At 40.4% G+C, this 72,089-nt stretch overlaps 2 protein-coding genes across 2 annotated transcripts; both read left to right on the top strand.

The window, feature by feature from the left end:
- Positions 1–47,129: 47,129 nt before the first annotated feature.
- On the top strand, positions 47,130–54,171 carry LOC119025008 (G1/S-specific cyclin-D1-like). The gene is made up of 5 exons (XM_037108275.1): positions 47,130–47,333; positions 48,951–49,166; positions 49,591–49,750; positions 51,906–52,054; positions 52,155–54,171. Exons 1-5 carry the CDS (start codon positions 47,130–47,132, stop codon positions 52,314–52,316), a joined length of 891 nt encoding a protein of 296 aa, XP_036964170.1. The 3' UTR covers positions 52,317–54,171.
- Positions 54,172–58,733: 4,562 nt separating this feature from the next.
- On the top strand, positions 58,734–71,621 carry zgc:158868 (uncharacterized protein LOC791147 homolog). Its single transcript, XM_037108214.1, has 7 exons — positions 58,734–59,010; positions 62,259–62,313; positions 66,917–67,113; positions 67,560–67,611; positions 68,877–68,995; positions 69,910–70,020; positions 71,335–71,621. Exons 1-7 carry the CDS (start codon positions 58,864–58,866, stop codon positions 71,446–71,448), a joined length of 795 nt encoding a protein of 264 aa, XP_036964109.1. The 5' UTR covers positions 58,734–58,863; the 3' UTR covers positions 71,449–71,621.
- Positions 71,622–72,089: the final 468 nt, after the last annotated feature.

Raw genomic sequence — 72,089 nt, 5'->3', positions numbered from 1 at the left:
AACCCAGATAACAGATCAGTCTTGTTGATACTGGGCCCCATTTTCAGATTGAGCATCTTTAAGTAGTGTTCTGGCCGAAACTTCAGGTTGAGTGTGGCTATAACCGCAGCTGATGCCACACAGACATATAACAGTTTCTTACCTTTATCAGTGTCTACACATAGTAATTACCATTTGGTTAAGAAATGATAAAGACTGGGCAACACAGACTATTGATTATGGTTAGGGACTTCAATTCTTACTGCCTGTTTGCTCCCTGCATTGGTAAACCCCTTACAGTGAGAACACAAATCATAAGTAACGCTTAAGTATTGGATTACATACATATGCAAATACATGGGCGTGAATTTTTTGTAAGAGGGAACCAGCTAATTTGTTTAAGTAGCAGTGAATTAATGTTCCTTATCCTTGTTCAAATAGTAGTTCAAGTATTAGTTAGGCATCATTCAAGTATCTAATGTGTACCGTTATTTTGTTTCTGATACCTATCTGGATAATACTTCACCCCAAGTGACTTTCCAACGACATTAGAGGGTGGCTTAAACTTAATTTTTAGGCACCCAATCAGCCAGTCAGGTGTGATGATGTGAAGCCAGTCAGTACTTTTTGCTCTCACAAAAAAATGGTGATATGACAGGAATAATTGTTGTGGTTTCTCTACAAAAAGAGACATAAATACAGCAGCTAATTTTCCTCTGTACCAGGTCTGAAATGGTACTGTAATAGAAATGGTTCTGTATTTCTTTCCCCAAACAATGAAGTCTCCACCAGCCAAAAGTAGCTTATCAACATGCACATCACGCTACTCACTTTCAGATACTTGGCTGTGACAAGTGTTTGATGCTGGTTGCCTCTGCAGTTGAGCATGTTCCTTAGTGATGTAATCATGCACAATCCCGTGCCTTCTGTTTTTAATACTAATCCAGGGATATACTACAAATCTGAGTTGTGGTAAGTATACTGACCATAATGAGTCAGAATCCTGATATTACAACACAAAGATGTCTAGAGTTTAAATGGCTTACATTTGAATCTGATCTATTTCACCATCTAGGAGATAAAGCAAAGGGAAACAGAAGTTTATTACAAAATATACTTTATCCATCCATTAATAGCCCTACTACAAGCATCAGAGAAGTTTATCCAGATATTCACCATTCTTTGTCAGTACAATATGTGTCTGGCCCTTATTTGTAAAGCTTTAACCTGCTGTTTATCAAGAGATTGAAATAGTAAATACATCAAAAAGGTAAGAAATTCCATTATAATCTTATTTTAATAGATTTAGTGTTTTTTTTACTTTTTGAAAACTTCTAAATTTGATGTCCAACTGTAAATCAATTACTAGATCCATGATGTGTGAAATGCAAATTACTATAATCTGATGAACAAAGCATCATTTGGCCTACTTCATCACAGAGTCTGTGTGCTTTGCACTGTGTATATGCTGTGCATACGTGTGTGTGTGTGTGTGTGTGTGTGTGTGTGTGTGTGTGTGTGTGTGTGTGTGTGTGTGTGTGTGTGTGTGTGTGTGTGTGTGTGTGCGCACATCATGGCATACACCATTGTTCAGTGAAATCTGTCTGGCCCGTATTGTCCTTATGTGATGGTATTGTTGCTGGTATTGTTTAAGCCAGTCAGTTTGTACTGAGTTCCTGTGTATCTTGATGGCCATTATGCTGCTAGAGCCAGGCCATGTCAGATCGATCGAAGCGTAGGGGAAACAAAGAGACAGCACAGCTTGGCTTGAACCATAGAGTAATGGGCCGAGAGAAAAGAAAGATGACGAGCATGAGAAACCCAAAGGCTTTAGTTGGATATGTAGAGGAATCATATGGATAACAAGTGACACAAAAAGAGTGTGCTGAAAAAATACAAATAAATTATATCTGCATAATAGTCCAAATGGAAGGACTTTTAATTGGCTGGCTATATGTTTTTCATACCCAGAAAAGAAAATAATATGATTTCTAAAATGATAATAGCAAGAATGAAATGCAGAAAAAATAGCTCAAAGGATGATAACTAAGATTGTATTGAAAAATGGAAATGTTGGTTTAAAGGATTTGCTGACATAAAAGCAACACAAGGTCAACCTAAGTGATAAAATATGGAAAGTGTTGGTGCATTCTTAAACTTTCCATATGCTGATTTGATTCCACTATCACTGGTTCTGACACATGATAGCAGTATTTTTCTCATACTTCTGAAATTGTGGGGTAAAGATTTTTAAATGTTGGTTTAAACAAAGCAATTTGTTTAAGGTGGAGGTGGTCAGTGTCAAAGTTAATCCGTTGCACATGTCCAGATCGTCAGCTTCATCATACATAAGACTTTTCTTTGCATCTGGCTGTCTGTTCCCTGAAAGGTTAGCACATGGGCCATCAGAGAACTGATTAAAATAATCCAAGACAGCACCTTATCCTTATCAATTAAAGTTGCCGATTGGGGGCATATGTCTAATAAGTTTGTAAGATTTCTTTGAGTTCTAACAGTTTTGGCCCCAGTCCGTCTGTGGTCTAGCTAATTGAGCATATACAAGGTAGGTGACTTCCACTGAATGGCAAAACATGATTTACTAGAACACCCCTTATAAATCTGTCGAATTATTTTGAAACTTATTAACCTCTGTCCCATCAGACATTTTGACATGCAATTGTCGGAAAGCACAGGCACAGGTGTTACACATAATATAATAATGGCCCTGTTTCATTCAACTATCCCACTAAGTCATAGCAGTGTGACTATGAATCAGCTTGTAAAATACCAGAATCCTACTGCATAGGGGTGTTGCAACATCGCAATATTCAAAATAACTGTTACTGTCATGTTAATATAAAAAAGAAATCATTACTGTGAACTTGTTTGGCTTTCCAATCCAATCCAACTTTATTTGTTAAGCACTTTAAAAACAACCGCGGTTGACCAAAGTGCTGTACAGAAAAAATAAATAAGACTTCATAAATAGAAAGACATGATTGCTCACATAAGGCACAAAATACAATAATACATTAAGAGGCATAAAACATGAGTAAAAAACGCAATAAAAGTAATCAAAATAAGGAATAAAATCAAGAGGATCAAGTCGACCTCTTCCTAGGTGTCAAAAGCTATGGAGAAGAGATGGGTTTTAAGAAGTGATTTAAAAACCGCCAAAGAAGAGGCCTGTTTAACATGCAGAGGCAGATCATTCCATAATTTACACAGCAATTTGACACAGCAAAAGCACAGTCCCTTCTGAGCTTCCGCTTAGATTTAGGCACACTCAGGAGCAGCTGATCATCTGACCTGAGAGAGCAGGCGGATATGTAAGGGTGTAGAAGCTCAGAGTGGTAGGGCAGGGCAAGACCTTTCAGGTATTTGAAAGCAAATAAAAGAATTTTGAAATGGATACGAAATTGAATAGGCAACCAATACAGTGAGGCTAAAATGGGGAAAATGTGCCCATATTTACGCGTGCCAGTTAAAAGATGTGCAGCTGCATTTTGTACCATCTGGAGACGGGTGATGGAGGACCCACTGACCCCCACATACAGTACGTTATAGTAATCCAGCAGAGTAGTTACAAAGGCGTTGATTACCGTCTCAAAGTGCTGCCTTGAAAGAATTGGCTTTATTTTGGCCAGCTGCCTCAAAGGGAAAAAGCTGGCTTTGCCAACAGCCTTGATCTGACAGTTAAGATTAAGCTCACGGTCCACTTTAAACCCTAGGTTTGTGATATTAGGTTTAATATACTGTGCCAAGGAACCCAGATCTAAAGGGAGGTCCCAGTGGTGCCACCAAAAACCATCACTTCGCTAAAATTTAAAAAGTTCAGAGCCATCTAGGCCTTTATGTTGTCAAGACATATAAGTAACTGTCTGGCAGAGTGTTCATCTTTCTTTTTAAGAGGCACATAAATCTGACTGTCATCTGCATAACAGTGGAATGAAATACCGTGCTTCCTAAGTATGGAACCAAGTGGGAGCAGATAGAGAGAGAAAAGGAGAGGGCCAAGAACTGAGCTCCTTCTTAAGGGTGGTACACACATAAGGATTTTATAAATCTTAAGAGATATTTTATCTGTAGAGCCCTCACACATGAAGATTAAAAAATCAGCTTGATCGTACTGTGTGTGGTGTGCTCCGATATTCTCAGCACAGCAATTTAGCCCTTCGAGCCAATAATGTTGAGTGATCAAACGTGATCTACAGTAATCAATGGCAACAACCCCAGCGTCACCGGGCTCTTAAACGTAAAACATAAACGGAGAAGCATAGACTGTAAATAAAAAAAGAGTAAATAAATGTTCCCTGGATGGGACTGTGTGTGTGTTTTCTGATGTCATGAAAAAACATGAAAGACATGGAAGACATTGAAGAGGGAATGTGAGCTTTTCTGACAACACACAATACTTGCATTAACCACCAGGATGACTGTTAACAGTACCGCATAACGGTTAACGTTAGCGCAAACGCTAAACCCTTTAAAAACATTAAAATGGCTGATTCAAACACCCCCATAGGGAAGTTAGATCTCACCTCTGTTTTTATTTACGCCCGCTTCCGTGTTCCTCAGTCAGCTGGTTGGCTATGTTGCATTTCAAGTCACATTTCACGGAGTAGTGACTCAGGAGTCGTCGGCTTTTTAAGCCAAGAGGTGAAATGAGATCTGGGTTTCTTCCCCAAGTCACTAAGCATTACAAAAACACGGCTGGTCAGTACCAGTGATGGTGTTGGAGTGACATCAAAGGCTGTTTCTGTGCCTGCACCTTTAAATGCTAATGAGCCCCATGTCAATGCCTAGATGCCTGCTACCTCACTCTCAGGAAGACGATGCCTCTTAGGCTAGCAGTAGCAAGCGCTAATGTTGTGGTAGATGTACTTTCATTCAACCATACCAGTTTGACCCAGAATCGGACCCAGAAGGAGAAGCTCCTGAAGAAATACAGACTCTGCGACTGCAGCAGGACGTTTCAGAATGGTTAGTTTGTCGGAATAATTAAGTTTTCTGGACTTCGCAACACATTCTGGCCTTTAATTCAACTCAGTTTAAATTTAACCTGTTCGTCCTTGTGTGAGGTAGGGAATGCAGGCAATACGGGGCTCACAGCTCCAAGAGACCTTGGAGTCAGCATTCAGCTGTGTGTGGGTCAAAGATTAGTAGGAAACAAGGCCACTGTAGGGACTAAAATGGAGCCTGACTCCTGTGTCAGATGGAGGAAGATATCTAAACACATACATCTCCAGAAAAGGATAGAGGGGTTGTTTAGGTAATTTAGGAGTACAAGACCGAAGGAGTGACAGTAACAGATTTAGTCATCTATGGGAGATGAGCAGGGAGATAGACCAACTGCTTTTCTAGTCAATTGGATAGACGGACCCTCAACCCACCACAGTGACCAATTAGGAGTAGGCAGGTACTGCCCAAGGGACTTTAAGAAGGATCCCACAAGTAGAGACTTGGGGTTGGCATTTTGGTAGATCGGCGGCGGCACTCTGAATTTGGACGCTGGCTTGAAGAACTGTTTCAATAAAGATTGCTCTTTCATTTTATCTTTTATCATCAAACTACATGCCGCATCTTAGAGGAGGAGAGCCCAGAAACTACAGGTGGCGTTGTTGGCAGGATAGCTATTGTCAACTTGGACACACGCCAGGTTTCCAGAGACTGACTTTCACCCCAACTGGCCAACAAGGTGAGCATTTTTGCTCTAGGGGTCAAACTCAGGCCCTGGATGGGACTGTGTGTGTGTTTTCTGATGTCCATCAAGCTGAAAATTACCAAAAGGGGGAAAATGGGCAACAGGCATTTGTTAGTTTGTTGATACAGGTTCGGTCTAAATTTTTAAATTAAAGAGAAAAAGGAGAAACTTTTGCGGTAGAGATTAGTGGACTAATCGGAAATACGGTGCTGATGGTGGCAGGCATGGCACCAAGCCTACATCCTCATAAGTCATGCGTGAGAGTAGTCACTGTTTCCTACGTGCTAAGTTGTATCAAATAGAGAAGTGAAATAGAGACAAGATAAAAGAATAGAGAATAGTAGAATAGAATATAAGAAAATAGAGAAGAATAGAGTAAAGAAGAAGATAAATAGAATAGAGAATTTAGAATAAAGAAGAAGATAAATAAGAGAAAGGGAAACTGCTATGGCAGCAATGACGGTCTTCATTAGCTGCATGGTTCAGTTGTCTCAAATAAAAGAAAAGAATAGAAAAGACTGGCTGGGAAAAAAAAGAAGAAGACCACAAAGAAAAATTTAAGTGAGAGAGAAATGTCAAATCAAACGGGTGCATGTGACACCCATGGACTCTAATATAAATAATGTGGCGTGGCACTTGGTGGGCTGTTAAAGGCGGTTTTCCGTATTCTGAGTTCAAAAACCATGTTGCTGTATGTGTCATGTGTACGAGTTGTAATGAAATTCAGCTGAATAAGTGTCTGTACTTGTGAGTAAGGAAAAAAGAGGGGGGCCGGCCTGGTGGTGTGAAGCTTTCAGTGCTTATTGTGTCCTCTGAAGCTGTATGTGGGCAATGAGATGCAGCTAAAGCTGATGTGAAAGCTGATTTTTTTTTCATAGAATTAATTATATGTAATCTATATAAATGTGCATTATTAGAATATATCTTATACAATGCATAGGTATTGTAATTGATAACGTGATAATAAAAGATAAAGGTGGGATTTTCCAACTAAATTGATGTGACGCGGTTAAGGGGGTTGTACATTTGCCCTACAACTGAGAAGGTGACGGTTTGAGTCTCATCACTGTCACATTTGGGTCAAGTTATTTAGTAATACGATTCCTTGCCCTCCATTCTAAATTTAGTAGTATGCTTTATATATGTGTTTAGCTTCGGCAAAGGTGGTCAGTGTATATTAGAACTAGGTCTTAAAAGGCCTGCCCAATAGAATATAGGTAAAATAGGAATTAAGTATGTAGACCTATACAGGGCTTCACATATAGGGAATATTAATTGGTGTTAATTAGCTGTATAACAAAGGAAATGAAGGATTGGTGGTATGAAGATGTACCTATTAATCAAGTTATTATTTATATGCGTAACAAGCACTATGAATCACATAAGAGAGAAAGAGTAGAAAAATGATATAAAGTTGAATATAAGATTAAATACACATATATGATTGGTGTGTTAAAGGGATCCAATTGAGCATACCTTGTTGTTATCAAGCAGTGTATGAGTAGATGTCGTTTGATTTGTTCTAATGTGGAGAAGTTCAATGAATACACTGAGTAGACCTTTGTGACCGTACAGACAATTGTTTATTTGATCGATTGATACAGCTGGTCGAAGTATGAAATAGTTCTTTTACTCACTGCAACCCCCACATGCTAGAGTGGGAAGCCCTGCTGTGAAGGAAAGGAAAATTAGTTTAGAGATGGTGTAATCTCATGGCCAAAATATTGGTAAAAAGAAATTTGACGCAAAATTTGAAAACATAAACAATAACAGATCTGAAAGCAGGAGATAAATTGAATGCATGATTGGAGTTGTGTGACGAACATCGAACCAAAGTATTGACACGATTGGGTATCTAAATATATTGAGGAATTTTGGGTTATCCGAAGGCCGTTTAGTTATGACAGATATGTAGAAGAGTGCGGATATTTTCCTACGGGGACAGAAACTAAATCATACATATTGATTTAAAAACACCTCCTCAGAGCAAATGCTTGAATGGAAATTAATTAAGGGACAAAGACACTGTGGGCCTGTCAATATTTTTAATTTAGGGCAAAGTTGTTGTTACCTGTTTGAAAGTTGGCGGATAAAAAGTGTTAATTTATGTTAGGCAATGAGTCTATCCAGCTGTCTTTGTCTCTTGGCGGTTGAGATGACTTTAGAATGTGTGTGTCCATGGAGTGGACAAGTGAGAAGAGAAAAGGAGGGGCTGAGCAGCTGGTAGGTGAACATGCAGACACAGACCTGTGACCTGCGACCTGTGTTGGATTGTGTAGTTACTCCCTCTCCCACACTTACTTATAGAGTACCAACATAACTATTTCATTAATGCAGATCCAGTTTATTTTTAAAATTATATATATATATATATAATTTTAAAAATAAACTGGATCTGCATTAATGAAATAGTAATTATATTAAGCTGTGTAATGTTTATATTACTTGGAGGATGATAAAGAAGTGACACTTCTGGCTTGCTCTAGACTTCATTTGTGTTTTTCTTTTTCTTCTTTCTAAACACCGGGGACGCAAGACTCCGAGAAAGAAGGCATAACCATTAAGGTCGAGGCCGACCGGCGGACAGACACCTGTTGTGTTTGTCAGTGTAATCCTCCTGTGTTACTCACATTGAATCTGTCAAGCTAGTGTGATTTTATCCACAAACCCTTTAAGGGTACACACAGATAGATCCCTTTGAGATAATCTTATGAACACAGAAACACACCACAAACACATTCCCATGCAAAAACACACACTCATACACTCATAAACGTTTAAAGCTACAACAATTACATGCACACAGAGTTATTACACATACATGGGGAGTACTAATTAGGGAAGAATTACAAGTAGAGCTTGTCAATTAACTGATCAGCAATAGTAGATCATCGGTTGTTAATAGTGATTTTATTATTTGAGTATAGAGTTTGATTTAACCTAGAATGATTTAATATCTGATGTCTGAAGTGGTTTATAATTGTAGAAGGACATAAATGGTGGGGAGATTGGTGCAGACGTCAGAGATAATTTCTCAGAGGGAACTGGACAACTTTCACGTCTCTAATTTTCTTGTGTCCTCACAGACAGTCAAGTTAAGAAAAGTTACAGTGTTTTTAAGGCGATGCATTGCTGGCTTTCTCTGCTATTGGCAAATTTATTCCATTTTCCTTTGGGAAGTAGCTGTGGTGACACGGTGTTCAGAAAACATATTTCTAATTGATTTCATTTGATTTAGGTGACTCCCTTGAATGGGGTAAATTATTTTTCCTTTAATATTGTTTAAAAGTTTATGAAGGTCTAATGAGTGCAAGCTCTCTTTTCCAATGACGCCCTGAGTATAAATTCATGAATACATATATAAAATATGATGTTACGGCCCCAGTGCTGTGAGTGTATTTTGTGTTGTTTTCTTTCACCTATTCAGGTGACACCCGCATCCTCCTCCTCCTCCGCGTCAGTGTGTGGGTCGCACACCTGAGGCTACTTGCCACTTAGGCCATGTGGTATAAAGATGCTGCAGATGCCAGTGGGCTGGGCCCGGCCATGATATGCAGGAGCCAGAGAGCCAGAGAGACTGAGAGACTGAGTTACAGAGCTACAGTGCTACAGTGCTACAGTGCTACAGCGTGTAGTGTGTTTGGTGTAGTGTTTTCTCGAGACTATAGCCGTATGGGCTAATAAGTGTTTTTATTGGGCAATAAAGGCGTTTTGAGTGAATTTTTGCTACAGTTCTCCTATGTCTCCTTTACACCCGGTTTATCATTTTACTATGTTACTCCCTTCATCCCCTAACCATCCGGGGATGTAACATATGATCATAAATCATGATTAGATTCAGACTGCAGAACATAGAACAATAGGTATTTGGAAATATCCAAAGAGATAAGATGATTTAGTTCAAGAGAAAACCGTAAGTCATTCCACCTCTGAGAGGCACGGACCTAGAAAGCAGTCATTTGCACGACGATTCTTACAGTGGCAATGTTTAAAATTCAGGACTCTCATGAACGAGTGTGCAAATTTCTAAATGAGATCAAATTGGGGAGATAGTTGTATACAATATGCAGAAGGGCCTTGTAGATAAAAGTCATGCAGTGCTTTTCCCTCCTTATGGATAGAAAAGGCCACCCAACTTTGTCATGAAGGACACAGTGATAAGTTCTTAACCCATCACCTGTTATAAAACAAAGCGTAGAATGACACTCTGCCTCAAGGGGTTTCAAAGGGGGGAGAGCAGCATGCATGTAGATGACATCAGGATAATCTAGAGCAGGTACGAAAATGACCTGAACAAGTTGTTTTCTACATTTCAAAGTAAAGCAAGCTCAATTATGTTAAATATGTGATCATTTACTCTTTAGTTTTTAGTTAGTTCAGAAATATGAATTTAAAAGATGGCTCATCATCTATCTAGATGCTCGGATATCTGTAACTTGAAACCCTGTCAACAGGAGTCCCATTCAATATAGAGATACTACTGTTTATAAGGGTAGAGGCAGACGGAGCTAGGTTTCTTGGAGTTGTTTGAAAATTAGGGATAGAAGGCTAAGGACATCTAAAGAAAATAGGGAGAAACTTGTGGAGGAATCGGGTACTTTAGGTGTGCGGCTCAGTCGGGTTCAGATGAATGGGTGAGTGGCCAACCAAAACACACTCTGCTCAGCTCTAGTTGCATAATTGTGGGACCACAAGAAGCAGCTATGAAAACAAACAAGGATGAATATTTTGGCAAAGAACATGACATTGAAGGGGGCATCCCTTTTCTACAGATGGAGTCTGATGATAGACAAGGATTACAGACAGGACCATGTGGGAGAAATGATGGCAGAATCAGAAAATGCCACCTTTGTTCCAACAAAAGAAAACTCCGCTATTTGGGGACGTAAAGACTAGAGATGCATAAACATGATAATCTCATCCCAAGGAGTGGGACAATCACGGACAGTACAACTGACACACAAATCAATGTTCAGTGTCAAGTCAGATGCAGGTCACCCGAAAGAAGAAATGCTGCGACAGGTTCCAGAATGTTTGTGGTTACAACACACCACTGACATTGGACTCATGAAATGAACCAAGCCCGGGGCCTGGTCTCCATAGAAGAACTAGTGCTCACTGAAGGAGGAGGCAGTTTAGTTGATGGAACCATAAAGGGCTGCTACAAGCAAATGTCGTGAAAATAACTCAGAGTCTTCTGAACAACACACCGCTGTTGCCTGTCAAGAAACCGGATGACTCTTATTGCTTGGTGCACGGTTTAAATGCAGTAAATGAAGTGGTGGCTGACTGTCCAGCATGTGTACCTGATTCACATGCCCTATTGGCTCAGATTCCTCCAAAAGCTATGTACTTAACAGTGTTAGATTTGTGTGGAGCTTTCTGCAGCATTCCCTTTAGTGTTGAATCCTGGGGATTGTTTGGTTTCACATATAAGAAAAAACATCACACATCATACATTATCTAATTTAGTAGAGTGAATATTTAAAAAGAAAATATGACTTAAAAAAGTATTTACAGGTCTAGATCATACTGAGAGATTGAAGAAAAGCTAAAGTACTAATAGTAAAAGAACATAAAATGAAAAAGATCAGTAAATATCAGTTTGTAAAAATATACATGAGGGGTAAAATATAAGTAATTAAGTAAATAAAATAAATATAGCAATAGGTGAATTAAAAAAAGCAGCAAGCTGAGCTGCACTCGGGGGAGAATCTGAAGTCAGTGTACAATGGACAGGAACTGTCATTTAGACTTAAACCGCATAGGTGCTGTAACTATTTTGTATAAAAGATTTCCAAGTTGAGCTGTGGCTCACTAAGCCTACTAGATCAATTTACCATTTGGGTGAATGAGCTTTTATTTTTCAAAAAGTGGAACAGGAGTTATCCTGCGATAATCTTTGAAAATTATGGTCGAAGAAATCCTTTGAATCATGGTACAAATGCCTTGACCAGGTCATGGCTTAGAGACTATCACAGGTAATAGGAGTATGTCACTTTAGCAAGGGGCACCACAGTAGATTTTGTTGAGCATTTGCCAACCCCAGAGGATGAGGAACCACAAGATGGTGTCAAGAAGCAAATGGGCAAGCCCATGTTGCAAGGGGGGAGGTTAAGAGAAAAAAATCCTAAAAGAGTATTTTTGTGTTTGATGTAGGTTACTCAATTTGCTGATGGAATGGAATAAAACAATGAGTGATTATTGACAAAGCAGAGTATGGTGTGTGTGTCTGTGTGTGTGTGTCGGAGAGCTGTGTGTCGGGCGTGTGTGTGTGTGTGTCGGACAGCTGTGTGTGTGTGTGTGTGTCGGAGAGCCATGTGTTGGGCGGGTGTGTGTGTGTGTGTCAGAGAGCTGTGTGTTGGGCGGGTGTGTGTGCTGCTTGTAGCCAGCGACACCACAGAGAAATATGCCGTGTGTGTGCATATGCGCTCCCCACAATTAGTGATGGAGCTGCTATATGGACTTAATTTGGATTCAGGAGAGACGACGTATTACACAGGTACCACCTGCAATACAACCATAAAGACCTACACGAACAATTCAAAACTAACATTAGCCATCATTAACTGTATAGTTGATAATATGCAAACTTCAATATTTGTTTATTTATCGCAAGTTATATCGTCATCGCAATATTGAACAGTGTTATCGCACTTTGCAGATTTTCCTCATATCATGCATGCCTACTTCATTAGATTAGAGTTGCTAACACTTTCCCTCTGGGACATAATGTTCACATGTACGTTCTTGCCTTTTACCAAGGAGATAAAAGTAGTGTCTGTACTTCCACTTTGAAAACGCCAACTTTCCCTCCCGACTCACCATTGCCGCAACTTACCTCTGCTAGTTTGCGTGTGTGAGGCTGCTGTGTGCGTGTGTTTTGTAAACTGAACACTGCCACTGATTGGCTTACGAACTCTTACTCTGCCTTAGCCAATCATCATCACTTACGCGGTTGTCTCGCCCCTCCCTCCTCCCTCACCAAAGGGAAAAAACAAACAGCTTTGCAGCTCCTGTGGCTGAGAGCCAATACTGATGACATCAGCTTCAATGAGTAGCTTCAGTTTATAACGCACCACATCTAATTGTCGGTAACGGTGTTGTTACAGAAAAAAATAACGCCGTTACTAACGCTGTTTATTTTAACGCCGTTATTCCCATCACTGGTCATCACTGACTGGTGTAGACTCACACAGTGGTAACTTTCACATTTGCAAGATGTGACTCAACACACTGTGAGATTGTTAGCAGAAAGCAGATTACATGTACGACAGACACTACTTTGTGGATATCTTGAGGGTACAACATAGTGCATTCAGTTTGTAAATATAATGCGCTATATAGTAAACAGGGATATTGGGAGGCAGGTTTGTGGATCAAATTGTGATAATATAAATTTAGATAATAATGTTACTGGGGGCTACTTTGTAATGATTTTAATTGTATTTTTAGTCCAATATTCATCATTTGATGTGCAATACAAAGTCCAGCAGCCTGAATTGGGCCTGTGGCCCTTTTTTTTGGGTGTCATCCCCCATCTCTCTCACCCTGTTTCATGTCACTCTTCATCTGTACTATTAATAGAGGCATTACATTTGTCTAACGACAGTGACTAACACTGTTATGATGCTGATGATGATGGCAATCAAAGAAAACAACTAAAAAATGAAGTGATTAGTTTAATTTGGACATAGTCAACAATGACAGCAAACAATTTGATGGTGGTGGTGGCAGAGGAGGGTGGCCACCTCATCAGAAGTGTCTATGAGAAGCTTGGCGTCAGAGGACACCGCTGCTTCTTTGGCCTCAGCGGGTGGCATGGCCTGCTTCATAATCAGCTGAATAATGTCATATAAAATTAATGTGTCTCACCAAGCATGTCCTACAGCCTTGCGATGGACTGGATTTTCTTTTTTCCCATGTCTTTCCTACACACACACACACACACACACACACACACACACACACACACACACACACATACACACATTTGTTTTTATTTTGGTTGAGTTTAATTTTCTTGTCATTAAGTTTTTTGTTTTATTTTCTTGGTGCACTCGATTAAAGATGATGAAATGTTGTTAAGTAAAAAAGATGTGTGATTGATCATGAAGTTTTTACCATTGTATTTATTCAACTATTCTCTCTCTCTCTCTCTCTCTCTCTCTCTCTCTCTCTCTCTCTCTCTCTCTCTCTCTGAATCAAGTTTGATAGCTTGTGAATATGTAAATGTTTTGATTTTCTCCTTTTCTATGTAGATTTTTTTTATTTACATAGTGAGTTTGTAATTTCTTGGCCAAAGAAAAAGCTGGAGGTGGATGGATTATCTTGGTGAATAAGTGCTAACTAACATGGATTTTAACAAATTTATGATGAAGCTTTTGTATGCACTGAACTTTTCCATCTCTTACTTAACTTGTGAATGTCACACAGCGGTGAGGTTTGTCTTGTCTGGGTTTTTGTCTCGTGAACTTCCTGTTTTATTTTGAAAATTAACTCTCCTCTAGTTTCAGGTCACTTGCCCTTCCTCATGTGTCACCTGTTTGATTGTCTCCCCTGATTCCTGAATGTGTCCACCTGTTCCCCATTTCCCTTGTGTTTTATAGTCTGCGTCTCCCTTTATCTTGTGCCAGAGTGTCTCGTTCCTTCGTGCACCCATGATCTCCAACCCTTCCCTTGCAACTTCTACATAAAATAAAACAGCATTAGATAAATGAATATATTAAGATAAAAGTCCCATGCTGTCATATAAATTTTTAGTATACAGTATGTATCTTTGGTTTAACTCAGGTACCAACACCAAATTAAAATGCACAAGCATTTGTAATTTCAACAGGTATTACTACCATTAGGTATATCATGTGAATTGGCAAGATAATTTAAAGAGAAATTAGTGCAGATATCAACTTAAAACTGTATTTATGCACATCAATACAGTCAACATTAAGCTTTCTATTTTATATTTTTAACAGTCCATTTTCTTAATAGATGAAGTTCCGTTCCATTTTCTTTCCGCTTATCCGTGACGGTCGCGGGATGTTTCTGCTTTTCTGCTTTTTTCCCCCTTAAGGGGTTGCGGGGCTTACTGGGCCCAAATCCAGTTTACTCAATCTAGGCGAATGCCAGGGTACACCGTGGATGAGTCACCCTTACTGATGACAGTGGCTGCCACACAAGGTCCACATCAGGAGCAACTTTGGGGTTCAGTATCTTGTTCAAGGATATATAGCTCAGTCCCGCTCCAGGGGAGCCGGGATTGGAACCAGCGACGTTCTGATCACTAGTCCACCAGCTCTACCCACTGAGCTACAGCCTTAGATGAAGTTAGTATAACTAAAGTTCAGGAACAAGACCATGCCACTCTCCATCGTTAATTCGCTACCTGGGCCTATCTAATTAAACCACCTTTGTCTCAATAAACAACCACTAGTGCCTCTACGTGTCCTGTGCAGATACAGGTGTGCCTAACCATTTCTCTCCTGTTCTGACATTTTTTCGCACTTAGACTGACTTTTTTCTCGAGTTAACTAAAAGCTTTACCATCTACTTCATCACCACTTCTATCACCACAACCCCACTAAACATGCACCCTGACTAAGCCGATACCTCAAAACACCCATTAACATCACTGCCCTAAAGTCCGCTAAGAAACACCACCCCAACTGTCCCTTTGTCCACTTCTTCATTCATGGTTTCACTTTTCAGTCTTCTCCCAGACATCAAGGAAAGAAGTTCACAAAGATGTCAGGAACGGTTACATACCAGTCCATTTTCCGCCACCCCCATCTACAGTATCAGCCCCATTGTCATCACCACAAAAAAGTACTCTGGAAAAAATAGGCTCATCATAGACTGCTCTTTCCCCCATGGCACAACCACACCAAGCATCAACAGTCTTATCCTCAGCCCAGATTTTTCCATGCATTACACCAGCACTACCCATGCGATCCACCTCCTCTGTCTTGCCAGCCATGGCGCTTGGTCGGCTAAAGCAGTTATCACCAGGGCATTCAAGGTTCTGCCCATCCATCCAGATTCCAGGGGCTTCTTCACAGTATCCTGGAAAGGCCGCTTCTACGTTGTAATCTCCATCTCCTTTGGATGTAAAGTAGCCAAAAAATGTTTGATTCCCTCTCTGATGCCCTTTGCTGGATCTTTCCACTCTTAAATTAATCTTTTAATTCACATTATCCCCCAGGGTCAATCCCTCATCACCCAATTACTATCCCTGTCTTCCATTATTCCATCCTTCCATAACTACATAATATTGGGCAACTCCTCTAAGATGGAGCTGAGCATGTGGTGTGACTTTCTCTCCACATGGAACGGCATTTCCTTCTTCTATGATAACCAAATCACCCAGGCAGAGGACACCCAGCTGTACACAGTCGCCACACCCTCAGAAGGTTTCAGAGGCTACTACAACAGAATATGGTTCATCCATTCAACTGCATTTGGCCCCCAAAACTGTCCTCACTCTTTCCTTCCACTGCCCTCTGTGAACTATATCCTGTCGGAATTGCCACACTTTTTCACAAAAAAGTAATTCTCATCCATTCACTGCCGCTGACATCTTCAACAAAGGCCACCACTTCATAATCCACTCAGCTCACATTCGCGGCCACCAAAAGCACATCACTAATTCTCTCTCTTGGATCTCATTTCAGAAATTCAAATCCTTGGCAGCAGACTCAGATCTGCACCCAACACTGGTCCCTCAGTTATCAGCCACTATCTACACCTAAACCCCCAGCTCCTCCACCTCATTGTCGCATCTCAGCAGCCCATCTTGGACAGTCTGTCTCCTAAAACCCTTTCATCATACTTGTCCTGATGGTGCAGCTTCAAGTCATTCCACACCTCTCACAACCTCCCTTTCCCCTCCAACAACATTGTAATATTAACCAGCTTCATCACCTATGCCCATACAGACCTCAGAATCAGAACTTCCAGCATCCAAGTGTACCTCAGCAGCATCAACACCCCTTAATCACAGATCTCATCAACCATTGTATCCAAACACTCCGCTCAGGATACTTACCCCCATCCATCAACTTGACCCTTGAATCAGTGTTCCTCCTTGCATTTTTTGGCTTCTTCATCTCTACTGCATCCACTCTCAACATGTGACCTTTTCTGACATCTCCAATGGTGCAAGTGCTATTGGCCTGCCATATCGTAAACATGCCACTCTAAGTTTATAGCATGATAACTGGTAACTGTTCAAATTTTTCCTGATACTGCTGAAACCAACACATGCGGTGTCCTTCATGGGTATGTTTTCTCAGTGGTATACCGATGTCATGGAAGTGTGACATATATTTGTACAGGTTGTCAACAATTCCAAGGAAAAACTGTAGTAAAGTTGTCTGTGGGGACTGGCATGTTGTTGCAGCATTCCTTGGGTTAGCTTTCAGGCCTTCACTGAAGACTTAGCCTGCGTGGTTCAGGTGAAACTTGCTTTTTTTCTAGAATCAGTCTGAGGTTAACCTCTTCGCTCTTTGGATCACCTTAAGATTGCATCATGCTCAGCTACTCCACTGCCTCCAACAACGATGTCGTCGATAATGATGGAGCATGGATCATTTGAATACAATTGCTCCATTGTGTGCTGAAACACCTCACTTGCTGAATTTATGCTGAAAGGCATCCTCAGAAATCTTTTGAGCTGGAATGATGTACTGAATGTGGTCAACATTGAGGATTTCTCGTTGAGATGTATCTGCCAGAATGAGTTTTGGGCATCCAAAACAGAGAACACTGTTGCTCCTGACATGCTGCGAATGAGGTGGTGGGGCCTTTTAGTGCTGTGTTGAGGTCTCTCGGATTGATACACAGTCTGATTCTGCTTTATCCTTCTTATGTGCAGCTAACATTGAAGAGACTGTGGGCTCAGTGACTGGTGTTATAATGCCTAGGCCTTCCATTGCAACTGGGTTACTATCTCTTAACAGAGATTTTGACATAACTGAATTTTCTTTGCAGGCAGTCAAGGTCCTCTCTGGATTCTGCCGGAGTGATTACCGCTCTGTCCGCTCCTGGTTTGCATACTTCAGCTGCATAAACAAAGGAATGGTCTTGTCCCAATGGCACCTGGTCCAGCATAGTTGAGGGGAATATAAGCCCTTGTCTTCAGTGGTTTGTCGCTGTGTAATGTAGACACAGAAATATATAAATCGTATATTTATCTTATTGAATATCTGCCAGTACTCGGCAGTGTTGTCATCAAAAACAACAGGGTCAGGTCTGCAAAATCCTTCTGCCATTACATCCACCCCACGTGTGAGCCAGCCAGCAACAAGTGTCCGACAAAAAAGGGAAAAGACAGTCTTCTTCTGACACTGTGTGTGTGAGTGAGAAATCACATCCATGACCAACGTTCAACCGGTTTATGATAATCAAAAGCAAACACGGGCAACAGCCTGACTGCTTTGCTTTAGCCTAATGTGAAGTTGACTAGCCTAAAACACCCAGCACAGTTGAAGCAAAGTTTTGGAGGCCTGAACATACCCCAAAATCACCAAACTTGGAATATACGTCTCATCTGGTGAAAGATTTGATAATTTATCGTCATTGGGTGTGGGTGTGGCCAGGGGACTCTATAGTGCCCCCTGCTGGAATCCCAGACTCATACATGCACATAAATTTACCAACTTTGGTATGCATATGTATCATGACCACATGCACAAAAAAGGCCCATGGACCCAAACCCTCAGTCCAACAGGGAGTCCACCATTATGATTTTCACCACTATTTTAATGAACTATTTTTTATTATTTTTCCATGTTTCTTACTCTAACAAACTCCTCCTACTGAACACCACAGACTTCACATTCAGCCAGTATCTTCCTTAGACCTTGAAGATGAAAAGTTATCAAAACTTTTGCCTCCGTCATACCTGGTGTGTGTGGTGGTGTGGTCCATGTCGATGCTTCGCCATAAAGCATCAAGTCTGTATAAGTCCAACATACAATTTGCCATCTGCACCAAATTGCTCAAAAAGGGATCTTATACCTAGGAATTATCATCACACCTCATCTCACGCAATTATTCAATGGTAATTACAATAAATTGATTACAAAAATAAAGAGTGACATGACAAATTGGGGGATCCTTCCACTTCCTCTATTTGTTAGGGTGGAGAAGATTAAGATGAACCTGCCTCCTAGATTTCAATTTCATTTCGATCCCTACCCATGACAGTTCCAATCTGTATCTTCAATATATTAAACAAATTAATATCTAAGTTCATCTGGCAGAATATGTTCAAACTCTTCTCATGCTAAAAGATAAAAGAGACCTGTTCTTACCCGACCTTAAATATTATTATTGGGCATGGTTAAAGGCGCCATATGTAAGAATGTGGCCAAAAACAGTTACTACACTCCCCCTCCACCCCCTCCCTTCCAGACTAATGCTGTTATCTTTAGCTGTGCTACTAACATTTGTTTCTATGATTGAAATGAATAATGTGATTACTCGACAGTTCAAAGTATTCGAAATGTCCATCCCCTTCAAGCAGAGACTGAAATGAATACCCGCGGGTAACTTTTCTTTTTGGCGAGTAAATCGCGGAGGTTATCTACCACACTGGCAGGTAAATGTTCAGAATTAAATATCATAACCCTAGGTGATCACACATGTCTTTTGTCTTTTTTTTGGCCTTTATATGTTTTATTAAACAAAAGCAACATACAAATATGCAACATGCTGGAAAGACATGAATGGAAGGTTATGCCCCCAAAGACTGCATACAGTTTTTACAATCCACCACAGCAGCATCATCAACATCAAGTGCATAGCAATTCAGGTAGCCCGCTGCGTGTTGATCCATACTGTATTTTCTCACTTATGGTCCACCAAGCCCTTCAGGATAATGGTAGCTAGTCTTGAACCAATTTAAGTCATGAATGGGGGCCAGATTCCATAGAAAACCCCAGTCATACATCTGGACCTGTATGTTAAGTATTCCATGGGCAACATGTCAAAAATAACCTTATGCCAGCCAGCTATTATGGGGGGGTTTACAATCTATCCATCTCAGCAATATGTTCTTCCTTGCACAAAAAGTGAGATTAGAGAAGAGTCTTTTGGAATGTGCAATTTTAAGTTGTGTGTCCGCCAGTCTAAACAGTAGACACACCGTCACACATCTTTTGTCATGAATGTCAAAAATTAAATGTAGTCAATTTTCTACATCTTGCCAGTATTTGTCAATATATCTACAAGTCCAGACACAATGAAGTAAACTCCCTAACTCGACATTTCACTTCTGATTTACTGTTATCTAGTTTGTGTCTAAACTGGGGAATGCTCTGTAAATGACGAAGAAGTCTAAATTGGGTTTCTCTTGTCCTATTACAGACCCAGATGTTGTTTGCTGATTCCCATATCCATTCCCATACCGTCTCGTCAACAACCATATTTAGATCATTAGTCTTTGCTCATGAAAGCAGGTTTACCCGGGTCATATTTAAAGAGTGCCTGATATCCAAGACCCAGAGTACCTTTCTTCTTGCCAGCAGTGATTATCTTTTCTAGTGGGGAGGGTTGGTAACAGATCCCTGCGTCTTGCGACCCTGTGACTGTTTAAAAAACTCTGTATCTGAAGAAACCCAAAAAACTCATTTTGTTTCCATATTTCAATGGATTGGTTTACAATGGAGTTAGTTTAAAGCCTGGTGCGTCTCAAATAGATGTTGGGACTGTGTGCTATGGGTAAGGGTTCCTTCTAAGGCGCAGAGGTATATGACTTAACAACACTATTTGATGCCCTGGACATGAGACTAACCTAAATCCTTACTTCTAATAAAACTATGTAAATACTATTCTATTTATTCTTTAAAAGATAATAGTTCAACCCTTTGCCACGTTTTTGTCTTCTTTATTGCATGCTTTCATTGCCATCACCCTGAGTCTTGTTACGGTATTGACCCGAATATAGGATGACCCTGATTATAAGACGACCCCTCTTTTCAAGACTAATCTTCAGAAAAAGACTCTGATAACCAAAATTGACTTTGTTTAAAGAAATTCTAATAATTAATGGTAATGGGCATGCCGTCCTTTTGGTTTCTCAATAACAAACTCACATACCCTCCTGTCAATCTCTTGGAAGCGGCCGCTTTGAGGACCACAATAAGCTTTTCTCTTAGTGTTAGTGTTTTTTAGACGGTCTTTTTGGACCCACTATCTTCAGACGTTACACTCCGTAACTCAATATTTCTTGGCTGGCTGACAGTTGTGTGATGCCTCTGCTGCATTGAGCACCATTATCTTAAAATTAGCATAATAGCTCCACCTCAGATGTCCGTTAACTTGCCCCACTTTTGATCCACTTTACTCTGTACAGTCACCACGCCTCTCCATTTTTCATCTCTTGTCACTTCTTCTCCACTGTGATTGATAGATAACCCCAGCCACATTGTCATTGATGTCTCTAAAATAAGCTGGCACCCTCTGCCATTGCAGTCATGTAGTGACCCCAGACAACTATCAGCATGTGTCAAGGGTTAGATCACGGTTATAAGACGACCCCACTTTTTCACATTATTTTAATCGAAAAAAACCTCGTCCTATATTCGGGTCAATATGGTATTTCAGCTATGGCATTTTTATTTCCAGCGTACCATATAACTCTATATGGTTTATTTCAAAATAATTTTTACAGTCAAAGATCCCAAATTGTCATCTTCCAGTCTGTTTCACATGATTAAGTTTAAATATCATCTGTCAGACATGTATTACACACACACACATACGCACACACACACACACACACACACACACACACACACACACACACACACACACACACACACACACACACACACACACTATTACACAGGCAGTGAGCCTCCTGTTCAGCAAGGCAGCTTTGGTTCAGTGGTCAACTACATAACTTCTTTTCCTCTAAATTACATGCCACAAGCCAGGCTGGTTGCCAGGAAGGCAGCTGGCATCAGCGGCATCATTGTTTCTGATTGTGGTGAGAGCAGGAGGCTTGATAGGCTTTTTCTTTTCTGTCCTCTCACTGTTCAGCTGCTCCACAAGCCCACACGTCTGTGTTAACACAACAAAGAACTGAGAGTGGGGCACACACAAGGGAACAGTTTGGCTGAAGAAAACACCACATTCATTAGCTACTGCTCCACAAAACAGACTGTACAGCTGACTCCCCAAAAAGACAGATCTAGTTTATAACTTTTGCTGACAGTAGATGTAAGTCAGCCAGTTTTCACATGTGGTTCAGTTCAGTACTGCAACAATAGAAATACTACTCAACTGGTGGGTATCAAGTATCTTCTGTGGTTCTGAAGGGCGCAGTCTAAAATTTTAAAAGAATATCAGGTATCAGGGTTTTTTGTTTTTTCTGTCACACTCCTCGGCACTTCTCTGTATGACTCTGTATTTTAGAGCTGGTTTTCAAAATGCTTTTTGCTTGTGACAAACAAAGTTCTTGAAGAAGTTTAGACTGTCAGAATCAACAATGAGCTATACAATCTTATAGACAATGCTCGTCATTAAATTTTTTTAAAGAAAAAGAAATATTGTGTCCTATATGTAAGCTATAACTGTACTCCAGATATGGCATTTAAATTATATTCTTGTTGTCTGTGGGTTTGTAAAAATATTTTCTGTCCAGTTAGAGTGGTATCACTTCACAATAAAGAGTATCATTTCATGCTCATTGTATAGCCTACTATTTAGTCCTGGTTAGGGCAGTTGAGAAACAAGTCAGAATTGTAGGCTATAAAAAAATCTATTTGTATCTACAGCCCATATCGCTACACAACTCTATCTTATACACAACCACGTAGACTTGTCTCTGTGTATATAAAACATAACATAACATAAAACAACATAACATAAAATCCACACCTCAACTAAGGGTTAGGTTTAGCATCAGGTGCTCAGAGCTGGCCAGCTCTGGAGGGGAGAGTTGGATATAGAGCCGGATCTTCTAGAGGAATAAATACCCAGTCACACCACATTTGGCTCTGACCTGGCAAGATCATACAGGAATGAGAGCTCAGGGAACCAGAGAGTCCCTGGTGAGCATAGGTTTAGTGCTGCCAGAGTGCTCCAGTGTGCCACAAAAATACAGCGTGTTCTTGCCACTGAAGAGAGCACTTTAGCTTGCATTTTGGCTTCCAAGAGGGCACTCTAGCGCGTGTTTTTGCCACCCAAGAGGGCAGTTTATCATGTTTTAACCAGCCAAGGGGGCAGTTTAGTGTGTTTTGCCAACCAAGAGGACACTTTAGCAGGCGTTTTGGCTCCCAAGAGGGCAATTTGGTGCACATTTTGGCTCCCAAGAGGGCATTTTAGCACGCGTTTTGGCTCCCAGGAGGGCATGTAGACAGCATTTAGTTAAAAGAAATCAAAGTCTTAAATGGACCTATAGGTATAACTGTATCAAGTTTAAATGTATGTTGTAAAATGTTCCAGGTTTATGGAGCACTGAAATTGAAAACAGTTTTTCCAAATTTAATCTGGGATCTTGGTGCATTATACAATAAGTAGGGCATATTGAATAGTGACCACTTTAATAACGATCTGATATATGGTGGCATGTTGACTCCAAGGCTTTAAAAGGAAACTGAAACCAATGGTCTTAATGTTAAAGGTGCCTATCCAGCTTTTTCATATAGAATATAATGAATAACAGTCACTAGTAATGAATCTGAGGAGTGATAAACCAAGAATAGTGGAGTAAGAGAGGAGACAGAGGCATGTGTATAGACATCACCATAATCCAGGACTGATAAAAAGACAGGCAATGATCTGTTTTGTGCAGAACATGGTAAAAGTAGTAGTTCTGTTTCTGTATAAATAAACGTTTTTTTTATTTTATTTGTCTTAGCTTGCTAATATGTGTGTTAATATGAAATATGTGTTTCTGATCCAACAAGATACCCACATATTTGTTTAGAAATATATAATATTTGTCAGAAACCCTGTCAGTACTGTATCTCTCCACTCTGGCTGAACTCCCTCTGCTCACTCTGCTCTAACCTGGTTTGAATACCTGACAACTCAAGTCACACAGAATGGTTCCTTGTCCAAACCCTGCTTTCTGGAAACTGGTGTCCCTCAAGGCTCAATATTAGAACCACTTCTGTTTTCAGTATTCACTACATCACTAGGCTCTGCAATCACATCACATGGATTCTCTTACCAACGTTATGCAGATGACACCCAACTGTTCCTCTCTTTTCCCCCCATCCTCCTCCAACACCCTGTTACACCGAATCAGATCTATCAATGTTGACTTTGAGAAATCCTTCAAATTACATCTTGTTGGCTGTGCCAGATCGCAATTGTCACATATGTCTTTTAAACCATTTTAGACAGCTAAATTATCAGTTGCACTAGGGGTAGCTCCAGGTGGTCTGTGTACATCCAGAAACAATTATTGTAATTTTACACGATAAGTTCATTTTCAGAGCAATACATTCAAAGAAATGAGGTAGACAGATAAACCTGATTCTACATAAACAGCAATATGACCCCTTCTTCCAACACTGTATATTCTGTAATAGTTAAGCAATCATGAATGACTGTCAGAACCAATATATTAGGATCAGTCCGTGATATGAGAATTTTCAGTTCATCTAATTTAGATTCTTACACAGACTTCTGATATTCAAATGTATCAAACCTAAGCCCTTTCTGCATTTAAAAGCATGTGAGGTGAAAATATTTTGCTCAGAGTCACCATAGGGCTTACTGGCAGAATGCATCCTAGAGCAATAGATTGTAGGTTGTACAGTCATTATATTTTTAGGTCCATAATTTCTACAGGAGTTAGACATATGATGTTTGCGGTGAAAACAGGAATATTAGATACAGGAACAGATACTGATTGCGAAGGAGAAGAAGCATTCTGGCTGTCATACCTTGATGCACTGAATGCTTTACTGGAGCATGGCATACGTTCATGGAAAAAAGACAACATCCTGTGTGATTTGGATGGTGACATTCATGTCTGAAAAGATCAGTTCTATCGTGGAAGGTGGTTGGGAAGGTGGAAGTTGTCCTCTTAGGGGATGCCCCTTTTGCAAAAGTAGCCCTTCAGCCAGATGTGCAGGTGTCTTAGTTGACTTCAGGTCACCAAAACAGGGGTAGGAAAGTGAAAAGAAAAGTTCAATTTTCATCAAACCTGTATAGATTTGTATCATTATGTTTCCACTCGTTTGTTTAGTTGTTTCCTTTAACTTGTCCCTTTCTCACATGTCAAGCTGTGCAAGTTTAAACTGTTGGACTACACGGTATTTGTCCACTTATATATGTATGTACTTATGTGTCGTACTTAAATCTTTCTTCAACAGATGGTAAACACTAAGGTAAAAGGAGCTAGATAATTCCAAGCCACAATGACCAGCATGTTGCAGGATTAAGTCAGATACTGTATATTGGCTGGGTTTGTCATAATAATAATTATTGATAGTACCTGCTACTTACTTGGCACTCTGGCAGTTTTATTTATATAGTTCAAAACCACAATCCAGTTTCTTCAGTGGGCTTTACAAGCTGCACAGTGAACAACATCCTCTGTCCTTAGACCATCAATTAGAGTAAGGAAACCCACAAGCAAAAGATGGAAGAAACATCAGGAAGAGCCACAGAGGAGAAATCCCTCTCCCAGGACAGACATGAACATGAACAACAGAACAAAAGCATTACAGAATATAAAAATGTTATGGCAAGAATATCTGATACAAGTAATTTATATAAAATACATACACTGAGCAGGCATAACATTATGACCACTGACTGGTGAAGTGAATGTCAAGGCGAGGTAAACTCTGAACAAATGAGTTTTGAGTCTTCTGCAGAAGATGCTGAGTGATTCCACTGCCCTGGCATTGATCGGGAATTTGTTCCACCACTGAGGTACCAGAACAGAGAAGAGCCGGGACTTTGCCGAGTGAACTTTGTTTGCCCTCAGCGATGTCGGTACCAGCTGGTCAGCTGATGTAGTAGAGTGAAATGCTCGCACTGGGGTGTGTTGTCTGGCCAGTGTTGGGGTAGATGGTGCAGTTCCATTGACAGCCTTGAAGGCCAGGACCATCGTCTTGAATCGAATGCGGGTCACAACAGGAAGCCAGTGGAGTTCACGGAAGAGGGGGGGGGTCACATGGGAGAATTTGGGTAGATCTAAAACGAGGCGTGCTGCAGCAAAGTACAGCTAAGAGCTTCAGAAGTCCAGGCAGGAGATGACCAGCGTTGCGTTGCATCCTTTGTGAAGAAAGACTGGATCCTGTGGATGTTTTCGAGAGCAAATCTGCAGGATCAGGCCACAGCAGTGATGTTGGGACAGTCCATCGTTGAGGATTACACCCAGGTTCCTATCATGACAGCCTGAACAGTGACTGACAGGTCCATGCAAGGGCAGTCTTTCTCAAGGATGAAGAAGAGTTCAGTTTTACTAAGGTTGAACTTGAGGTGATGCGCAGCTGTCCATGTGGAGATGTCTGCCAGCCATTACGAGATGTGCATTGCAATGTCTTTATGGGGTAGGGGTAGGAGGGGTGAGGAGAGAAGAGAACAAGGAGAATAGTTTCCTGGAGTTGGAGTCACAGTGGTTTTCGAGAGCAAAAAGTAGTGTCTATAATTCCAGGAGAGAGAGCTCATTCTATCCACTCTGTCGGCCATGTTGTGGTTTAATACTGATTGATTGTTCAATTCAGTTCAGTTCAGTTTACTTCATTAATACCCGTAGGTAGGTTTGTTGTGCAGTAGCAGCAGAGGGCATCACACAATGATTGATGACAGGACATACAGAAGACAAGTTAACATACAGCATGAAACAGAAGGATTAATGGCAGATAAGATACGACAAAGTGATGATACAAGGGACAATAAATAGGTTTAAAAACTATTTTCAATAAATAGAAATAAATAGATAAATAACAACAACAAATCACAGGATAGACCTCAAAGTGCATTAGGACTTGTTTAAAAGGCAAACAGCAGCAGGGACAAAGCTGTTCCTATAGCGTGTGGTCCTAGATCTTGGGACTATGAATCTCCATCCAGATGGCAGAAGCTGGAACTCACTCACAAGAGGATGGCAGATGTCACTGGAGATGGAGCTGGCTAGTCGTCGCAACTGTTTGGTGTTCAGGCTCAGCTGTGTCTCTCCAATCAGCCGACCAGACCATTTGATGATATGGTTGAGCAACTTCCTTTCTTTTAAGGGCAGGTTTCCGAACCATGACACAAGTGAGAAAGCTAACACAGACTCAATAAAAGCATGGTGAAAGAGTGTCATCATGGTCCTATCATTATGGAAACAGGACAACTTCCTCAGACAAATCAGTTGCTGGTGTCCCTTCCTGCTCAAAGCTTTGCAGTTCTCTTTAAAGTTTAAGGCGGAGTCAATGATTATCCCAAGATATTTATAAGATAGCACTTGTTCAGTGACTTGTCCCTTGATCATTACAGGCTCAGATCTTTTGGCATTCCTTCTAAAATCAATAACCATGTCTTTGGTCTTAGTTATATTGAGGTGTAGATGAGAGTCTTCTTCTCTGCGTTAAAATGTGAGTCTGGATTGTATTAAAAGCAGAGGAGAAATCAATAAATATAAGCCAGGCATGACACCCACTTCCTTCAAGATGTTTAAAAAGCAAATTAAGTGAGTGAGTGTGGCGTCCTCCACTTCTCTTTTGGGCCTGTAGGCAAATTGCAGTTGATCTATTTCACTCTCTGTATTTTTCAAGATTTCCAGCCATACAAGTTTTTCAAAATTTTTCATAATAATTAAGGTCAAAGCCACCAGTCTGAAGTCATTTAGTGCTCTGGGGCGACTGGATTTGGGGACTGGGACAACTACAGCGTCCTTCCAAATCCTGTTTCTTGGTCTTAAAACTCCCGCTGCGCTTCTAAAGATCTATTAAAAATCTTGTGCAAAACTGGACTCAGTTCTCTTGCACAGGTTTTGAGTTACCGACTACAGATGTGATCAGGTCCGTGACTTTTGTTGACCTTTGTGCAGTAAAAGGCTTTTTCAACATCCTCTTGTTTTACCGAGAAGCGCTGATTGTCACACAGTTCACGCTTTAGTTCCAGTATTTCTTTGCTAAAATCGAACATATCAAACGATTCTAAAAACAGTTGAGGGCGCTGGCAAAAACAGTGTCTGAGCTGAAGCCATTTAAAGTGACACTAGTGCTCTCTCTTGAGTTATGGAGGCCAGTGATAGTTTTCATACTGGACAAGGCTGAACCCAGGCTGTTAGAAGCCATTTTGTTCTCCAGTGTGGATTTATAGCTCTGTTTTGCCTTTAAGATATCTGCTCTAAGTTCTTTGTTAGCTGTGTGTAGATCTAATGCTCTCCCTTGTTGAAATACCGTTTTGTTTTTCATTATAAAAGACTAAACAGATTTGTTTACACATGGTTTATTATTTGGGTATATTTTGACCCTCTTAGTGGGTAAAAGCATGTCTCTGCAGAAAAGCTGAGTATGAGCAGACAACATTAGTTGATTTGTCCAAGTCCTCACATGATTCTTCAAACATTCCCCAGTCTGAACAGTCAAAGCATCCCTGCAGAGAGCTCACAGCGTCATTTGCCCAGACTTTCACATCCCTGGATTGGGCTTTCTCCTTCTTTAAGACAGTCTTATTGGTGGGAAGGAGATACACACAATTTTGATCTGCTGAGCCCCGTGAGAGAAGAGGGAGTGATTTAAAAGCACCTTTAGTAGACCCGTAGCACAAATCCAAAGTCTTGCCACGTCTAGTTGGACAGGAGACATATTGGTAGAAGTTTCAAGGGTCTTGTCCAGGGCCAGCAGAAAGTATGCTAGAAGCCACAGCAGGGCTCAACGTTGGCTGAGTACTCACATCCACATCACACTCACTGGGGTTACATAAAACGTTTAGGAACATTTAAAAATGAACATAAAAACCCTTGAACAGAGACGCCAAACTCCTTACTGCTGGTCGCTGCGTGCACATGCGCCCAGACGTGGATTTGATTGGTGTATCATAGTGCCACCAGAAGGTCCTGCGATGTTAGATCAGAAGCAGCTAAAGAAGGCCTATCTGTTGTTGTAAGAGTGGCGTAGCCCCTTTCAGGAATAGGGCAGTGCATGAGGTGTGTGTGGGTGAGCGAGAGAGAGGGAGCGTGCATACGGTGAATGAATGGGAGAGGAAGGAAAGCAGAGGAGGTAAAAGTACTTGACGAGCAATGAATGTAGAGTATAGGCTGCAGTTTGACTGTGAATAAAGGTGACGGCTCCTCAAGAGACAGCAAAGCTCCCTGGTATTATTTCCCGACCAACATAACACGTGAAAGGGACGGTAAACACAAACTACGGCCCTGGAGGAAATAATCTCCCCTGTGCCTACAACCACGGTCCAATAGCCAAGCAGGACTGGTGTAATAGGAGCCCTTTTTAGAGTGAAAAGGCAGCACATTTGCTCCAAGGTAAGGGCAGCAATGTGCCGGCCTGTCTCTCTAAAACCGAGGCGTAATATACCTCCTTTTCCAAAACCACCTCTGAGGTAGGCGTAAACATGTGACGTGGCGTGAAGCTTGAGGTTGGACTGTGAACAATGACAACGAATTTGTCTTCAAAATAAGAGCTTCACATTGCACCCCATTGGAGTTTAGAACTGGGTTCTTAGTGGGGGGCCTTTAATTTGAAAGTAGCGACCGTTCTTAGCTTGCCGACACGACAGCACCTACAACAGCTGACCGAGGAGACGCTGCATCTCCTGGATCATCTGTACAGTTGCTCACCTTAATGTCCGTGGATGAAGTGATGGACTGACTGCTGTGATCAGCTGTTTCTTGGTTTTAAAACTCCCCGGCTCTGGGTCGCAGAACAGTGCAGGTCATTGACACCTCTGCCCATCTCATGCAGGGGCCGGCACACTGACGTCTCGTTTTTAGATAGCAGGCGAGGCGGAAATAAGTGTACCCTCCGAGGCGGAAAATCGGCGGACCCAAACAGACCACCAATTTGCCGCCCTCCGTCTAAAACTGCGGACTGAGCCACCAAAAGGATGGGCAAATTGGCGGCTTGGTGCTCTGTCTAAAAACAGCTAGAAACACGAGAAACAAACTCATTTAAATTTCAGAAATTGTAATTGCGTTTCTTGATTAAAAAAAATATTTCGTTACATGCTCGTTACCGCTAAATGTAGTGGAATTACAGTAATGCGTTACTTAGTAGTGCGTTACTCCCTACACTGCACACAACACACAGCATTAATTCATTTGATTAGTTCACCTCTAAGGAGTATGAATGTACAGCAAAGCTTGTGGAAATGAAACCATCTCAATGGATTGTGATGCATCATGTCAGCAAAAAAGACAATTTTAACTAGGCATGAGTACTAGTGGCTACTTAAAGCAGTAAGATGAAGTGACTCAAACTCAGTTATAATGGTGGTACTTGGAGAGCCTAAACATTTCTAAGGCGGTAGTGGCATAGTGTAAAATGTTTGAGAAAAACGGAGTTTAACTGTAAAACATCCTACCTTCACTACATTTGTAGATAATGTTAGTCAATGCAAAAATGTGTGTTTATGTATATTTCCTGTGTATATGAGAATATCTGCTGATAAAATTGATATTGACATTATTTTACTCCCCAATACCTATATCAGTCCCTAAAACTACAGGACTCCAGTTGATGAAGATAACAATGACTGAGATCAGCAACATCATTTATACCACCCTTGCCTGCGCTCCTTCAGTTCACAACCCCTCTCTGCTCGCCGTCTACCACCCAACCCCCTTCATCCATCCCTCCATCCTTAAGCCTCTCTCTGTCCTCTCCTCTCTTCCCACAGTCTTATGTGACCTTTAGTCTGTCTATTGTTCTGTAAGTGGGCCAAGAGGAACCACTCATCTGCTTATTGAATCAGTCTTAGGAAAATGGGGGCGTGCTTAACGCCAGCTATGGAGTGTGTGTGTGTGCGCGCGCGAAGGATATGAACCATATGTCATTCAGTGTTAATCCTATAAGGATATCCTGTAGTTTATTTAAGGATTATGGATAAGGAGTATTTGCATATGGACTGTTGCATAATCATGTATGTAATGACATAACTAACCATAATCTCTTTTTTGATAAACTGGTAATCTTAATGCATTGAAACATGTTGTGCCAGTGTCATCATTTCTGAAAACACTTTTACATTTTAGAACATCTGTCATCTGGAATGTGTCAATAGTCATTGCAGAACTCATATCTATTTGGGATGAAAACTGAAAATACAAACCTGCACTTTCGCAATGATTTCCAATGTACAGGTTGGCTGAGAGGAAATACAGTCTTTCTGAAATTCAGAATTCCTGATTTAGCTCTTGAAAGTAACAAAAACAACAGTAGATGGGTATCACCACCCTACTTTTGTACTATAATTTTATGGTAAGGTTTGTTATGTAAATGACAAAAAAAACTTGCTGGCTAACTCTTTACCACCTGTTCATCTCCACTCCATCTTTCCATTGGCATTGTATGCAGTGATAATCCACACTTGAACAGAATGGACAGAAGAATGAAATGAAAAGAACATGGAAACAGATTCATTTGATCTGAGAACTCGCTGTTAAAGATTAAATTATTGACAGTGTTTGCTGATAACAAACTATGTAGAGAGAGTTGCTGATCCCACTAGACCTGTTCAACCTTTCCTCTTGCAAACACCTGACAGTTGTCTGTGAACCACTTTTTGGATTGGACTTGTTTGTTCAGAGTTGATGCTGATAGAGGTATAAAGTATGTGACTCATCAACTAGACAAAAAATTCATCACATCTCACTGTAATTCCAGTGTGATTCACCCTACCACACCTAATCCTACTAATGTAGTCAAAAAACTGTTCATACATAAAACAAACACTAAACTTTCCATTTGCATATGGTTATGTCTAGTGTAAAAAAATCTCATATGCCCATTCCTTTTTTTGTTTTCGGTCCTATGGTCCTTGGTATGAGGTCATTAAAGGGATAGTTTGTGTTTTTTGAAGTAGGGTCATATAAAGTACATATCTATAGTCAGTCTGTTCCCTACCATAATCACCGATCAACGCAGCCTCAGTCTGGAGAAGCAGTGAGCCGCTCCAGCCCAGACACTCAGCTTTGTACTGCAGTGAACGGGGTCCAGAGAAAATGCGAAATAAACCACCTAAAACAAGGCTCACCTTAAAAAACCTATAACAGTTCAAGTGTACGTTGTATAGGGAAAATTCACACCGCTTTACATCACCAGACGTAAGGCACTACATTTTCTCAACCGTAGAACCTCCGTATCCCTACGCATTAGCGCAACTGGGCAACAGGCGATCTGCGAGTGGCGGAATACAGTGCGAGGCCCAGCAGCCGAACGAGAGGTTTACTTCCGATTAAACAAAACTCAACAGAGCATCGAGGTTCTACGGTTGACAAAAATGTAGTGCCAAAAGAAAGGCCAGTCTGATGGCAACGTAAAGCGGTGTGAATTTTCCCTTTACAATGTACACTTGAACTGTTCTAGATTTAGCTTTTTCTCTGGACCCCGTTCACTGCAGTACGAAGCTGAGTGTCTGGGCTGGAGCGGCTCACTGCTTCTCCACACTGAGGCTGCGCTGATCGGTGATTACGGTAGAGAACAGATCAACTATAGATATGTACTTTATATGACCCCACTTCAAAAAACACAAACTATCCCTTTAAATACCCTGTTACCAATGACAGAGACTAAAAAAGGACAAAAAGACACTGCTAAAGCACAATCTCTATCCAGTGTTGGGGGTAACGAGTTACAAAGTAATGGATTACTGTAACAATATTACTTTTTTGGGTAACGAAGTAAAGTAACGCATTACACTAAAAATATCGCTAACTACACTACTTTACTAGATGATAGGAACGCGCTTTCCTGCGTTACCCAAGCCGCGTTCGCCTGTGTGTAGAGTTGTGATCTGTGTAAGTGGTGCAGGCATGTATGCGTGCTGCCTGTGTGCGCTGCCATAGAGATCGATTTGAGTCAAGTGACGTTGCTGCTGGCGCGAACAGGAGAGAGGGAAATGGAGACAGAGACGGAGACTGGGGGTTTCGGCCATTGGCGATATTCCCATTACTTTCAGTTTATAGCTCGAAAGGACAAAAATAGTCGAGTGAAATGCACTCTGTGCCCAGGCGACAAATTTCTTTCAACTGCTGCCAAGTCAGTGAGCAACCTGTCCAAGCATTTGTCAGCCCAGCATGGCAATACAAAACTTGTGGCGAAAGATCCTGCTCGCCGGTCATCTGAAGGAGTCGATGAGCAGCTGATCCCGCCTAAACAGGCAAAGCTTTTTTCAAGTGTTGGAGCACAGGAGCAGGTAACACAGAAAGACATTAACAGGCTAGTTGCAGGGTTCATGGTAGAAGACATGCTCCCCCTATCGACTATTGAATCGCCCAGGTTTCAAAAAATACTATAAAACAATAAAATACCCGTGACTCGCAAGCCAATGTCTGACAGGAAAACATTTTCCCATTACCTGGACAAGTGTTATGGTATGGGATATATAGTGACCTTTATTTTTTTATATTTTTCATTGAACACTTAATTTCTTGTTTGCCATGAATGTAATAACAAGCTGGTTTTGTTCTCAGGGAAAGATTTTTATTCTCATGTTTCCCCAAGCCTTTGCTTTGAAACTTGTATGTTGCTACTGATTAACCTCACCAACAACAAAAGTAACAAATCCATCAAGGCAATATCAGATACATCCTACGTGGATAAGGAGTAAGGTCCATATCTGATTACCACTGTGAGTAGAAGAGTTTAAACCTCAGTCTGTCTATACAAACTCACTGACGCCACTACAGGCAAAGTTGTGCTTTCAAGACAGTATGTTTTGGCTCTGAGAGAGAAAACACAAAGATGAAGACCAAGGGGTTGGCTATGCAAATGTTTTATGGTAAATTTTCTCACCTCTCCCCCCAACAGAGCTTCAAATGTCAAAATAGCATAGAAACTACTGGATTTACATCAGTCACTGTAAGTGTCTCAGCAACTCCAAAGCAGACTTTTCTCATGTTCTATTTGATCTATATTTTCCACTATTAGTCACCAAATCACTAGTTTGGCTAACTATGTCCTATGTTTGTCTAAGCACTATTTCAGACTATTCATACAAGAATCAAATTCTCATTATTTGAAAAACTTGGTGCAGCCAAACTTCCCCACATGCTGTAAACTGGGAAGAGAAAAGGAGAGAATGAGACAATGATGAAAAGGGGGGTTGCTAGGAGGTTAATGCCGAGGAGAAAGAGGTGAGAGGGAAAATTGAAGTAAGGGGTCATGGGGGTGGGTCATTGGATGGGGGTGAAACAGAAAGAGGAAGGAAAAGAGTAAAGAGAGTGCAGTGAAGGGCTGATGGAAGGGGGTTTCAAGCCATGTGTCTCACACAGCTCCGAGATTCATTGTTATCAAGTATTAGACAGAGAGAGAGGCAAAAGGTCAAATTCACACAACTTTCTATATCACCAAATCTGACTGTTCAAATTACTGTATGTATATTTTTGAGCCACAAGACTTGGTTTATTACATAATCAATTGTAATGAATTAAAGGGATATTCCGGTGTAAGTTTAATCCATGGTCTAACACACCGTGACGCCAAGTACGACCCCCCCTCGAGAGATAAAGTTAGCAGACCTCTAGCTTACATAGTTTTAGCATCCTCAGAAACGACCGCACAACAACAATGCACGGCAGTAAATGGGTCCAAGTATAAATCGCCATCAAAAAGCCACAAATAATGCTCAGAACAGCACCAAACTTCAGCAACATTAGAAACATGGTCCCAGCACATATTTCAAGGCATCAAACATTTGATGTTGTGGGTTAGGGTTAGGATGTCATGTTTGATGCCTCAAAATATGTGCTGGGACCCTGTTTACACCGGAATATCCCTTTAATTATTGAACCAAACTTCACAAATGTTTTTTGTGACAAAGTTGTATGTGTTCCACTCATTACATCTCACATCTCACATCTCTAGAGTTTTGGATATCAGTGGAACTGAAGACTGCCATGATATATGTGTTCTTTACAAGTGGATGTAAACTTTTCACCACAACTGTATATATCCGGTTTTCCAGCTGTGTCTGGGAGTTCTGTGTTAGAAGCTAAATTGGTACTGACTCCCTGTCAGCCTGGCTACAGTGCTGACAAGAAACTTCTTGTTGTTCCTATTTTCTTTATAAATGCTGAATAACAGGCTGCTCTGGCATTACAGAAGCACTAAGGAAGAAACAGCAACACAGGTCGTCATTTTGAGTCATGCTTCTGTCAAACTGATGAATTTACATCCACTAGACACTCCTTTTAGCTCAGATTTGGTCTCCACTAAGGATTTTCACCAATTACGCAACTAGTCGACTACTGTAGCTGCTAGTTGGTGCTGTAGGCAGTTGACAGATGCAGACTACACCAGCAAATGACAGTGATGTGCAGCTACAAAGCCTTATAGCCTGTATGGGGTTATGTTGTAAGCGAGCAGGACAGTGATATCAATGAATGTGTTACTGACCAACACAGTTGTTTTGTTCTTCTTCAAGTTACCACCACAGTGTTTGGCTATCATTTTCTAGTCTCTATTTATTGCATCACCTATAAAAATGTAGATGTAGTATAAAAGGGGAGAGATGTCCCAGTGGACTGCTTGAACTCAAAACTCAAACTACAATTTTCATTGTGTACTAGTACACCTGTTTCTGCATCTTTCTTACATTACTAGCTGACTAATTGCCTGGTATTTTGAAAAACATGGTCACTAGTAAAAATAAGTGGTTATGAATCCACTAGCCTCCAGCAACTCCTGAAAGAACAGGAAGAGGAAGAAGGGTATGATAATGTTCCATTATTTACAGGTGGATTTTTATATATTTGATACATATAATATACTCACATGCACAGGTGCAGGCACACACACAGGAGTTTTGTACTGCAGGTTAAAAATGAAACAGGCAAGCAATACGTCTCATAATTATGTAGGGTCTATGTGAGGGTGTGTCTGTGCAATCAAAGGTCTAAAGTGAAACAAATCCTGCTGAACATGTTGCTGAGTTATCAGTGCTTAACTTTCCAAAAAAATTTTCATTTCTGAAGAAAAAAACCTATTGGATTGGATTTTTAATGCATAAATATTACAGTAAAGCTGGTTTTAGGCGACCTCACATGGAGCACCATTTGGGTATTGACAATTAATAACTGTGTTGGCTGAGCACCCTAACCAGAAAGCTGCATTTTCAAGGATTTGCCACGTTTGTTATTTTGCCTTTCTTATTTTTGGTTGTAATCCTGGCTGGGGGTTTTCTTCAGTGCTTTGCAGTTGACTAGGTTTCTGGTCTTCGGTGATGCACTGAGTTCAGCGTTTAAAGATGCCTCGAGCTCGGCAAGCCACTGAAGACTAGCTAGAAGAGTTAGCCACCTTTTGTAGGCAGGTAAAGTAGGGGTGTCTCTATAGTTCGGTTCCTTTGTGTTGTATTTTGCACAACCATGTAGTTTTGTGTGAGATGGCTGCTTTTGTGTTGGTCACGTTGTTATGTGTGGCTAATTAATACTTGTGTGCAGTAACTTTGTGACTTTTTGGTTGTGGTAACTGGATTCCACTTTTGTTGGGTCACTTGTGGTTGCAGCTTAAGAGCAAGCTTGCAACATTCGTGTAGTGGTGACTACAGAGTGATGCCTTTTTTGTGTGTGGTTGTTGCAGTCCACTTTTGGTGTGGTCACATAGGTGTTGCTGCTTTTAGTGTATTAATTAGTGTGTTTGGGATGGCGTCACTTGCCAGATCAGTGGATCTTGAGTGGTGGGTATGGCTTCCCAGTTTGTCTGGTCATTTTGTCTTTATCTGTTGCACTCCATTGTATAGTAACGTGTGGTCTGAGATCACAAGGTGTCCATTATGGGTGTGGTAGTGGCAGGTCACTTGTGTTGGATCACTTGTGGTTGCAGCTTAGGTGTAAGCTTGCAACATTTGTGAGTAGTGGTGACTACACAGTGACACATTTTTGTGTGGTGGCTGTTGCACGCCACGGTTTTTGGTCACCTGTTGCTGTTTTTGGTGTGTGTTACCACAGTTGGTGTATTTGGTTTGTGTTCTTGCCTCATGGTGGTGGCCATTTTGTTTAGTTGGAGAAGCACCCACTGACTTTGGTGTTTGATTTTGGTCCTGCGCATAAGCTTTTTATGTAGACTGTGTGGTTCAACAGGAAAGAGGATGATTGATACACTATATTACCAAAAGTATTCGCTCACCCATTCAAATGATCAGAATCAGGTGTTCTAATCACTTGGCCTGGCCCCAGGTGTATAAATTCAAGCACTCAGGCATGCAGACTGTGAAACAAGACATTTGTGAAAGAATGGGCCGCTCTCAGGAGCTCAGTGAATTCCAGCGTGGAACTGTCATAGGATGCCACTTGTGCAACAAATCCAGTCGTGAAATTTCCTCGCTCCTAAATATTCCACAGTCAACTGTCAGCTCTATTATAACAAAATGGAAGCGTTTGGGAACAACAGCAACTCAGCCACGAAGTGGTAGGCCACGTAAAGTGACGGAGAGGGGTCAGCGGATGCTGAAGCGCATAGTGCAAAGAGGTCGCCGACTTTCTGCACAGTCAATTGCTAGAGAGCTACAAACTTCATGTGACCTTCAGATTAGCCCAAGTACAGTACGCAGAGAGCTTCATGGAATGGGTTTCCATGGCCGAGCAGCTGCAGCCAAGCCACACATCACCAAGTGCAATGCAAGGCGTCGGATGCAATGGTGTAAAGCACGCCGTCACTGGCCTCTAGAGCAGTGGAGACGCGTTCTCTGGAGTGATGAATCACGCTTTTCCATCTGGCAATCTGATGGACGAGTCTGGGTTTGGAGGTTGCCAGGAGAACGGTACATTTCAGATTGCATTGTGCCAACTGTGAAATTTGGTGGAGGAGGAATTATGGTATGGGGTTGTTTTTCAGGAGCTGGGCTTGGCCCCTTAGTTCCAGTGAAAGGAACATTGAATGCTTCAGGATACCAAAACATTTTGGACAATTCCATGCTCCCAACCTTGTGGGAACAGTTTGGAGCGGGCCCCTTCCTCTTCCAACATGACTGTGCACCAGTGCACAAAGCAAGGTCCATAAAGACGTGGATGACAGAGTCTGGTGTGGATGAACTTGACTGGCCTGCACAGAGTCCTGACCTGAACCCGATAGAACACCTTTGGGATATTAGGTAGCAAAGTACCCCATAGCTTGAACTTGAACATTTCTTTAGGGGAGAAATGTTCAATGTTTTAATGGGGGAGGTGTTATGACCCTAAAGGTCATAAACGTTTGACTGTTTTAATATCCCTCTTTTACCTGAGTGAGTGTGTGTGCATGTGTGTGTGATTGGTTGCAGATGTGTTTGAGTGGTTGTAGGTTGTCCCTGGGAGCTGATTGGATCCTGCCCAGAAGACGAGGGTTTAAAGGCCAGCTCCTCTCCAGTTCCTGCAGGCTCTCCTCCATTGTCCCAGACTGCCAGCACATGTGATTTTGTACAAACAATGTTTGTTAATAAAAACTATTTAAAAAACACTATTGCTGCTGGTGCTTGGAGGATGGGAAGGGCGGGTAGTCTCATACTCCTGTTGCGCCAGGGTTTCCCCTAGGCCCTGGTAGTAACAAACTGCTATAAGTAATTATTCAAATCAATAATATCATTCCCGATACTGAAGTATTTTGCCTTGTTTAAGGGCTGCGGATCCAGATATACTCAGAGTTTGTGTGTTTTGGGCTTTTCACAAATTACTAGGGCATTAACCCACTAGGTAGGCTCAGTCACTTTACATATTATTTTGTCTCTTTACATGTTGTCTAACTCTGCTTTAAGATGGTCTCTTAGGGCAAATGGCACTGTCCTTGATGGACAAACTACTGGGGCTACACTAGGGTCTATCCTGAATCTGGACTCACCCTGGATTTCACTGATGCCTGAAAAAATATGTGTATTCGCTCAGCACGTCAGCTGACTAGGAGTCGCACTCTTTCTTGCTGGTGTTGGTGACTGCATACAACACCTTGATTAGGCCTGGGGCTTTACAAGCTTTTTAGCCTAGAAGAGTTGGCCCATTGCAGTAAACAATGTGAAACTTCTCTGTTATGGACTTGTCTTTGTATTTACTACAAACCAAGCACCTTGCGTTTGACTTTCAGCAGTGATGAGCAGGGCTTGAGCTCATCAAAGGCTTTAGCAGGTATCATCCTAGTTTGTGCTCCGGCATGTAATTTAAGTGTTAATTTTGCTTTCTGTGGTCCCAGTTTTATATCTGCATATGCATCATCATCATCATCATCATCATCATCATCATCATCCTCAACTTCTGCTGTGTCAGTGTCCATAAACAGGTCTGAGTTTAAATCCACATCCTCTTTTTCAACAGTTTGTACATGTTTATGCCCTGTTTTGTTAGGAGTAGAGCATTTAGATTTACATGCTCTAGTGACATAGTTAAATTTCCAACACATTAAGCACTGTTTCCCCTTTGCTGGGCACTCTCTTTGTTCAGCCAAACGGATGCATTGCAGGTGTTGTTTGACGTCTTCAGGCTTTTGTTTGGTCTGCTAACGTGTTTAGCAATGCCTGGTTTCCAGGCATGTAGCTGTCGGTGGCTATAGCCATTAGCTGCACCTGCGCTAGCTTGTAGGAGCGGGCGTTAGCTTCAGTCTATAACTTTTATTTTCTTTTACTCTTGATAGCAGACACTTTACGGTCCCTGGCCATTTCTTTGCTATTTGTATAGCCACAACAAGCAGTTTGAGTTCTCATACAAAGTGCTTGAATGACTCACCATTCTCCTGCATTTTCTGATGGAATTTGTACCTGGCTAGTATAGGGTTAGCTTTTTACCAAAGATTATGGTAAAACCTCTTTTGTCAGTTATATTGTCCAGACATTGTGTAGCCAACTGTAGATGTACCTTTGAATGTATTGACTGTACTGTAATTTTGTTGCCTTTTTTGTGGCCCCAAATCGTTAACTCTGCAGCTTTCTCACTACACTGACACAACTGTAGGTTTGACTTCCACTGGCATGCAGCCACCTGCTACAGAGCAGGAGATAAACTGCAGCAGTGCAAATGCTTCAGGGGTGGTATTTTATTTTTGCAGAGACAAAAGCAAAGAAAAGACAGCAATTTTTCCAAGTTATGGATTACTTTTATGATAAAAGATTCAAATAATGTATTACTTGAATTGCAGAACTTACTTTGTAACAAGTTATCCCAACATTGCAAAACATTAGGCAACACTAATCATTCTATACTAAGCTTTCTTTTTTCTTTACACAATTTCTTATTTATATTCACTTTTCATGGGAACAGATTGCATAACTGTCTTCAAGGAGGAAGAAAAGATGTTCTATCATTATTCCCATTTGTACAATTCACAGTGTTTCACCCTCTTTGTGATGGCAGACTATACTTGTGTAGCTGTTCAGAACAGATGTAACAATTTTGCCTGTAACTCCAGCTAGACATATCATACTGAGAACTTGATCCCACAGAAAGACAACAGACTCCTTGGCCACCTTAGGTACACCTAAGAAATCAAGTGCAATACAGTGCAAAATGTTGCGATGTGTTCTATTTTTAAGAACTTTAAAATGGCAGATGTTGATTCAACTATATGTTAGTTACTGTCATTGTACTGGACTGCAGTATATTGTTTACAATATACTCTCCGCTCATGTTTGTAAGTGGGATGGGCAAAACACCTCTCTCTCTCTATATATAAAACAGCCCAGTTAAAAACACCACAGCAACCAATATTAAAAACATAGTTATTACTCTGGCATTATCAGTCAAAACTGGATGGCATCAGATTTTACTGGTGTATCTAATAAAATGGCCATTGAGTGTAGATGACTTCACAAAATTTCATCCCACAGAAAACAGAGTACAATTGATATCATGTATGCGCACATATAGGCTATTGAGTGAAACAGAATCACAGTATATCTGTAGTTGGACACACCGACTGCAGCGGATCAGAAGAAAGTCAGTACTTCGCTTCTTCGGACAATGGGACTCCTCTGGTCTCTAACCAGTCCACTCTGGTATCCAGACTACCTCTGTATGTCTTTTTGGGGGTAGAGACAGAGTGTGGGGCACCCACTGAGGAGTGTATTGTCTTGGGGCTTTCCTCTTGTTAGCACCCTTGGCCTCTCAGTGTGCTCCGTCTCTGTCTCTCTCTCTCTCTCTCTCTCTAGCACGCACACACACACAAACACAAACACACACACACACACACACACACACACACACACACACACACACACACACACCACCATCCACTCCACCCCCTCCCTGCCCTGTCTTTTCGGATCACTTAACAGGACAATTACTCTATCCATCTTTTCATTGTGGTCTATTGTGTTTGTACCCTCGGTTTAGAAAGCTTTTATGGGGAAACCATCTCTTTCTCTTCTTTCAACTCTTTCTTCTAGGCTACATTCACACACCATCATTTAAAACAGTGACTATACTGATTTAGGTTCAGGGTCAGAGGCAGACTAAGCGATGACTTAATATTCAATATTTTACATAGTACCCAAAACATCTCAACTTGAATACAAAAAATAGGAAAAACATGTGTTGTCTGCAATATTGTGAGCATTTCTTTGGTAAGGTAGTTGCTGCAGCTACTAACATGCTAACATGTCTCCTTTGTTTTTCAGTTATGCATGGTAACAATGAAAATGATGATGGTGATGTCGGCTAAGTTCTTTATGGCAAAGAGACAACTGCACATTTACATAAGCAACAATTCAATATTAGGGGTAATACCGTTTTTCAAAGTCAGGTGAGAAGATGAGTGTCATCTCTGTGAATGAAATATCACATTTTCGACCAGTGACAGTTGGGGGTCAGCATGCAAAATTTCAAGAAGAATCTTGCTAATAAAGAATAATATGTTAATGTATCAGAATCTACAGTTCAATGGAGCCTAAAATGTGTTCAAAGTTAAAATGGTGAATTAGTTTTGTACTTTTTAACTGCTTAACTGCTAAACATTTTAACAGATGATATTATTAAACTAGTCTTGGGGTGTACTCTTAAATGCAGTGTAGTTTTGCGCAAATAAAAATGTCACTGGATAAACCATGTCCTACATAACTGATCAGCACCTGGTCTTGTTCTAGATTCTTATGGATGTTTCAACTCTCATGGAAAATGTGCACACACATTTGCATTTGGCTCACAAGTGTATATACAGTGGATGGGACAAGGACAATAGACAATATCATTACAGGGATGGCACCCTTTTAAAATGTTAGTGCAATCAGTTGTTCTCTGACGTCATGGAGTACACAGTATAGCTTTAAACCCCAAATGGAAAATCAGCACAGTACCATCCCCCCAGTTAGGAGAGGAAGATGGGGGCTGGTGGAAAGATGAAGGGCAGATTCTTTTGGAAGAATCCCTGGGCTGTTCTCTGTTCTGTTCTGGTGTCCAGACTTGATAGCCGTGATACTAAGCCATTCAAGGACTTAAAGGCGCTGATGCACTTGAGAGCCAGAGAGAGCGTCTCTCCATTGGCATACACTGTCATACACATGCAAATGCGCGCACACACACACACACACACACACACACACACACACACACACATATATATATATATATATATATATATATATATATATATATATATATATATATATATATATATATATATATATATATATACACATACCGTTAAGATAATTACATCACTAGATAATGTATTGCTACATTTTTGGTTTCATGTTCATTCTTACCCCTCTTGTATTTTTTTGTCACTCAGCTCTGCTTGATATTTGGTTTATTACCTTGTTGAGTGGACATTTGATGTCCCAATTAGGTAAATTATCTTTTAGAAGGTTATACTGGAAAATCTGACTATCTGCCAATGTTTATATGTATATCATGTACTTTTGATATCAATGGTGATTTGCAGAAAAAGATATGTTGGCTGACTGGTTCATTTAAAAAGACTCAGTACGAGTTGCAAGTAACTGCCTCTTATTTTCAACCATTAGTCTCCCTTTCTGTCTCTGTGAAACCATTCTGTCAAGTGTCTGTGTGCTCTATAGCTGCCACCATATTCATCAGTAGCATCATTACTAGGTTTACACACTCTTTAGCTCTGTTTCTGTTTCTCTGTTTCATTCTCAGTCTGGTTAAGTTCTTAGTTATTATCTTTGTAGAGCTGTCTATATTGATTCAGACATTTATTGCTTATTAGGTGAGATGTTCAGAACATTCAGATTTACTGAGTCAAAGCCACAGATAAGCTGAGCTATATGATAAGTTTCATAACTTTTTGTGGAGTCACAGTATGCAAATAGTAATTTGTAAAGTGATCACTTTCAGAACTAGGGATGGATATTGTTAGGATTTTATCAATACTGATACTGATACCGATACTCCTTATCGGTACTGATGCTTATCGATACTACGACATATATATATATATATATATATATATATATATAATATATATAACATCCGGTTATTTTTCAAAATAAGAACACTCCGTGTTTACACCAGCACATAAATCTTAAAAAAGAGACAAACACAAGTTCTTCTAATGTCCTTCGGTCGGGAACACTTCCTGTTGTTGTTTTTAAAACACATTGGTCGCGAGTGATTATGTGATTATCGCGGAAACTCCGCGGCCTCGACAGCAGCTGTCTACCGTAATGTTACTGTGGTATCAAAACCAACCAGTGGGGTTTAGCAGACGGCAGAGCAAAGCCGGGTTGGAGCCGTAATGCAGCGAACAGTATCCAATGGAAATTCGGGTTAAGCAACATCACCAAACACATGGAGCGCGTGCATAGCGTTAAGTTAAAGGAGCGCAGTGTGTTTGATTGCTGTAACAAAACCAGTAAAGTTAGCAGCCCGGCTAACGCTAAAGACTGCAGAGCCGAAGCAGCGGCACCCGGTTTCATTTCTGCGAAGTCCAGTCATGGAGTTTGTTGTTAAGTTTATAGTCATTATGGTTGGGCAGACGTTCAGAAACCATCCATGTCAAAAATTGGTTAAAAATCATAAAAAATAAAAGTAAAAAAAAAAAAAAAAAGTACCGCTAACAGCACCATTTGTCCAGAATCTTAAGGGTACCCTGGTACCGACCCAATTAGGAGCCGGTACCAAAAAGTACCAGTCTACGTTACACATCCCGAGTTAGAACTATCAAAATTAGTTCAGTATGTACATTTTGAAAGGACTGCAGGCCAAAGCACATCCAGCAACATTAATGCATGACACAACAGAGGGCCAGCAATCACCACTGATCACCACAGATCAGTCCCTATTGTAAGAGGGATCCATCAAAATGGATCAATAGAATCTAAAGACTGCTATTGTATGCAGTGTCCAGAATATGACCCTGGACCTGGCCACCCACAGAAACTGAGGTTAAAGGTTGCTACAGACAAGGAGAGACATGGCGACATAGATTTCTGTATTTGTCTCTCTCTGTCAAGACCATACACATCTTTGAATAATTTGAGATTTACAAACAGGAGATATCTTTGTGAGGGAAGGATTGAGAGATACCAAGTGTAAGTGCACATCCAAATTCTGCTAGTTGCCTCCCTGCATAGTTTAAAAAGCAGCAGAGGACTGCACAGAACAATCACTGTAGAGAGTGTGGCTACTTTGCTACATAGTGGTCAGTGCTGGATGCTAACTAAAGATTCCCTAACCTCTAATAAGATTTCTATTGTTATTATTTGTTAAGAAATGTCAGCTTTAACACAAGCAATGAATATACCCCAGTTTACAGCTGGAAAAAGACATTTATGTGTGCAGTAACTCTTTAAGTGCAGTGTTAATGTAAAATGGAAGGAGTGAACTGCTCACTGCAGAGCTAAGGTCTGTGAATTTTAAATATTAATGTTTACCCAGTGGGCTCACATTTTGCTGGAGCATATCCCAGCACGCATTGGTTAGAGATCATCCTGATCAAAAGGTTGCCAGTGGATGACAGTATTAACACACAAAAAGAGACAACATTTTCTATTCGCGCTTGAGTTACCTTCAGATTTAAAGTAAAACCAATCTTTGCATTGAGTTGTTCGTGAAATTTGACTTTTACTTGCCTCATGTACCCATTATTTACAGTATATGGTTTGTCATATTTTACATACATACTTTTTAAATTCATGCACAGTTTGCAGATAATATTTGTGTGAGCATCAAAACTGGACCATGGAGCAATGGAAGAAGTTGGTCTTGTCTGATGAATCATGTTTCATTTTACATCATCTGGAAGGCTGGTAGTGGGTGTGTCACTCACCTGGTGAAAAGATGGGCAAACTGGGCAACGTTCTGCTGGGAAACCTTGGGTCCTGCCATTCATGTGGACGTTGCTTTGATGTGCACCACGTACCTAAGCATTGTTGAAGACAAAGTACAGCCCTTCATGGAAATGGTATTCCTTGATGGGTGTGGCCTCTTTCAGCAGGTTCACGCACCTTACCACACTGCAAAAATGGTCTAGGAATGGTTTGAGGAACACAACAGTGAGTTCAAGGTGTTGACTTGGCCTTGAAATTCCCCAGATCTCAATCCAATCAAGCATCTGTGGGATGTGCTGGACAAACAAGTCCAATCCTTTTCATCAACATCTCTAATGTATCTCCTGTATGGAAAATATCAATTTGATCATATCATTTTTTTCCCTTGACTCTTCCCTCACAACAGTTGGTTGGTTAAGGCCTATTAAGATGGGTTACACATAGACTAGTGTGGCTGCATTGTTTTCTGACAGGATCTTTCTGATTTTCGTGTTCCATTGGGGGAAAAGCCAACTCTTGAAATGTGTTTTATGTGGGAGTGACAAATCCTGATCAGAGATAACTCCCAGATATGTCGCTGTGTTGCTGGAGGCCAGAGTAATGCTATCCGTAAGAGCTATATCATTAGATAATCTGAGATGTTTAGTGCTCAGCACAATAACTTTTGAAGTGTAGCTAACTGACTGTCATGTGGTTAAATGAATATGAATAACTGTGTATCTTCAGCTTATCAATCAAAATGTATGAAGTGTTTTCAGATAATATTTCCTCCTGGAAAAAGATACTGTATAAAATTAATTGCATTGGTCCGAGCACAGAACCTTGTGGAATTATGTGATTAATTTTGGCATGCAATGAGGATTAATTGTTAACTTACACAAATTGAGATCACTCTGATCACTCTGAGTAGGCCTTACACCAGCTCAGTGCAGTTCCTGTGATAACAATGAAATCTACCAGACACATATTGATGGTTTCAATCAGGGGTTTTCAATAAAAATTCATGTTAAAGAAAATGTTCTCAAGTGAAGGTAATAACCTCATAATACCTGACTTGCTTTATGATGATTATTTCAGCAATATTGTCAGCTTTCACATTGAACAGGGACTGTAAATAAGTACTTTTATAATAAATAAATGTTCTTTTCTCAATGTCAAATAAGGGTTGCATTTTAAAATAAAGTAGGCTACATAACAGAGATCCACTGAAAACGTGCCTCTAGTTTGCATGTGTTGAGAATCAAGCTCTAATAGAGGAAGGAAGTAAGTTACTTTCCCCTTTAAAATAAGAGCAGAAGATTTGCTAGTTTTATGAATGTGTAGGCGACAATAACATCAATAACAATACCATAACACAAGAGAAAAAACATATTTGCCATACGGTTACTTGTATATATATATATATATATATATATATATATATATATATATATATATATATATATATATATATGAACAGATATAAAATTCCATTCAGTGTTATAGTCACAAATGTTAATGGTGGACATTTCAAGATCTCAGCACCACACACCAAAATCATCTCCATGGCCAGATCACTACAGGCATGTGTTTTTGTAGCCTAATACGCGTGAACCGACCCTTTAGATGAATAAAAATAAATATTCATCGATTTCTGAAACGTAAAACGCTTGTGCTGTTTTATTTTGAAACTTGGGGCCGGACGGGGATTCGTCTTCTGCTCTGTGACTTGACGCGAGCCGGTGATAAAGGCGGCGCAGCAGCAGGGAGTCGATTGTTAACTTGCCTCTCTATGTTGGTCGCGAGGCCAGCAGAGGTCTGGTTTGCCTGTTGTCCTGTCTTGTGTAACAAAGAAAGTAACTCATAACCCGGCGAAAAAGGAAGAAACTGACCCATTGACACAACGGAGACAAACAACGGATCTTTTCGATTAGTATATTTTTCGTAACTATATTCCTGTAGAAGTAAAAAAAAAAAAAAACCAAACAAACAAAAAACAAAGAACGAAAACAAAACAAAAACTGGAAGACGCTCAAAATGTTGAGCGGTTAATAATCTATTGTAGTTGTTGATCGATAGCTGCGCAGACGCTTGTTTTAAGGTTCGTCACTGCAGGGACTCAAAGCGGACAGGCTCAGTTGGGTCAATGGAACCTCAGTTGATGTGTTGTGAGGGAAACAGGCCTGCCATCCGGAGGGCCTACCGGGACTCCAACCTGTTGACTGACCGGGTCCTGCACGCTCTGCTGCGTGCAGAGGACAAGTATCTACCCGCTTCCAACTACTTCAAATGCGTCCAGCGAGAAATAGCTCCCTACATGAGGAGGATAGTGGCTACCTGGATGCTGGAGGTGAGTTAATGCCACGACATTACATGTACGAAGAGAGTCTCGTTTATAGAGCTGGTGTTAAAAGCTGTGCTCGTGTGTAAAGTCATGTGCTTGGTCCAGTGTTGTCTTTTTGTGAGGAATTCAGAGCCAATGGTGAATCCAGCAATGTGACTTGGCTATCAAATCTCAACTTCAGGAATAGATTGGGCATGCTCACTAGCGCCATTGTTGATTTTGTGGAAGAGCGTCCATGCATTTATTTTTTAAAAGATTAACTAATTCAGTGCCAGTTAAAGCTGTAGTCCGTAAAACACGTAGTGCTGAGATAAATTAAATATTATGCAAAATTGCCGATAAACCAGCAGCATTTGGGGTTGCTTTTTTCAATCAAGTCTGGAATTGTGTCGTCAGTGGAGAATCGTACTGGAGTTCCCATCAACCGCAATCACATTGTTTCACTAGTGGCATGATAATGTAGCTTTGTGTTACAGTTTACGCTAAATTGACGCTACCATGTGTAAAACGGTAATCCGATGCAGTCTATGGCGTTAAAAAGTCTGCTACCTATTCATGCGCGACGCGCCATTTTCTTAAAATAAACTTTTTTTTTTATTGCACGTTAACTTAAGTGTTAAGGACAACAGTTTCAGTCCACAAGTTATATAAAAAGCTAAATGGAGTAGATAAAGTAAAATGGCATAATAATGATACTTATAGACAATGTTAAACTGTAGCGAGCCCCCAGTGTGTGCAGACCACGCGCTGCCTTTGTGTTGGAGGCTCTTCACCTCGCTGTGCTGTGTTAAGCCTCCATGTCCTCTCTGTACACCTACCGTCGACATTTCTTCAACTTTTTAGAATGCATTAACGCGGACATCTAGTGTAGCTTGGATGTAATCATAAAACCACAAATCGGAGGGCGACTATTTATGTTGCATTTTATTGCTGAAATAGAAATATATCTTATGTCATCTTCAGGTTAGTCTATATCTACTAAAGATACATTTGGAACTACAGCTGGATCTAGATTGAACTAGGTCCAGTTTGTCACATCACTTGTTCTTCGAGGTTTTCTATTTATATGAAACCCAGAAAAGCAAAATATTCTCACACCAATGAAGCTGCTACTGATGTTTGGTTTTAGTTTTTAACTGACTCTACATTAATAATAATTTGCAGTCAATCACCTAAATTGTCCCCTATTGACAATTTTTAATTCATTTCTTACATATGTCATTACCATGAAATAGATGAGCAAATTCTGCTATGTTTTGACCACTTGACATCACTGCAGCTTCTGCTGACACCATTCTGAGTACTTGAGTCATGATCAAAACTGTAGCAAACCATCGGCCTACCTACTGCATTTTCAGATTCCACAAACTTCTTGGTCAGTTCTTTACACCTGAACTCAAGGTCTGCTGAAATTGCCGGCAGTGCTCGCTTTCTCCAAATCTAAAATGTGTATAGCTCATTCATTAGCCACATTTTTACAGAGTAAAGTAACACGAGGCCATGGATTGCACAGGCACCAAAACTGGAACTTAAAACCAATGTACCTGATACAGTGAATTTCATAGTGGCATTGATAAGAACCAGTATTTAAGTGCACACTTGTTGTCTGGTTTGTGTGTGCAGGTGTGTGAGGAGCAGAAGTGTGAGGAGGAGGTTTTCCCTCTGGCAATGAACTACATGGACCGCTTCCTGTCAGTAGAACCCACAAAGAAGAACCACTTGCAGTTACTGGGAGCTGCCTGCATGTTCCTTGCATCCAAACTGAAGGAGACAATCCCACTCACTGCTGAGAAACTCTGTATCTACACAGACAACTCTGTCAGACCAACTCAGCTGCTGGTATGTCATTCAGCAGTGACCACTGCATTAAAACACTCAGTGGGGGCAATATAAACAAGATGAACGCAGTTGTTCAGATCAGAGCATCTAAGCAGTGTGTTGACAGATTGCCATAGACTTTATGGTCCCTCGGGGATGATGCCTAGTTGATTTGGTAACCTCCATACCTTTTCCTGTAAGCCCGACTGTAAGGTGAAAACGTCCCATTTGCCTGCATTTAGACCATGACTAAGTGTCAATTGTGGTATTTTTCATCAACATTGTTGTCATTCAACCTTTTCTCCAGTATCACCTCAAAGCTGAACATTCCCATAAGTAGACAAAAAACTCCAATCATCATCTTTTGTTAATCCCTGCATCTGTCTCTTTGGATCACTGTTGCACCTGTGTTTCTGTTTCACACTCTGTTCTCATCCACTCACAGCAAATGGAACTGCTGGTTTTGAACAAGCTGAAGTGGGACCTGGCTTCAGTAACTCCTCTAGACTTCATTGACCACTTCCTATCTCAGCTGCCTATCAGGAGAGAGAACAGACCCATACTGAGGAAGCATGCTCAGACCTTTGTGGCACTGTGTGCGACAGGTATGCATGGGCCTACGTTATATACATGACTGTATTTTCATAAATTCCTTTTTTAGATTTGCACGCTTGTGTCAATTGTAGGTGATGCGTGTTTTCAGGTGTGTTGGTATGGACAGTGATTATTTCTGATATGGTTCCGAAACTATTGTCTGAACAGTGATGATTTTTGTCTAAAAACTGCAAAAAACAGCCCGACCTCCATCTCGTGGTTCATTTTATTTTTGCAAATACTGTAAAACAATAAATCCTATATCGGTATAATTGTTTCATGTCTCAGTGTAGGTAATTTGCCTGTGTGCTCAAACCCTAATTATGTTCACTGAATAATTGGGTCTTTGCAATTTTACATTAATTTAGTCTAATGGATTAATAAGGAACAGCGAAGACTACTGAAAATAGAATGTCCATTAGCAAAACTGAATGTCCATTGATTTAGCATTTTTGCAACAAATCTATAACAAAACCTGAAAAATGCACCCGTGGAGTAACATGAATGAGTTTTAATCCAGCATGGCACTGTATGTTGGCCAGTGAAATACATGCTAGTCCACATTCCTGCTAGATGACTTCATAATAGTAGTGCAGTGCCCGTACCTGTCCGATTGCTACGTCTCTGGTTTTGCTGCTTGTAGCTTTCTTGAGGACCGCTCATCCAAATCACTTGGATTTGTGATAACTCGCAAAATGTTTTAATTCTTATTTCAAAAGATGGTCTATATGGTGGAGTCATATAATTGCCATTATTCGTTTGCAACTAAAGCCTTGTTGTCAAATTTTAAAATAATTTATTAACAATATAAATGTAAAAATAACTAGTTTCAGCAGTCAATTGGAAACTAACTGTGAATAAAAAGTCAGAGGGTACCTGCCATCTATTGACTCTTTTTCTATAACTGCAGTTTCACAGCAGATGTTGTTCAGGTTTACAGCTGACATTACTATGTGTCCTAAACTGGGGCACAAGCCCAAATTGAAAGTCAACATATTATATATTATATTGTGTTCCTTCTGTATTATTTATCCATGCTAAGTAACACGTCCTGCTACTGACCTGTTCTACTCGGCTTATGATCTTTGGTCATGTATCTGCACCATAGTAGGTTAAACATGCCAGTCCTACAGTGACTGTAGGCATTCGCACATGTGTTTATCTAATGCACATACTCAAACTGAGCACATACTCATGACACATTACTGTACACTCCACATTGTTTTCTGTCATAGTCTGATTGCCAGTTTATGTGATTTGACCCTGCAATGTGATATTGGGCTGCGTGTTTTTCTAAAGTTGACCCCGTCTCAACTTTTTTTGGCATGTACTGCCAAATGTGACACTGGGGGTGTGGCTGAATCCTCAATTCCACCTTTGATATCGAAGGTCGAGAACGTAACATAATTTCGATTGATATCCGACGTACAGTGGAGACTGTGACACCCCTACAGGAAACTGTGTGCTCCAGCAGAGTTTGGGCTATTTGTGTTAGTCGTTATAATAGGCTGCAGGTTCTGGTGTTTGCCCTGAAAAAATAAAATAAAATAAAATCCCTGAAGAAAACACAACAATTTGTGATTTAATCATCTGAACCACTTATGATTGTGATATGTCACCTCTCCAGAGCCCCAGCTCTTTACAGCAGTTGGTAGACCTCTGGTTTTATGCTTTTATTTTATATAGCACAGAGCAGTAGTTCAGAATGTATTTGTACTGAACGCGTTGCACCACAACAGTTTGAGACTGCACTTCTGTAGTTCCTCAGCAGTAAACCTGCAGAGTATGAAGTAGATCTGATTAAAGTTTCTTCAGAAACGCGCCCCACAGACGGATAGAGAAAGAGAGATTTCTTGTTTCCTTGTAAGATGAACGCCTTATTTCTGCTGCTGTGATCATTTTTCACAGTTTAAACTTCAAAAACAAGCTATTCCTCATACCGAACAAAGCAATGCAAAAGGTGGCTACTTTGAATAATATAAATCCTATTCTGGTTTTGTTTACCACTTTTTTGTTGTGTTTATGTATTTTTAAAAAGGACTGTTAAACATCTCCAGCAATGAAAGTTTGAATTATAAATGTTTGTCTTTACTTGGTTCTTTTTACTGTCATAAGCCACTGGAAAGTCATCATATCAACATTAAATTCCATCATGATCTTCCACAGATGTTAAGTTCATAGCTAGCCCTCCATCCATGGTAGCAGCAGGCAGCATGGTGGCAGCAGTGGAGGGCTTACAGATGAGAATGGTGGGCAATGCCTTGATGTCTCAGAAACTGACAGAGCAGCTGGCACAGACCATCAAGAGTGACCCGGTGGGTACATCTGTCCGTGACATACTGAGTACAGGTTACATTCACACAAGAACTGGGACTGTCTTTGATTTTCAAATTTACCTAATCTCTTTCTTTTCAGGACTGTCTCAGGGCGTGTCAGGAACAAATCGAGTCGCTGCTGGAAACCAGTCTCAGACAGGCACAACAACAGCAACACTCGGTTACCATGGAAGTTAAGAACGTCAGTGAGGGGCAGGACCTCTCAACGACACCCACAGATGTCCGGGATGTAAACATCTGATTGAGGACTGCCAATCATGATACTGGATGAAAAAACAGAAGCAGGTTGAACGGATGAAGTCATTTTTGACACACGCATACAAAGACATATGGCTTTGTTTTACATAATGAAATGTGTGTGTTTTAGAGTGCTCAGAAGTGACTGAACTCTTTGTATCACAACTGTGAATATGATTCCAGTTTGAACTGTTGCGGGGACCAAATGGAGATGCTGACTAAACACAATCATATCCAGGACATTGTCACATTTAAGACTGGAATTCAGCAGCCACTGAAGAAATGGTTGATAGACTAATGTGTGTTAGTGTGGCTTTTTGCCTGTGGGTAACAGTGGTATGCACCTCCCAAGGTGTTGTTTCAAGACCTAATAGGCCAGTATGAACCGTTGCCTCCTCACAAATTCTAACTCTGGCCTCAGAGACTGATGGGGATTGGTGCATAAATTCATTCCTGGGCCTGTATTCATCAAACATTTAGGAATTACACTAAGAATACTCCAAAGAGCCAGCTTGGAAGGAGTAAAAACATTCTTTGCTAAAACTGAGCTTTAAGACAGATTTGTTAAGTCACGCTTACTGACAATGAAGTGTTAAAGCAAGCAGCTTACTGGCTCAAGTGAACGTCAAATGCACGTCAGTTGAAAGTAGTCACTTAAAATAAGTGTCCCTGAATTATACTTACCTACTGCATTAAAAATTTTGCAGACATCAAAGACCCTTACAGGCTACTCCTTTAAGGACCTTTTGAGACCTTTAATTTCAGAATTTCATTTGAAATATGAAAAATGGCTTGTATTTAAATTTATGAATTAAGGTGAAGGATTGTAAATATCTTTCACTTTTAGTCATTTGACTAATACAGTTCCTGGCTCATGTATTAAGTTTTTCCTCACCAGTTGTCCTCAAACAGACAATAAAATGGTATGAACCAGGAGTAAAGTTGTGTGATATAGTTTACATTATGAACTGCAATGTTTTGCTTCAAGACATAATGGACATCTTGCAGAAAATGGTATCCAAATACAATGGGTGAGATGAGACGACATCTGTTACCTTCTGAGGTTTAATTTGAATCCAAAAAGCACACATGGTTGTGTGGCATTAACTGATAAAATATACCTATTTTTTGGCAGCCATTGTAAGTTCTAATCACTTAGCACAAAGTGTAGGCTGTTGTGAATCCAAACTGAAACCTTTGTTCTAATGTGATGCAATGTAGTGCACAGTTTCTGCCACAAGAGGGAAGTCAGTCAGTGGGATGTAGTGACTGCCAAATATCAGTTTTGGATTTGTCAGTTAGACAATGAACCCCAGCACCGTCTGATCAAAAGCACCAGTCTTTGACATGAATTTCATCAGCTGTGTCGCGTCATATTAAAATGTCATATTTCCTGTGTGCATTTGAAACAAAAAATCAGTAACTGTTGAAAGTGGGAAGGCTGAATCCAAATTTTGTTCAAAGTTTAAAAATGACTTGAAACCTTTTTTTTTTCAACATCACACACAGAAGGTCTTTCTGTACCTCAAAAAAGTGATGAAGCTGTCCTAATTTTGTGAGGTAGGATTAAGTGTACAGCTTTATTTTGCTTCTGATATTTATTATTTATCATTTTATTTTTACAGTAACTTTACAGCTAAAATTCACTGTATTCTAAAGAAGAGGAAGGTATGTCAAAGAGTGCTTTTCTGGATTGTGCTGCTCACAGCCATGTTGTTGTAGTCTACCTACACAGTGGTATGAATACTGTTTTTGTATAAGAAACTGCCCTCAACATTAGCATGAATCAGGTGCCCTCTGTTGGGCTGCTTTTGTTTTAGGACAGAGCGTAAATATGAATTAAAGGAAGATTAATGAAAGTCCTAAAGCCTATTGGTAACGTATGATTTTCTTGTACATATTCTGCGTCATGTTAGCAATGACCCTCATTCTACAGGTACGGCCACAGAGAGCTGACGTGATCCCGAAACCTCCCAGGTGCTGTTCTAGAAGGAAGAAACTGTCATTCAAAGCCCCGTTGACATTTTAACAACGCTACTAACTAACAGAGCGGAGCCTTTCTCAACAGAATGTTGTCTAGCTTGTTTCATATGTTTGGACAATAGTTGTTCTAGACTTTCACAGCTCTCATGTCAATGCTCAACAAGAGAGGCAAGTCCTCCAAGAGCCTGTCAATGGGTCCAGCACGGTGTTTGTAACAACAGCTAGACAAAGATGAGCAAATGCTGGTAACGTTTTTAGAAGAGATAACGACTAAAAAATTTAATTACTTAAGAAGTAAATGTTTGTCAGTTTTATGGACATGGAGTAAGAATCTGCAATCCCGCATCTGGAGGTTCTTACTGTGCTCACAGATGCTTAGTGAAAACATTACAATGTTTATACTTCTTATAGCAGCTGCTGTAGTGAATTTGACTTTAGAATATGAAAAGTAAACTCCAGGAACATGCTTCATTTTTCAGAAAGATTTGGATTTGATTGAAAACTTCACCAGTGTCACTAATACTAGGTAAGTACCAGGTACGTTCTTGGATGTTGTAATCACCCAATGGTCCGTACACAACCATGCCAATTTGTGATGTAGCCAGTCAGGATGCTTTCTATTGCTCCTCTGTAAAAGCACAAGTTACCTAAGCGAGAGAAGGGTTTTCTGTGCTTTTTTTATTATTTTTTTTTTAACCAGGTTGGTGATGCACAATGACCATTTCTCTGTGATGTCCCAAGGGCCTAAAACTTCTTTTTTAGATCAACAGTCATCTCTAAATTACTATTAGTAATACCAATGTTGACACTACCACCAGCAAAACGAATATTATTATTAATGATATTATATTATTATTAGTGTTTTGGTTCTGGTCTACATTGTTTTTTCCAACAGGGTAATAAACTTGTATAAAACTTATTAAACACTGACCCTAACGTGGTGCGAAGACTGGATCAAATGACAAAGAACTGTTTGAACCCAGCTCAATAGGTCGCAGCAAAAAGGGAGACCACACAAAGGCAAACATTTAAAATAATGTTTTATCAAATCAAATTAGACCACATCTGAAAGAACACAACCAAGATTGCTAGCCCTCTTATAGCAAGTGAAATAATCAGAGGAAGTTTCTTCAGGCGTTGATCATTCTCCTGACACACCTGCCACTCCGCCTCAGTACAGGAACAGGCAAAAACACAAGTAATCATGAACAGAGTGGGAGGGGTCGGGTACTCTGCCAAAACCTTTACAAAAGTTATACACGATTTTAAAACTGAATTATCTAATGAGCATGAAAATGCAAAAATCAGGTAAACTTGACGATATGACAATTAGGTAATAACCAGTAACATTTGGCCTATTCAAAAAATCAAGATACATTATCTTGCCAGTCCCTGCAAGTCACACACCCCACACTAAGCTGATAATGTTTCAACCTTGAACACACAGGATTCTATTTTCAGACAAAAGGGGGCAGGAAAATCAATGATTTTTTTTGCACTTTGAAGACTCTGAAGTTAATGTCCCAGCTATCTTTTAGGAAAAATCTCATCAGGAAGATAATCTGTTGAAGGTATTGAGACATTGTTGTCAATAAACTTAATCACAAGTGAAGTGAAGTGCAGGATTCTATTTCCTGATTTTGATGGCCTTCAGTCTCTCCTACACACCTGTTGACCCTTAGGTGTGCAAATGCTGAACTCAGCTATTGTTTAAAAATGTGATCTGTTTGGGGGCCCAGGAGCTCAGTCAGTAGAGTGTGCAACATCTCTTAATTAGTTTAATGGACATGCAACAACATTAACTTATTCAATCTCACTGATTTACTTTTAGGGCATTTAGCAGAAACTTTTGTCAACAACTTAGACTAATTTATACATACATTCATACACTCATTGTGGTGGCTGCATGCAAGGTGCCGACCAGAACATCAGGAGCAGTTTGGGGTTCGGTATCTTACCCATGGCCACTTTGACCTGAAGACTAGAGGAATCGAACCAGCAACATACAGCCCTGATTGTGCTGCAGTGTCACATATCAAACACACACATTTTGCTGCCAAAAACTGTCACACTCTCAGAACTTGGAATTATGAAAAACTAGTAGATATCCCTGTTTACAAATATACAAAATAGGTTGGACAAAATTGTAAGAAAGTTGTTTGGATTGATGCACAACACATGTAGAATACTTTCATTTTAACTGGATGGTGCAGATCATAAAGCATGTATCTTAGGTTTGAATATTCCTTTCATTAGAAAGCTTCAATAAAGAGTGAGAGCTGTCTATACTATACCTTCTGATTTGAGCAGCCATAAAGTCATAGCATAAAAACAATAGAAAACTGTGTGTTATGGTTGTTAACATAGGCAGAACAGGACACACGGCCTGTGTTGCAATTTCAAAAGATATTGTTGTGCATAACTTTAACTGAGAGCATGTTAGAAGTTGAGATCCATATCTCAACGTTTGCCATACACAAATAAAAACTCGGGATCTAACACAATCTAATAAATGCAAGTTCTATAGTGGCTCTGTGAGGCTGCTTTGAGATAGATTAATCTGGCTGACAGTGTGTGCGTGTGTCACACCGTACACACACACACACACACACACACACACACACACACACACACACACACACACACACACACACACACAGGAGTATATGGATCTCACCTTTTCTGACAGTTGTGACACAGACTGCAGAAACTCATAAAACAGCAATAATAATAACAATATGGGAAATCAGCCAGTAACATGCCATTATTTACTTGAGGCATAGTGTCATGAAGACACAATTTTACATCATATGCATTATTCATATGAAAAACTGGAAAATCAAAATGTGCTCTAATCTTAAATCTGACTGTCGATTATGGTCCAAAGTCCCATATGTTGAGGTCATGCAGATCAGATTTTTGCAGACACTTTTATTTTCGCAACAATAACATAATGTAATGTAACATAATGATTTTTTTCCACTTCATGAATCCTGAGCCTTCACAGAATTTACAGATGCTGATTGATCCTGGAACAATTATACTCCACATGATGAGTCCATTGAAACTAAGATCAAATCAATTTTATTTATATATTTTAGCAAAATCACAATCACATTGCCTCAGTTGGCTTCACAATCTACAGTGAACCACATCCTCCCTCAACTGGAGGGAGGAAAAACCACACACACACACACACACACACACACACACACACACACACACACACACACACACACACACACACACACACACACACACACACACACACACACACACACACACACACACACCTGGTCCAGAACTGGAGGGAGACTCCTCTTGGTCACTGTGAGTATTTGGGTATTATGTCCTATGGTCTCACCAGTGCCCCTGCATTTTTCAAGCGCTCATTAACGATGTTCTCCAGGACATGCTGGATCACTCTGGTTTGTCATCCTCTCTCGAACATATCAGGCTGGTCCTACAGAGAATAAATGCTTTGATAAGGCTGGCAATGTAACTTTCAGTATGCACTATGCTTTAAGCTGTACAATGAAAATAATTAATGAAATGTTCAGCAAATGTTTAGTTAAATAGAGGTAGAAAATTCACTTTTACCCTTTCTGTTTATGTTGGGTAGGAGAAAACACATTCAAGAAGTTTATTTTAACATCTGTGGATACCAGAGAAGTTATGTCAGGAAATTTGATGTTCCAGTTGTGATCTAATCCATTTATTTCTGATAAGAAAGTTAGTCAAAGTTCAGATCCATGAACACATGACCTGACCAATCACATAGCATGGTTATTCAATCACACTTGAGGTTCATTGTATATATTTAATTTAAAGCTGCAATAACTGCATTTTTAAGGGCCCTGTGGGTATTCTTGCCTTAATTAACACAATCTACAGATCCAGCAGACACAGAGCAATATGAGCAAAAAAAATCCTAGTGGTGTTTGTGTTCTGCTGAGCTGGTAGTGTTAGTGTTAGTTAAAACAGTGTCCCTTAAGACAGGAAGAGGACGTGTCTGGCAGTGAGGTAACTTCATACGTCTGCAGCTGTGGTTAAACTCAGACTTTCCACATATTCCAAGTGGTAACATCATCACAGCGCTTTGTTTTACCAATTTTCTACTCTTAGATCAGACTTATCATTTTATACTACACAGTTTTGAGATACTGCCTTAATAAAGAAGAACAAATGAGTTAATTAAAAAGGGATGCTTATGGTTTGTTAGTTTTTGGTTTGAATTTATCTTTACTGACAGACAGATATACTTCAGTTCTGGAAGCATACAATGTCATTACGTAAGTCCAACAGTGTAGAGGGCTGGTGCAGACTGGTTGAGATGAAGATAATAAAAAGTAAGGTAAAGGTTGTCCAAATAGGTAGTGCAACAGGTGACACACAGTAAAGTGAGATTCTTACTCCTGCCTTCTTGTGAAGTACACACCTACTTCATAGTAAGGGCATGACGCACACAGGACTAGCATTACAGCAACACCGTGCTGTCACACATATCTAGTCACTGTCACAAGACAACAGTCAGACAGCTCCTGAGCTTTGACAGTTGATAGGCTAACATGTCGGAGATGCTAGCAGGCAATATTGTAGTGACTGGGACTAACAGAGGTATTGGTCTGGAGCTGATCAAACAGCTGGCTCAAAATACAGCAGAGGGGACTCACATCTATGCCTGCTGCAGAGAACCAGGGGGAACCAGCGCTGAGGTAAAACAGTCACACATAAGTACTTGACAAAATTCTCTGATCCATTTGCTAAAAACACATTGCTGCTATTCACAGAAAGGTGTGGGAGCTGATATGGAACCTGAACTCACATACACAAGGGGGACTTTTAAATATGACCAAGCATTTAATTATCATAATCTATCTCTGTGTGGTAAAAGTGATTGTTGAGGAGGTGTGGAGGGAAGTTCTATTTGTTCCAACAGTTATTGAAGGCTATTTTATGCTTACTCTGTGTAAAACACTAAAACAGGTTTATTCAAGATATTGTATACATTACTGTATATATGTTCCCCAAAACTAAATATTGTTGCAGTGTGGGTTATGGTCAGTGGTTCACCAAGAGTCTCATTGTTGAACTGCACTTAAGTTGAGGTAGGTGATATCGATTAGGCTACAAAAACACTTTGGTCAAACAAAATTTGGTTGATTTTTGAGAAATTACAGGTTTTAACTTGTGTCTCTCTTTGTTTATTCAATTCTTATCAGACAGCTTACCAGCAAACAGCACCATCGGTCCTTACAAACCTGTTGAACAACACAGTAGTTAAAGTTTGCTTAGATTTAGGCACAAAAAAAAAATCAAATTTAGTAAAAAAGTATTTTAAGATTACAAAAACAATGTTTTTGCTGAAACAACGATGCTATCATTTATCTTCGAGGACTGAATAGAAATAAACTACACAGCAAACATATGTCCAGTACTGATATTTTGTGACTTTTTTGTGCATTCAATTGATAACATTTCCCTGAAAATGTATTTGCTATTGCATATTAGTTGTACATAAACATAATCTTTGGGAGATTTGGGAGATTTGGGAGAAGCTATGCTTTGGGAGAATCTATGCTTTTCTTAGATACGAAATTAACGCTACCTCCTTGCAGTCAGCTATGGTTACTGACAGTACAGGCGGAACACGAACAATTGTCAGGCGCATACCGCCACCTGCTGTACAACAGTCTCATCATTTTACAGTACTTCTTACTCTGCACATCAAACATAACTCGTCTTTTGTTTTGTAGACCTGTAGTAGGCTAATCATTGCCCTATTTACTGCATGAACTGTATGTTTTTCCCCTGATTGGGCTAAACAACAGCTTATATGAAATCTCAGTGCCTGGTCCTGTTTTAATGCATGAACAAGTAGTTTATTTGCCGTCACTTCTTCCATCCTCTTTAATGCTAAGAGAAGCCCCCTTACTGACAAAAACCGCCCACTGAAAAAATTCACTTGCTTGTGAGCAGGGGGAAAGTTTTCCGAACGAAAGTATTGCGAGCGGACCCTGCCCAGGCTCGAGCTGTTTTTCTCCTGGCAGGCCACAATATTGCGCCAGGGGCAGAGATGCAGAATAAAAAATAGCTTGCCAGTGCATGGAAAAGTGCTTGGGGGGAAAAAAAATGCGTGTGTGGTTGTTTGATTTGCGTGCCTGCGATTTATGGCAGTATTTTATGCCCATGGTATGGCAGACGATGCCCCTTGTGCTAGTGGTAGCATACGCTAATGGTATGGTGGATACATATATATGTATCGCTATGGCTTGTGGAGATGCTTTCGTTCAACCACCAGTTTGACCTAGAATCAGACCCAGAAGGAGAGGCTCCTGAAGAAATACAGACTCTGTGGCTGCAGCAGGACATTTCAGATTGGTTAGTGTGTCTGAATAATGTTAGTTTGTTCTATGTGTTGTTACAGTTACTCTCATGTAGCTAATGGCTAACAGCTAGTGAAAGCTGTGTATGTCTCCAACACAGTCTCCAAACTCTTGGACACTGTTCGCATCATCTCTGTCTCCAGACTTTTTACTGTGACAACCAAGCTCCATCGTAACATTATTAACATTAAACTCTCTTCAAACTCCACTGCATAACGGACCAAAGTGGAGCTAACTAGTTAACCAATTTCCAGCTGACTTAGCCATAGGCAACTGTAAATACTATCAAACCGTGGTGACAGTTTTCGCTGGCTCGGGTGCAGTTGCTGGGTCCGGTATGGTTGGGACAGATCCTTTTACGAGGGTCAGTGTTGAGGCAAAGCCAGCTTGGTACTAACCCTTGTTACTGAAGCAGTCCGATGTGAAGTGGTTAGCACACACACACACACACACACACACACACACACACACACACACACACACACACACACACACTAACACAAACCGCAGCCGGCACATTGTCATTAAAAAATTAAATGCAACCACTGTCTGACAAAACACTGCTGTCTCACCGCTGGACACACCGAACTTCACCTCGTGGATGTTCGATCCCCTCTCGGATATCTCCTATCACCGCACAGAGGAGGCCAGCCTATGAAAATGACACCTTTCATTACTTAAGGACAGGAGCTGAATCTGAGCAGTCTGTGGGAGCGCCGTGTTACCAGTGGGTGGGCTGCAGAGACCATGCAGGAATCACTTGTTTTCCTCATTCTGGGAGTTGGCAGGCTCAGGGAGGACCAGCTTATATATGTAGAGACCAGAGAAAACGTGTTTTTCATAATATGGGACCTTTAAGGACTTTTGTCACATAACATTTACCAAAAAACTGAAAACTTAAACAGAAAAATAAGAAAATGCTCCTTCATAAGTTCCAGGAAAGAGAGAGACCTGACCCGTGTAATCAAAATATGTTCAGTAGTTTTGGTGTTATCCTGCTGACAAACCAACCAACCAACACACAAATGAACATCGGCAAAAACATCCTTGATGGAGGTAATGATCAGTCAACAGTATAATACTATGTTCCTTTTGGGATATGAACTCCCAGTCTCCTGGGTGAGAGTCTCATACTTATCCAACTGGCTGGTGCAAAAAACAGACTTTGTTGTGATTAGAATGATATTCTAAGAATATCCTCAACACAGGGATATTAGATAGACTCCATTTCCTCGAAAACCATTTTAATGAAACAGTCCAGTATCTTATCCAGGTCATTCAGACATAGCAGTTTTTTCTGTGTACAGTACAGAGATAAGTCTAGGACATGGACATGTCAGGTGAATTAAACAAGTGAAAGCTTAGGAAAACCGCTAGTTTTGTTCTGTCAACGTTTAAATGTGTAAATGGTATCCACACTAACTGCTGATCAGTAGAGCAATGTGTGTCCATTGGTAGAAATGTGGTACAGCACAAGATACAATTTAGCATGAAATGAGCAGTGTATTTTGAAACTGTCTATTCTGACATCTTCTTCCTGTCATTCTCCATGTCTCCCTCTTCTCTCTTCCCTTTAGGCCCTGAGAGCACTTCCTACTCAATATCCTGGAAAGATCACTGTAATTAAACTAGGTAAACAAAACACATCCTAATATATCTATTAAATACTAAGGTACAAGGTCATTTATTCATCATTATACAACACAGGATTGTGTAATGAAATGACAGCTTGGGCTTTTTGAATCTGTGTCTGAGGGGATGATAATTCGGTCGGCATCTATACGTCAAAAGTTCAACAATTAGGAAACACTGTCCATCAACTATAACTGTGTGTGAGCACCAAGCGCTACTCAGAAGAAGAAAATATTGTAAACAGATGTGAGTCTCACAGCCTGACGAAAGAAACTGCTCTGTAATCTTGTAGTATGGCAGTGCGTAGTTCTCTATTACTTGCCAGATGGCAGCAGGGTAAACAGGAAACTCCTCATACCAGACCTGCTGTTCTGGAGTCTCACTCTAACAAAAGCACACACGCAGCAATTCACCTGACACTCCCAGTGTCTATCTAGTCAAAAATGTTTCTCTCTGCTGTTATTTTTTCACATATAGCCAGGCTGGATACAAGTTAACTTTGAACTGACGTTATTCTGGCCTGGCAGTGGACTGCTGGAACAAGCTCTGACGTTATATGATAAACAGAGAAATAGAATTTACGTAGGCCTACAGGGAAAGTCACCTCAATGTAGTTATGAGTTTATCATTCCTGAAAATGTATGTAAAAATTGGTTTTAGTGTCATGCAAATGGGTTGAACATTCAGCAGCTGGGTCATCGGGAAAACGAGGAAAGAGGTTAACAATGATTTGCTCATTAAACAGCAGATAATCTGGATGCAAAGTGAGGCTCATGGCGCAAAGAGGTGGTATTTAGAATTAATCATGGGTGTGTTTTGTGCAACCAGTCCAAGTGACATCTTCTATTCCCTTTAAGAGGCAGGTGTGAGTCCCTCGGTGTTTGGATCTCAGTCCATTGATCAGAAAAGTATGATCCTGATCAACAACTGGTGGCATGATAGAGGAGAAATACATCCTTAATGAGAAAATACTCGTGACATAACCTGCATCGATCCTCCAGCAGCAAATTGATATGGCATTAACATGCACGTGTGCACAAGGAATCTGATATCTGACATGTGACTGTAACAAGTTAACCAATGCTCACTTCACCTGTCAGTTGTTCTAATATTGCTGCTGAACAGTGTAGATATACATGTTAAATACAATATAATTATATTATATTTTTTAAAACCTTTGACTTGATCCCTTTGGAGAGTTTACACAGCTTTTAATTGTGCTTATTTAACGTGCCACGGTATTTGTTACAGTGACATGACGGTGTTCATGGAAATGTTTAAAATAACTGAAAGCAGCCTCTTAATTCATAAAATCAGAGTGTATGAACGGTGTGAACACGCCTGTGTAAGTGCAGTTAATGTGTAACTGAAATTGCAGGAAACAGACTATATTTTGACTTTAGACCAGCTTTTTATTGGTCTATGGTGTTGTCGCATTCTGCTGCCTCAAGATGGAAATCTGCCAACAGTGCGCCTGACCAGAGTTCATTGTAAGACTGACTCACCCAGGGGCGTACAAGTGGGTGCAAGTATATTTGTTATCAACCAAATGCAGGTGGGTGGGCATGAAAACGACAGCTGCATTGGTATGAAAATAGGAATGACACTTGAACTGCATGCCACTATACTTGATTCTGTCTTGATTTTCTATTGTTGAAGATACCATATTATTAAACACACACACAAACATACATCAATCAAACAATCAATACCTTTATTTATCACCGGTGGGGCAATTTGTTTCACAGCAAAAGGAGCACACAAAATACAAAAATCAACAAATACACATATACACATAACCTAATAAATGACGTATATAAAATACTGAATCAACTCTGTTAAAGAATTTTACTCAAGTGAAAAGGATATTCTATCCTACTGGGTAAACTAACTTTTCCTCCTGGCATTTAAAAGAGAGACAGCAGGAGGAAAAAAGGAGTGTTTGTACCTGTTTGTTTTAGCAAGTGGAAGTCTGAGCAGTGAACCTGATGGTAGAAACTGAAACTGTTGATGCAGAGGATGAGAGCAGTCAGACAGGATGGAATTAGCTTTCTAAAGCAGCTGTTTGTTGTAAAGATCCTGTAGAGTTTTTTGTGCAGACCCTGTGATTTTGCCACTAATACTAACAAGCTTGTTAGTAGAGTTCTCTATTTTGCCCTCAGAGATTGAAACCAACAAAACGTAATAACAGACTCAATAAAAGAACGATAAAACAAAGCCATCAGGGTGGAGTCAACCTGGAATTTAGAAAGTTTCCTAAGACTAAAGAGATGTTGCAGGCTTTTCTTACAGATCAAGTCTGTGTTTTTCTCAAATGTCAGCTTGTTGTTGAGGATAGTGCCTAATACTTATAGGACTCTACAATTTTGACTGCCTGACCATCCATCCATCCATCAGGAGAGGGCTGCACGCGTCTAAAATCAATACACATGTCCTTTGTCTTTAAAATGTTCAAGGATTAAAAAGATTCCTCACACCATTTCAAAAAATAATCAGCCACAAGACCATGCAAAGTTTCAGTACTGTTCAGCAGGCTCACTATAACCATGTCATCCGCGAACTTCAATATATGACGGTTTTCAAAAGTGCTACAACAGTCATTTGTGTATAGTATGTACAGCAGAGGTGAGAGTACACATCCTTGAGGTCTGGTTAAGGTGTTAAGGTCTGGAATGCCATGTCTCCTTCAAACCGGACTGTGATATATCAGTGATTCATTCCTTCCATTCTTGTCACTGGTATGTAAACACTGTCCATTTTTCCCACATATATATATATATATATATATATATATATATATATATATATATATATATATATATATATATATATATACACTATATTACCAAAAGTATTCGCTCACCCATTCAAATGATCAGAATCAGGTGTTCTAATCACTTGGCCTGGCCCCAGGTGTATAAATTCAAGCACTCAGGCATGCAGACTGTGAAACAAGACATTTGTGAAAGAATGGGCCGCTCTCAGGAGCTCAGTGAATTCCAGCGTGGAACTGTCATAGGATGCCACTTGTGCAACAAATCCAGTCGTGAAATTTCCTCGCTCCTAAATATTCCACAGTCAACTGTCAGCTCTATTATAACAAAATGGAAGCGTTTGGGAACAACAGCAACTCAGCCACGAAGTGGTAGGCCACGTAAAGTGACGGAGAGGGGTCAGCGGATGCTGAAGCGCATAGTGCAAAGAGGTCGCCGACTTTCTGCACAGTCAATTGCTAGAGAGCTACAAACTTCATGTGACCTTCAGATTAGCCCAAGTACAGTACGCAGAGAGCTTCATGGAATGGGTTTCCATGGCCGAGCAGCTGCAGCCAAGCCACACATCACCAAGTGCAATGCAAGGCGTCGGATGCAATGGTGTAAAGCACGCCGTCACTGGCCTCTAGAGCAGTGGAGACGCGTTCTCTGGAGTGATGAATCACGCTTTTCCATCTGGCAATCTGATGGACGAGTCTGGGTTTGGAGGTTGCCAGGAGAACGGTACATTTCAGATTGCATTGTGCCAACTGTGAAATTTAGTGGAGGAGGAATTATGGTATGGGGTTGTTTTTCAGGAGCTGGGCTTGGCCCCTTAGTTCCAGTGAAAGGAACATTGAATGCTTCAGGATACCAAAACATTTTGGACAATTCCATGCTCCCAACCTTGTGGGAACAGTTTGGAGCGGGCCCCTTCCTCTTCCAACATGACTGTGCACCAGTGCACAAAGCAAGGTCCATAAAGACGTGGATGACAGAGTCTGGTGTGGATGAACTTGACTGGCCTGCACAGAGTCCTGACCTGAACCCGATAGAACACCTTTGGGATGAATTAGAGCGGAGACTGAGAGCCAGGCCTTCTCGACCAACATCAGTGTGTGACCTCACCAATGCGCTTTTGGAAGAATGGTCAAAAATTCCTATAAACACTCTCCTCAACCTTGTGGACAGTCTTCCCAGAAGAGTTGAAGCTGTAATAGCTGCAAAAGGTGGACCGACATCATATTGAATTCTATGAGTTAGGAATGGGATGGCACTTCAGTTCATAGAATGAGTAAAGGCAGGTGAGCGAATACTTTTGGTAATATAGTGTATATATAAACTGAAACCTGTTTGGTCCAACTGTATAATATCAGGAAGTATTGTTTCTAAGTTTTGCTAGAATTGATGTGAAGAGCTTATAATCCTGGTTTAACAAACTAATTGGGCGGTTCATGGGTCCCAAACAAAGGGCTACCAGTTTGATACAATCTTCTGAAATAACAAATTTGCTCAGTTTGCCTTTAGTTATATATGATTATTAAAGATTAATTATACTCATCTATGTGAAGACACTGATCACGTTAATGATTTCTCACAATAATTATCAACAATGACTTAACAAGGTGGGAAACAGATAATATCAATATCTAATTTTCATTTTTAGAACAGGCCTGGTGATGTTCTGGTGCTTTTAATCATCTGCTGTAGAGCCTTCATTTTCCTGGGCAGTGATGAACCATGTTTCAGTTTGTAATGTTTCTAGTCACCATGCCATGATATATACAGTAAATCTCTCTGACAATCAAATGCCAAAGTGTACATTTCTGTATGTGCATGTCTATCTGCAGACATGTCAGATGAGGACAGTATCTCTGCTGCTGTCCTTGCTGTGAGCAGGCAGATTGGGGCTGATGGGTTGAACCTCCTCATCAACAACGCTGCTGTCAACAAACCAGCATTACCAGCTCCTTTATCTGCCACTGGAAAAGAACACATGATGGAGGTGTATGAAACCAATGTGGCTGGACCATTTATCCTTACAAAGGTTAGTTTGTCTGACTGCTCTCTGTGCTTGTCGAGTGGTATAAACACAGACACCCACAGATGCAGGCACAAAGGCTGATACAGATATCAGCATGTCAGGGTGAAAAAAGGGGTTTAACTGCTACATTGCTTGCATCATTTAACCACAGGGAGACACCTACATGTATGTTGTTTGCAATCATGTGTCTCTGTCGCCGCTGAGGTGTTACTAACAAAAGAACAGGTAGTGGACAACTAAACACACACAACTGGTTATATTGTAAGGAATATACCCCAAATATAAACTATATCAGATGGTATTAATACATGTAGTTGAATCAGTTACCTGATAAAATGCACTGTACAGATATACACACCACCTTCCTAATTCTGTATACTTTCAACGTATATAACGTGTATTAGTGCTCATTTTCACTATGGTCAGTAAACTATCACCTCTCTCTTCAGCTGTTTCTTCCTCTCCTCCAAAGAGCAGCAGAGAGGGGCTCAGCTGAAAATGGTAAATATATTTTCTTTTTTGCAATCCTAGAATTTGTATCTCAGATACAGGTATTATGGGGGTAATAAAAATAGGAAAATCATTGGACATCTATGGTTTCATGCCCATTGTGCTGTACTATTCAACATGGATGTTTTTCATCAAGAACTGCAAAGAGGGGCTGGCTTTACATGTTTGACTGACAGCACAACATAACTGCTGCAGTAGAGCAGCGAAACAGCCAACTGTTGAGGGCGAGAAAGGCTAGAAGGTGGAAGCACTACTGAGTTTCAGAGCAAAACAGTGCCCTGGATAAACCCAGATAGGTTTTGTTGTGGATCTGAGTGGTGCAGTGTGTGCTATCTGATCTGACACCATGATCATGTTCTAAAGCTGCTGTTAATATGCCTCTGATGAAGCCTGCCATTACTATGAACAGCTGAACAATGAACAGACAGCAGTGTTTATTACTTCTGCTGACTCATTAGTCAGGTTCAGGATAGTATCCAGAACAAAACAACTGATGATATATTTATTTACATTTGCACTGCTGTATATATCAACTGCTACTGCACTCTCTCAAAGTCAATAAGCTAACAGAAAATCATAAGCCATTTGTTCATCTTTTGTCATTTGCTGCCACCAGTCACTGATTATTACCAGGAAAAAATGGTCAGCGGGTGTCACTGGAAACATGGAAACACTTGTGGGTGTCAGTGATTGTTAACATGGATAGACTGGTCAGAGGGAGTGACTAATTGTTACCATGGAAACAATGGTCTGGGTTTGTCACTGATAGTTACCATCAAAACAGTGGGTGTCACTGATTTTTACCTTGGTATCACTGGTCAGAAGGGCTGGCTAATTATTACCATGGAAACATGCAATATCTGTGCAACTTTTGATGAAAACGGCCAGCAGCCATATCAATCTGGGCAGAGCAGATTGAGCCAGACAAGGAAGTCAGACAGTGTAACGGCATGGTGCATCCAGTCGGTTTCCAGCTGGTGGATGACTGCTCTACCTCCTGAGTCACGGTCACTAGGGTCTCTGACTGTGCTTGGAATGTTGTCTATATCTCACATTATCTGTGATTTTCTTCTAACTACTACGCAGATGAGTCAACAATGGAGTCATAGAGAGAGACAGTGACACTTTCTTATGTACATATGTACATATATACTTGCCTTATTTTGCTGTAAAGACAGCTCATTTCACTCAGGGTGATCAATGTTCTCTGCTGGAGTCACCCTCCACCCTCACCCTGGAGTCTCTCTCTTTCTCAGGTAATACAATGTCCTGCAGGAGGTCAGCCATCATCAACATCTCCACCCTCATCTCATCCATAGAGAAATGTCCAGAGACCTTCCCAGTTGCACAGATGTACCCTTATAGGACAAGCAAGGTACTCTCGACTTGCACATAAATTGACACTGTAACTGCTATAATTTTTTTTGAATCTACAATTATCTCCGGAAGACTAAGCTCTTAATTCGTCTTTGTCGAATAGGATCATACAGACAGAGGCCACACTACACAGGACACACAACATGCAGGACCAAAGTCACGGCTTTGGTCAGATTAACCATATTTCAGACCGTGTTTCTTTTAATCTTTAAACTTATTCACTTGATGCATCATAAGTATATTGTAAGACAAGGCTGGCTCCCATGAAAAGACTAAAACCAACAATGTTTTAGTTTGTCTCTCAATATTCTCTGACTTCTCTTCTGTTTTTCACTCTTGGCTCATAGCCCATTGGTTCCCTACTGAAGACATGCTGTAATTCTTTAAATACTCATAATATACATATGTTTATACAACAAAGCTCAATAATTATATCGGGGCACTATTGTTTATACAACAAAATACTAAATTGTGGCCACAAAGTAGTATTTCGTGTACACGTTATAGCTATATTGTGGCCACAATTACACTTTTTTTGACCATGTCATGTCTGGGGCTCCGTATGAAGTAAAACATTTCAGTACAGTACCAGAGATGTCAGCCACAGTTTTATGCTATATATCAATTCAGACGATATGATCAAAGGGATCAAAGGTAACGGATAGGTCTAACAGACCTGACACAGAGAGTTCACCATAGCTGCATTCACCAGAATATCATTTATGACTTTTAGCTGCCTCAGTGAAATGTTTTCGAATTTGACAGTTATCATAACACAGAATAACATTTGCCTCCATTCAATTTTTTGTGAACAGTTCAGAAACCAATATCACCCACTTAATTATGTTCAAGAATAATTTAATTAAAACAATTTAATGATAAGTTCATTTCTTTTTGGCTTTTGGCCACCAGGCAGCACTGAATATGCTGACTCGCTGTCAAGCTGAGGACTTCAAGATGCACAACATACTGGTGACAGCAATCCATCCCGGCTGGGTCCGCACCGACATGGGTGGAGAAGAGGTGAGTTGGTGGAGAATTCAGAGAGGTTCCGTAGGCTCTTTAAATACATGAAGTTGAAGGTCAATACAATATGGAAGGTGTATGGTATTTCAAAATAAAAGTCCTGCATAGAGCAATATCATTAAACATTACAGTGATGTTACAGAGGGGCCATTGTTTTGCATTGAGTGCTTTCAATACTTTAGGTGTGCTTTGTCAAGTACACTTAATTGTCTTAATTATCTTGGAACATGCCCGTGACATCAGGGAAGAAAAAATCCATTGATGGAATAACCTGGTCATTCAGTATATTCAGGCAGTCAGCTGACCTCATTCTTTGGCCACATAATGTTCCTGAATTTAGACCTGACCAACTGCAGCCACAGGCTTGTACAGTAGACACTTGGCATGATGGGTGCATCACTCTGGAACAGGGTAAATCTGGACTCATCAGACTACATGACCGTCTTCCATTGCTCCAGAGTCCAATCTTTATGCTCCCTAGCAAACTGAAGCCTTTTTTTCTGAGTGACCTCGCTGATTAGTGGTTTTCTTAAGTTTACACACCTGTTTGGTCCCAATCCATTGAGTTCCATTCACATTGTGCATGTGGAAATGCTCTACTTTCACTATTAAACATAGCCCTGAGTTCTACTGTTGTTTTTCTATGATTTGATTTCACCAAACGTTTAAGTGATCGCCGATCGCGATCATCAGGATTTTTTCCGACCACATTTCTTCCTCAAAGACAATGGTTCTCCACTATCCTTCCAGTTTTTAATAATGTGTTGAACAGTTCTTAACCCAATTTTAGTGGTTTCTGCAATCTCCTTCGATGTTTTCTCTGCTTGATGCATGCCAATGATTTGACCCTTCTCAAACAGACTAACATCTTTTCCATGACAACGGGATGTGTTTTAGGACATGGTTGTTTAAGAAGTGAGAATCTACTCATTGCATCAGTTGGGGTTAGATAACTTGTTGCCAGATGAAAGATAATCCCTCATGCAGTAATTATCCAATAGGAGGCTCTTACCTATTTGAATTTGCTTGTCATGAAGAAAGCAGAAGAAAAGTACCTGCTGTTAGTGAGAAACATTACATGATGCCAAGAGCTATATCATTACAGGGTTAGGGTTAACAAAATACTTTACACTTTGAGCTTCTTGACCTTCCATATAATAGACCCTGGATAGTTAGTCCCACTTTTCCCAGCATCATGAAGCCCATGTATATAGGCTTTACATGGTTTCTGAGTAAGAGGGAAGACATGGATAATGTAGTTGTTTTATTTCTACTGACTTTCCTCTTTCTTGTGTTTGTTGTCTAACCTAGGCTCCCTTGACCACCCAGGACAGCGTACTTGGCATGCTCAATGTGATGTCATCCCTCAGCAACAAAGACAGTGGGAAGCTTCTAGACTGGCAGGGCGACATAATCCCCTGGTAGAAGTCACCAAGACAACCACACCCAGCCTACCAGACGAACAATTTTGTATATAAATAATGTCAATATATATATATACACAAAATATGTGTATAATTAATTAAGACCATATACCAGAATAACTGTTTTTGCATAGAAATATGATTAACAAAGACATTAATACCAAGGAAATGGTACTTTTCGGGCTCTTTGTCATTTCTAATTTCCCTTATTGGAAACTTTATTGACTCGCTGTCAGCTGAGGCCTTAAAGGTACACAACATACTGGTGACAGCAATCCACCCCTGCTGGGTCCGCACTGACAAGGCTCTTTAAATACATGAAGATACAGGTCAATACAACTATGTCCTTGCAGGTCCTTCGTAGAGTGACTTCACATGGGGGAAATGCATCAGTCTTGTTTTTGTGTAGAAATGAAAAAAAATTGTTTTCAAAGATCAGCTGCAGCTAAAATGAGGCTTCAGCACCAATAAAGCTTTCCCTCAAACCTGCAGTTTGTCTCCCCCCTCTGATGGTGTGAGCAATTACACAAACCCTGTCCATATAATCCACCATGCTCCTAGTTGCTGTCACCTGTTTTTTTACTGATTGATGTAAGACACATTATTACCAAAAAGTCTGCACAGAGTCCAGGCTGTATTCAT

The sequence above is a fragment of the Acanthopagrus latus genome, chromosome 8, assembly GCF_904848185.1.
Source record: "Acanthopagrus latus isolate v.2019 chromosome 8, fAcaLat1.1, whole genome shotgun sequence".
Taxonomy (NCBI): Eukaryota; Metazoa; Chordata; class Actinopteri; order Spariformes; family Sparidae; genus Acanthopagrus; species Acanthopagrus latus.
This window is presented reverse-complemented; position numbering and strand designations above follow the sequence as displayed.

What these genes read in the sequence shown, in the direction of transcription:
- zgc:158868 (XM_037108214.1), top strand. Translation starts at nt 58,864, where the DNA reads ATGTCGGAGATGCTAGCAGGCAATATTGTAGTGACTGGGACTAACAGA. An exon ending in GAGGGGCTCAGCTGAAAATG is followed by an intron (nt 67,612 to 68,876) that starts GTAAATATATTT and finishes TCTCTTTCTCAG; the next exon opens with GTAATACAATGTCCTGCAGG. An exon ending in CCGACATGGGTGGAGAAGAG is followed by an intron (nt 70,021 to 71,334) that starts GTGAGTTGGTGG and finishes TGTCTAACCTAG; the next exon opens with GCTCCCTTGACCACCCAGGA.
- LOC119025008 (XM_037108275.1), top strand. Translation starts at nt 47,130, where the DNA reads ATGGAACCTCAGTTGATGTGTTGTGAGGGAAACAGGCCTGCCATCCGG. An exon ending in TGTGGCACTGTGTGCGACAG is followed by an intron (nt 49,751 to 51,905) that starts GTATGCATGGGC and finishes GATCTTCCACAG; the next exon opens with ATGTTAAGTTCATAGCTAGC. An exon ending in AGACCATCAAGAGTGACCCG is followed by an intron (nt 52,055 to 52,154) that starts GTGGGTACATCT and finishes CTTTCTTTTCAG; the next exon opens with GACTGTCTCAGGGCGTGTCA.